This window comes from Glycine soja, chromosome 13, assembly GCF_004193775.1.
Source record: "Glycine soja cultivar W05 chromosome 13, ASM419377v2, whole genome shotgun sequence".
In the NCBI taxonomy this organism is placed as follows: Eukaryota; Viridiplantae; Streptophyta; class Magnoliopsida; order Fabales; family Fabaceae; genus Glycine; species Glycine soja.
Genome location: NC_041014.1, coordinates 18582668 through 18643615, shown reverse-complemented (window position 1 = coordinate 18643615; position 60948 = coordinate 18582668). Strand labels below are relative to the sequence as shown.

The window sequence follows — 60948 nt, the reverse complement described above, 5'->3', positions numbered from 1 at the left end:
CAACTCTTAATACATTGATGTGACAATGTAAGATGAGTATGCATGCAAAAGTTGTTCTTAAACCCATTCATTAGCCCATGATTTCTCGCAACCATATTCTTCTATGGGAATCTCCAAATTTACAGATCTATCTCATGACATTTAGTTCTGTCGATTTTCTTATTCTTATTTCTCTAAAGATGGACCACTTTACATCATGTGCCTCATGTGGCATGAGGCAACCCATATGGTTTGAGGGTAATTAGTTTTATATATTATCATCATGTAAAAGAAATGCTTATTATGAGTGATTAGTTTTATTATGACACAAGATGTTAAACTAATGATTTACTAAAGTACAAAAGAATCTGAATCAGAATAGGTGGAGAAATGATGGTTCAGAAATCCTATCTTTCATCATCAATGAGACTACAACATCATGGGTAGAGTAAAGCCACAACTAGCCAGTGATTCCCGTGACACACTTCTTCACTCTGCACAAAAGTTAACAACCCCAAAACCAACCCCTTTTTATTTGTATCTCTTCGACAATAACAATAACAATAACCTCTGATACACTCTATCGCCCTACAATCCCTCTCTTGTTCCATCACTTCTCAGAGAGTGTAAAAGAGTGAGCTTTTTTTTTTTTGTAGTTTTTTCTTTTTGGGATATATAAGCCAAAGGGGGTGTGAAAAACACAATGCAACAAAGTTCAGCTTCAGGGTCATTGATGAAGCAATTGAGTGTGAAGGAGGCTTGGAAATCAACATCAAGTAGGTGGAGTGGGAAGGACAAGTATAGTAGTGTTGGAGGAGGGAGCATTGAAGGGTATGAAGCAAGTTTGAGCCAACTGGAAGGTTTTGCTATGTATGGGAATGAGGACAATAATGGAGTGATGATGGGGAAGAAGAGAGTGATGGTGGTGGTGGATCACACTTCTCATTCTGAGCATGCAATGATGTGGGCACTCACTCATGTAGCTAATAAGGGTGATTTGCTCACTTTGCTTCATGTTGTTCCGACTCATAGGGGTTCTGAATCTTCTAGCTCTACCTATCTTGTCAATCATCTTGGTTCACTTTGCAAAGATTGCAAGCCAGAGGTAAAGTCCTGAATCATAGTCAATTACGGCCTATTTGGATACTAATCATAATTGCTTTTGGGATTTTCTCTACTAAAAATCTAGAGTTTTTTTTTTCAGTAGAAAAACTTTGAAAGCACTTCTGCCTTTATATCCAAACAAACTCTTAATCATACTAATTAGTAACATATTACTCTTTGAATCTTGAATTTCATTTCTTAAGGTTAAGGATGGAGAACTTATTAGCCTATGTCATTTCTTTCATTTTTCTTTCCTTGGATTAATTGATGTGAGGGGTGGACACTGACACATTGTGTTTGGTAGATCTTGAATTCTAAGTTAAGAAGTTCCTTACTTTTTTCTCTTTTACATTATTTAAAAGAACTAAGTATATTTCTTTTGCCCATGATGTTTGTTCAAAACTTTTTCTCTCCTTTAGAGGGCAAAAGGGGTCTGAGATTCCTGTATTATTCCAATCTTTTTATTTTCACTTTTCAGAAAGAAATCATGAGAATGCTCTGATGCTTCTTCAGCTTTTCATTGTACATTCCTTATTAAAAAAATAAAAGTTAAATTTACTGATACTATCTTGGTGTAACATAGGTGGAAGTGGAAGCACTTGTAATCCAAGGACCAAAACTGGCCACAGTGATGAACCAAGTGAAGAAGCTGGAGGTTTCTGTCTTGGTATTGGGCCAAAAGAAGCCCTCTTCTCTTCTTAGCTGGTAGGATTCTCATCATTTCAATGCAATTTTCCAACCTTCAATCTCAATTCACAAACCTTGAAACTCCTTTTTCTTTTTCTAATTTGGCTCTTTGCACTTTATGCGGTAAAATGCAGAGTGATAACTGTTAATTGAGAAGTAAATAATTAAGATTTTGATTTAGCCTTTGAAGATTGGTCTTGTAACTTTTTTTTTTAGAGAAGGATTGGTCTTATAACTAGTAAAAAATGAAGTTTGCCAGAATATATTGAGAGCTACACCAGTAGCCAAAGTCTTAATTATGATGATTAAAAAATAATTAAGATTTTGATAACTTTATGATCTACTGTATTATATATTTACATGTACTTCATCACAATTTTAATTGCTGTTTCTCAGTTAACCATTATTCTATACTCTACCTTCATCGACCTTTTTTTTTACAATGCACCGACTAATCTAGAGCAGCCAATATAGTTTAATTTCATGTATTTTTGTCCTAAAAATCTTTACATTACCAATCTATATTAGAATCTAATAAAAATTACTTTAGACATATTTTTTAGAATAATTATTTTACATCTAATTAAATTATTGATTTATATACTGTATGATTAACATGTTACTTAATCAGTACTACATGATAATGCAACCAAGAAAATAAGAAGGATATGATAAAGTTATCAAATTTTATGGGAGCATATCTAAACTAATTTATCTAAAATTTAAAACTACTTAACATTTGCTTTAAAACGAGTTCACTATTTGAAGTTCAATTCATTAATTTCTGCAGTCTGTGTGGAAGAAACAGTATCAGCAGCTCGGAGGAGTTTGCTGAGCACTGCATCAACAATGCAGAATGCTTGACAGTAGGAGTAAGGAAGAGAAGCCAAGGCAACAATGGCTACCTCATCAGCACAAGGTGGCAGAAGAACTTCTGGTTACTGGCTTAAAATCTTGAGTTCTTAACTCTAGTTACCAGCTATAGTTAGGATCTCAAACAAAAAAAAAAGGGTCAAATGGGAAAATTAATTAACACAATAATAATAATATGTAACTCCTGTTCTAGTTCTAACTACTTTGTCATTGTACTCATGATATGACTCGGTGGCATCAATTTAATTATATACTATCTGATTATGTGATAGATGAAACATGATTGTGACCAATAACTTGTTTCAGTGTTTTTTTTTAGTGTAGATGATTTCTTCACCGTTTGAAATTTAAATGTACGGTGTAGAGAGAAAGGTTGAAAAAATAACATTTCGGTGACATCATATATAGCACGGACCACCACCACTTATAGATGAAGGACCACATTGCAGGAGGTAGAAGAAATCATTTATTTACATGAGCATTAAATTCCAGCACTTTTTTTTTTCTTTTGGTAAGTGTAACACGACACGTTTAGAAATACTGAAATAGTAGTAGGTGGTAACCATTTTTTAGTAATAGTAGTAAGTAGTAACAACTCAGTAACAAACAAAACCCAATAAGATACTTCTAGTAAAAAAAAAAAAGTTATTGGCAAATGTTAGTTTTTGTTAAAAAAAATAGGATCCAATCCATTTTTTTCCTCTTTTTTTCTTATTTCTCTTAGTAATTAAATGGTTAGTTCATTTCATAATGAGGTAGCCTCCATAACTAAGTATTTTATAGAGTTTATCAGGCATGTCTTTTCTGTTTAAAAATTCTTATACAATCAACTAATAAAAATTATTCTTAGTTCAACTTTTAAAACAATTATAAAAGCTAATAAATTTATAATATATTACAATTTGTAAAAAAGAATTATTTGGTATGATCGTAATTAAAATCTTAAACTCCTAAGTGTTCATATCCCCACAAGCCTTAAACTTATATAACTCTCTACATATGATATCAACACATAGTCAATGACGTTCTTAGGATTAAGTTAGTGTTGGTAAAAGATACTCGGATTAAGTGGTTACAGATATCGAGAGTTAATCTTCATTGTTACCTTTATAGCAAAATAATTCAATGGCAATAAATGTCATTTTTTGTTTCTTTTGTGAATCCCACATGTCAAACAGTTGCACACTTTATTAGTGTTGAATACTAGCGACCAAGTAACCTAACCTTTATTCAAAATCAAACAGGAACATCGTTAGTTTTGTCCATTCAATTCCCTTTTCATTCAATTCATTTGGACTTACAAAAATAATTATGTTAACCACTGTCCTAAAGTTTTGATCAAGAATCGTTATCTACATTTTAAATATTTTTTGTTAAATAAATTTAATTACTTGAAGTAACAAATATTAAACAACAGTTATGGTGTGACAATCTTTAATTGACTTAATTTTGGCCTTCTTCCCCTACCCCCGCCCATTTTCATGAACTTAGTTCCTATTTTTTAATTGTGTAATTTTAGGGTATGTTTGATTTATATTTTCATTTTTTGAAAACTGTTTATTTTTAAAAAATTAGAATTCTGAAAACATGTTTGATTTGACTTCTTGTTTTCTGCTTTCAAGAAATAAAAATACTAAAAATGCGTTTTCAAAAGAAAATATATTTTTAGATTTGTTTAAAATTACATTTCTTGTCATCACATTTTCATTTTATCTAAAATGAGTTGTTGGTTTCAACTGAAAACATTGAAAACCTCAATTTTTAGTTCGTTTGAGAAAATATTTTCACTGAAAATCTTTTAAAAAATCTAATCAAATGCATTTTCATTACCATTTTCTATTTCCAGTGAAAATGAAAATAGAAAACAGTCAAACCAAACACCCTCTTAATTTGTATTGATTTAACATCCATATCGATGTAGTACTCTAATGCACATATCAGCATTTCTATTAAATACTGAATGTAAAGTTAACAAATGAATCAAAATTATACAATCAAAATAATGATAATCAAATTCACAAAAACTAAAAAGCATAATCACAAAACGAATCAAAATTATAATTAAGTCTAAATAATTTCATTTTAATTTTTAACTAACAAATTATGTTTGTTTCCGTAACCAACTATTAACTATCAACTATCACTTATCATGTATCCCCTATCACCGCATGTATGCTGCTGCAACCACATCATATCTTAAACTAGAAAATGGAGATATAAAAATTACACTGAAATCAAGGCATCATTATTAAGCCAGACCAAAAAAAAAGGGGCAAGATAAAGGGCTTCAAAAAAGAACTATGTATTAAAAACTGTGGAAAATCTAACGGAACAAAATAATCAAAGTCACTTTACTTTTATAGTAACTTGTATACCATTTAGCTATCACTGCCTTTACAAACGGCAGAAACCTCATTCATTTGTAGCCTAAACTAAACCAATTAATTATTATTAGACCTTATCATCTAATTTGTCATTTACAAGTGGAAGCAACTCCATCTTACTCCTAGGAGTCCTTGGTGTACGAGGAGTTCCTGGAACTGGTGGCTGTTGGGAGAGCATATGCCTCACATAACCATAGAATGTACATCCAACAAGTGTCACGGCACATCCAACAGAATTTAAATATGATATGGGGTTCCTAAAAATTAGCCAAGAAACAAGGACAGCAACAGCAACCTACACAAAAAAAAGCTTGATCATTATTGTCAATCGGAAAGTGCGTGCTAACTAGGGAGAAGGGAGAATAAGGAGAAGGAAGATAAAAGGGGAGGCAAATAAGGTGGCGCTTGATTTGAGTGCTTTCTGTTTTCAATTTCAAAGAAAACAGAAAACAAGAGTGATGCTTAAAATTTTAAAAACATTTTCTCTGAAAATATTTTCAAAAACATGCCCAAAATTGAAAACAACAAATCAACGTTTTCAATTTCAGCATTTTTTGAAGTGAAAATGTGGTGGCAACATGATAAATGTTTGCTTTGTAAATCAAAATAAACTTGTTTTCTAAATCTTGAAAATGAAAACAGAAAATAAACACTCAAATCAAGCGCCACCTTAAAATAGCCAAAATTCCTCTTCTTCCATTTTTGTCACCCCTCCAATATTGGGGGGAGGGGAGGTCTGCAGAGGAGGAAAAATCTTTAAACTTTTTGGACTATGCTACAAAATTATACTTAGTTTGAATACTAAAGATTAATAGTTTTATTTTTTATCTACTTGCAAGGGTATTATTTTGTTTTTCTTGCAAACCAAACAAGGAATCCCTCCCCTTCCTTCCTTCTTTCAGACCAATCAGTACACTGGTGATTTACATGCAATGTTGAAGTGTAGAATTCAACAGATTATATGAAACTATGGAGTAAGGGATCTATAAGGCAGAAAGTAACACAAAAAGTGCATTTTCAAGGAACAATGACAATGTGGCTACAATTTCTCCAGTTATTTGATAGGATGGGCTTCGAGAGACTCAATACATGAATGAACCAACTGAAAACAAAATCATGAACACGAAAGACCAACTAATATAGTAGCTTGAAGCATTTGATTCATTTCAGCCTGATAGAACTCACCTTAAGGTTTCCAGCAACATTAAATGTTACAGCAGTGGTGGAATGAATCACATAAAAAATGGAGAAGTTAAGGCAAAACGCCAAAACTCCTGAGCTGAAAATGATGATCAGAGCTGACCAAGGATATGGATGAGTACTTAGCCACTCAAGAACTCCATTGCCTTCAAGTAACAAAGCTGGTATTGCCAAGATCATGGTTGCAAAAGGGGCCATGTAATAAACGGTGTTTATGCTAAAAGTACAAAAAAGAGCAATTAGCATATGTACTGCAGAAAAATGATGCCACAACAATGTGGAGAATCAGAATGTACACAAGAACAGAATAAAAGAAGGTATAGCAAAGCTAAGGCAAAATCAGGTAAAAAAGGGAATGGTAAATATCACCACTTACCCAGCAGCAACACTTTCCTTTTTCTTTTAAAATTAATGGATAAAATAAGATGCAAGAAAAAAATACGTGAGGGGATTTTGATCTGAAATGTACTCATAGATGTTACAACAGAGACAATCTATCTAGTAACTACAATGGGAAAGATTTTCATACTCCAGGTATTTGATTGAAACCTTTGGAAGCTAATTGACACAAAAAGAGGCTATAAAGCAAGATCCACATGTAGCATAAATCTCTTATTTTTTCAATCAAGGAATTAAGAGAATGTTCCAAATATTAGTCCATTTAGGATACAATAATTGGAGAAAAGATGATGAAAGCATTATCAATGAATAATGAAGAAAGTCCTCCCACTGAGTTATGTACACCCAACGTCTACCCAAACCCATGTAGTTAACCACATATGACAGTCAATAACCTCAGGACACTATTAACCACTTTTGAGACAAAGTTAATCACCATAAGACATTTCAATAACCTCATGACACTATTAACCTCATTGATAACAATTACAATCATATTCAATTACTCATAACCATCTAATCCATCCATGTATAAATCCAATCAATCTATCATGTTAAGAAAAATTAAAAACTAATCATTTGGTTGGATTGGATCACCATTTCTTGTTGGACAGATAATGAATCATCCAACATATTTTGTAATCCATTAGATCAGGTAATCAAAAGTTCATTGGTTGGGATATAGGTCTTTAAGGGACACGGGTTTTGGACTTTAAGGTGTTTGAATGAAAAATGTATATAAATATTGACTAACATTTTTTTTTTATAAAATCCAGAAAATATTGACTAAGGCATAAAAAGTTTGCACCTATCAAATTTGTATCCATGCAACAGAGACTCTGCAAGGATAGTCTTTGTAGATGTAGCCAAACAGCCAAGTAAGGCAGCACAAAACCCAAATGCATTAAAGCTAAGCTCTGTAACAGATGTGAGAAGAATCCCTCCAACAATGGGTATAAGAGAAGCCCAAATACGCCAGTCAAAATATTTCCTCCAAACTAGCCATTGCAAAACAACTGCGGAATTTCACCAAGATCAGATGAAAATGTCCTTCAAATCACAACATAAAGCAGAACCAACTAATGAATCTTGCCTGTTGTTGCAGGGGTGAATGATTTTATTGTCTGCATAAAAGAAACCGGTATGTATCTTAGGCTCACATTCCCTAGCACAATGTTAATACAGAACACAAATGACATAGGAAAGATTCTTCTCCAGCGGTCTTCAGGGTCAACAGTTATCAGTGGTTTAAGCTTCAGCACCTTAATCACCACATATCCTCCAATGGCTGAGCAGATAAAGTGGATGCATGATACCGACAGTGGAAACTTGAAATCCAATTTCTGCAAAAGCGAAATTAAAAAAAAAAAAAAAAAACTTAAATTTAAAGGATTTGTTACAATCCATAAAAATTGAGAAATTAACAGATGTGGAGGGAGCAATGAAGAGTGAACCTTTTTCCTAAAAATGGAAAAAGAACATAAAATCTGAGGATCAACATCATGCAAGCTCCCAATTAACAAATATAAACAAAAAAAACTCATTCCACACATCTTTGTCATTGCAGAAACTTTTAGGCCACAATATAATTTGTCCCTACTAAATCACACTCACACAGTCTTGATCATTTTATTTCATTTTAAGGGCACACTATATATGTTCTGGTTACACATTGTTCTACTTCACTGTGTATTGTGGCGCTCAAGGCTCAACTAAACAAACTAAGGAGGTATACAAGTGGAAGACAATCCTCACCTCATACTAGCTAGCTTTGGGGTTGAATTAGGCTCAAGACAAAATTCTACGATATATCATTAACAGTGTTGTTAAATGGCGGTGCCATGGCCGCTATGGCGGAATGACAGGGCGGATTTTTCGCCAACCTCCATAGGCTATTTGTGAAGGGAGGCCCGCTATGGCAGCACCTTAGGCCGCAATGACGTGTCTATATGGCAGAATTTTGGCCATCCGCAATATTCCACCATCCACCATTGAAAACATTGATCATTAAACAAAATCACTCCTTAGACATTGCAACGGACCTAGCTTAATGGAAAGACCAAGAATGATGTACAATGCTATAACAAAAAAGGGTATGCAGCTTCTGAAATTTCCTTATATCAAGTTTTTGGGCTTCAACATGCTACATTCCTAACGGATGGATCTTATCCAAACTCCAGAGATCATAAACAATATTCAGATACAAACCCGCAAACAAACAAAAACAAATAAAGCTCCTAAAACGGTCCTCATCCAAAATAATATAGTAAATTTGTAATATCATTCCTCATTGTCTTGAAATAAAATTACATAAAAGAGAAACGTTACACACTCTCTGTTCATTAAAAATGACAAAATTCACTCTCTGTTCATTAAAAATGACAAAAATTTGATGAGTCCCACATCATATTTAATCAGTCTCTCCAGATTTTTTAATTTTCAATCTGTGTTGAAGAGTGTGTTTCTAGCCCTCATCTTAGATAAAATGATCAGAAAAAAAAGACATAATTATGAAGGAATTTGGAACAAACAAGAGGGGAGGAAGAAACCATAAAAAAGTGTGAATAATTATTATAAGAATTGGGTAAAGAAATAACAAAGAGAAACCTGGAAGATCCACTTGTTGATGATAATGACAGTGACATTGAAAGCCCACCATTGAAGTATTGCCAAGAGAGATCTAAACACGCTCCATTGGCAAATAACCTCTTCTTCCATCACCCGACCCAGATGGTTTCGGAGCCTCCACAACCTCAGAATTTTCACGCAGAGAGAGAAAAACGAATCGGTGTTGGCTTACGATGAAGAAAAAAAGGAAGAAGAACCTTCTTGCACTCTGAATATTGGGTGATTTGGGACACTACGTTTTTTTCTCTTTGTCTCCTCATATGTTTCTTTCAGTGGAAATTATGCTTGTGTGTCAAATTAAATATTTAATCCCATTTTTTTCTCTTGCACGTACTCCCTAATGCCTATTGTCCTCCCAACGCATTCCACGTAAAAAAAAATTAAATGATTTTGTTAATTTTCTTATTTTTCTATATATAGAATAATTTAAATCCTCTTTTTATTTATAAAAATTAATAAATAAAAATAGCTATTATTTTTAAAATAGTTATTATTTTAATTAGAATGGTCGAATTGTTCATGTAGGGTTTTAGGGATAATTTTGGATTTAATTAAATAACGGGTAGCGAGGTAATTTCACCTCAATTCATTAAAAATAATTTTCACATTAATAAAATATTTTTAGTAGTATATTTTTATTTTAAAAATATAGATTATATGATTTTTAATTTTTTTCTAAGCTGAAAAGGCTTTGGTTGAATATACACTGATAATTAGAGGTATTATTTTGGTCATTTGACTTAAAAATTCAAAAATAAAAATTCTAATAAATTTCTAAAAAACATTATTATTATTATTATTATTATTATTACAATTATTATTCTAAACTTACAATAAGGTTTTCCTAGTTTTAAATATTTTATAGGTTAAAGGTTTGTTAGGTGATATTGTAGGTAAATAGTAATTATATACACAACTTTAGGAGCTTGTAGGAAAATTTAAAAAGCGTATTTTAAATATTATAGTTAACATTCTTAGTGTAATTTTTTTTTTACAATTTTTTAGCACTGTTATTTTGGTTGAAATTTAAATTCTAGTTAATTTAATGACATTAGGGGCTTTTCGATAAATTTCTAAGAAAAATATTTAAAAATCATACAGATAATACTCGATAATTTGAAGCCAATGAATTATGTACATTTGAATTATCAAACTCCTTTTAAATTTTTAAATACAATTTTTTGTAATAATTCAACAATAGAGATTGGTGAAAATAAAAAAAGTTACACAATTAACCTATTATAAATTATCTATACTGACAACTCTTAAGATAATTATAAAAAAAATCAACGAACTTTTCATACAATTGGAAATAACCGACATTAAACAATTACAGATATTAGTGTATGTAATATAAACACATGTCATTGAATTAGAAGAAATTTTGTAAAATTTATTAAATTTTAATTATAATATATATTGCTTGGATCATAACATATACGAGTTGCCAAATTGAATGATAAAATAATGAAAATCATAACAATTCTAATTACTATAACTGGAATAATTATATATTTTTAAGAATTGAAAATATTATTTTTTGTAGTTGTACAGGAAATCTTTTTTAAGGTGATATAACATCACAATTCTTTAATGCTTACTAGACAAAAACCTAATTAATATATATATATATATATATATTATAATATTTATAATAAATATAATTATTTATGTCTATATAATGTAATGTAATTTAGGTTAAATTATTCTTTTATATTTCTAGAGCGAGTCAAATTAGTCCCTTTCAAACAATTATTTTTTATTTTATTTTGGGATGTAATTTTGAACCATTTTTTACTAATTTGATACGTGAAAATTATCCTATTATATTCACTTAAATTATGAAATATAATTAAGTACGAATCAAAAGTAGGTCAAACATGGTAAAAAAATGAGTTTCATTTTGAAAATATCAAATTCAAAATTACACCAAAATGGTGAAAAAAAGCCTCTTGTCCCTCTTCCTTTATATATTTTGGTTTTGAATTTCATTTTGGCATTGTCAATTTAGTCTTTGACGCGCGTGCAAGGGCGGGATCCTCCCTGCTGAAAATCATCCCTTCCCTTCACAGTTCACACACTCGCAATCTCTCTCTCTCCATGGACGAATCCTCGCTGCAACTCGTCTCCGAAATCGGAAGACACCTCGCTCACCGAACTCGTCCCAACAAAGACTTCTTAGTCAAATCCCTCGGAGTAAGCTTCGCCTTCTCATGCTTTCGTTGCTCTCTCTCTCTCTCTTTTAAACGTGTCACTTGCGCCATTATAATGCATTTTCCACTCGTTTTTTTTTTAAATTGATAATAATTTGTAAGCATGTTCGTGATTTCTGTGGTTTGCGGATGAATTTCGAGTGCGTTGAACTAGGTTGTAATAGAAAATTGGTAATAGAGTTCCGAATGTGCGTGAATTCGTATTTCGTAGTTTGAGTTACCAAGACATGTTGGAAGGAGAGATAAGGTGCTTTGGATGGTTAAGAGAGAAGCGAAGTGGGGAAAGATCGCAGCTTCGATCCTCTTTGCCAACAAAACTAACATTCTAGCAAACTAACATTTGCCGATAAAAAAAAAAAAACATAAGCAAAACAAAACCATGACATGTTGAATTTGGTTACTTCATGATTAGTTAGATGGTTGCCAGTAGTTGGATAATTAGTTACTTTTCGATGAGTATATCAGTCACTTTGTCGCTCCACTGTAATCAATTTCAGTTTCCTCTCTAAAATGTTTTTCAGTGTTGGTGTTTAGCTTAGATGCTGGTATGCTGACAGAATTGTTATTGTTATGTTGTGCAGAAAGCTGCAAATGCTTTGGCTCTGATAAAGCAGTCTCCACAACCACGAACAGCCAAAGAAGTACAAGCTGCTAAGAAACAAGAAGATGCTTTAAAGCCCCTGGCAAATGCTGTGGTTTGTGGCGGTCTTCTTCAACATGCAGACAAGGAAGTTAGGCTTCTGGTAGCCATGTGTGTCACTGACCTTTTTAGAATCATGGCACCTGTACCGCCTTTTGAAGACAAGCATTTGAGGGTATCCATTATGTGTAGCCTATTTAAAATATGTGCAGTCTTCTTTTTCCCTTTTTCTTATTTTTTTTTGCTTGTTATGTATGTGGGTCCTTGAGTGCTTTAGTTGTATATAACATTAATTTAATGATTGTGCTGACTGCAGATGTATTTTTGTTCTCAGGATGTATTTAAACTTATCATTAGTTTGTTTGAGGATCTAGCTGATACCGCAAGTCCATTCTTTTCAAAAAGGGTTAAAGTATTGGAGACAATGGCTCAATTAAAGTGTTGTGTGATAATGCTGGAGATTGACTGCATAGACCTGGTTCTTGAGATGTTCAATATTTTCTTCTCCGTTGTGAGGTTGAGATCTACCTCCTCTCTCCTTGTGCTTATTATTTATTATTTTACTGGATTTCTTAGCTTGTTATCTAATCGGGAAAAATTCCTAGGTCTATTTATATGGGCACTATTCTGTGTCTGACTTGTGAGACAAAATTGTTAGTTTTTAGCCTATAAGGGATTTTCCATATTATTCATTTCTTCATTAGTTGAATACATTAGTTGGTGGGAATTGGGAGGTTGCAGTTTAATAGCTGTAGCTGTTATTTCTTGTGCAGAAGCCATTCCTTGGAAATATCAGAAATATGCAGTCCATTTATGATTGTTGATTTTAGTGGAATAGTTAATGACATCTGATCCACCATACCTTTTTTGCAGAGATGAACACCTTTTGATTAGTGCCATGACTTCTATAATGATAAATATTTTGAACGAGAGTGAGGAGGCTTTTCAGCAACTATTGGAAGTGATTTTACAAAATCTTATAAGGCAAAATAAAGTAAGAGCTTTCTTTTGGTCATTTTTATTTTTTTTAATCTTAGTTTATATTTACTTTTCCTAATATTTTCTTCATGATAAACAAATGTTATACATATAAGCTTTGTGATTATAGATCAAATGTTGAGTGTAATTCATTTTCATTTATTTTCCCTTTTTCGTCCACAAGAATGTAGCTATTATCCACAAAATATTGTGCTTTATTGGTTTTTTAGTCAATATGCTTAGTCTCTGTTATGTTTAAAGCCTTATACTTTGGTTTGATTTCGTAAAGTCTGATCTGATGCAAATTATTGAGCAATTTGATTCTCACTTTAATTACTGGGAATACCACTGTTCATAATTATGTAGTAGTAGTCATATTTAGATGTCACAAGTTTTACTTTTGTCTATTCAGATGTTTTTGGGTTTGTTAAACACTTCTCTATCTTATATGAAACCAGATTGTCATTGTTTCAAAATCTCACTCCAACTGAACAACAGGATGCAATTTTCACTGCTGATAAACTTGCTGCATCGGTCATCAAAGCTTGTGCACAAGAGGATGAGCTGAACTCCCTTGTTTGTGGGTTTTTAACAACTTGCATACATGACAGAGATGCTATGGGCAGCGAGCTTAAAGAATATTACAATGAAATTTTCTCTAAAGTTTTCCAGTGTGCACCTGAGATGCTTCTTGATGTCATCCCAAGCTTAATTAAAGAATTATCGGTACACTACTTTATGTCAAAATGTTTAAAATTGTATACAAGATGAAACCAATTGTTTGAAATTACTTCATTTATTTTTTATATGCTTATTCTGTTTTTTCTTTTTTTGTCAAATGTATTGATATTCTTACCCTTTTTCTATTTCTATATTTGCAATCCATTTCATAGGCTGATGAGGTTGATGTTCGGATAAAAGCTGTAAATTTGGTGGGGATGCTTTTTGCACTTCAACATCATGTTGTTCAGAAGTATCATGAGCTTTTCGTGGAGTTTTTGAAAAGATTTTCTGATAAATCTGTGGATGTTAGGATCAGTGCTCTACAATGTGCTAAAGCTTTTTATTTAGCGAATCCTTATGATGGGACAGAATCACGTGAAATTATGAGTAAGCTCCTTCATAAATATTCTTGTACTTGTTTATCTTTTATAGTTTTATTGATATTATCTAGTTTGGTTCCATATTCAAATGTCCTTGGCAATTTTCATCCAAGTGATTTGTGATAACCTTGCAATTGAACAGCTTCTGTTGGAGATCGATTGTTAGACTCTGATGACCAAGTGAGAAAGCAGGCAGTTCTTGTTGCCTGTGATATTTTTAGTTCAAACCTAAAACTTGTTTCATCCAAACTGCTATCTCAAGCCACTGAAAGACTCCGGGATATAAAGGCATGTGCTATTGAATTTTGTATGCTTGGTAAAGGATGAAATAGTGAAAATAAAGAATCCCTAACACTTACTAATGCTTTTCCAGATTACTGTTAGAAAGAGTGCCTTGCAAAAATTGATAAAGGTATATCGAGATTACTGCAAGAAATGTTATGAAGGCAGCATGACAATTAGTGATCACTTCGAAGAGATTCCATGTAAAATTATGATGCTGTGCTATGATAAAGATTGTAAGGAGTTCAGGTCAGCTTATGGATTTGAAATTGCTAGTTGAATCAAAATTAGTGTTCCCTTGTTAGAAGTAAAGGTTACTTTTCATAACATGTCAGGTTCCAGAACATTGAATTTGTTCTTGCTAATGATCTATTCCCTGAGGATCTTTCGGTTGAGGAAAGGACAAACCATTGGATGCACATGTTTTCTCTTTTCAGTTTTCCTCATGAAAAGGCACTGGATACTATTTTGACTCAAAAGAGAAGGTACCAATACCAACATGCTGCTGTTAACAGGATGAAAGTAGAGTATTATTGTTTACAAATTGTTCCATTTTTTTCCAGGTTCCAAAATGAAATGAAAAGCTATTTGGCTATGCGGAAGAAATTGAAGGTACCAATAAAATGTTCGGCAGCATTTACTCATAATAAGGGCACCTTTTAGAGTTTTTATTGGTTAGAAATAGCTGGAATACTTGAATAAGTTGTTGTATATTGCTGACGAAATGGCATATATAGATAATAGATATCTTGAATGCGAACTAATGATTAACGAGTACTTAGTGGAGGCTTGCTACTTGTAATTTAAGAGTGACAGATTTGGGAGTAGAAAACAGAGTTTGTTATTGCATCTTATGATGTAATTAGGATAGCAATAAAGATTATTTTTTCTATTTAGACAATATGGAACTAATATGATGGTTAATAGAAACGGATTGGTGCATAACTCGCTCCAAAGAAATTGTTAAAGAGGGGAGTAATGTCCAAGTCTTATAAGAAATATTTTGCCCGTATTCCTGGGACATTTTAATACCCCTTACACCCAGGATTGGATATCTTAATTCTGAAATTTGCATGATTGGACATCTATGGGTAGCCTAACATCAAGGGTCTGTTTGTTTGCAGTGAAAGAGAGCTGAAAAGGAGTGAAATGAACAGTAAAATGAAGTGGAATCCACAATTTTACACTCTAATTTAAAACTTTCATCTCAATTCACTTTCATTCCATTTCATTTCACTCTACCGAATGTACCCTAAGATTGGAGGAAAGTGATAGAAACTGGAACAGAATTATAGAGAAAAAAGCTTCTATTAACATACAAAGTATGCAAATGATTCCCAGGACTAACGAGAGGTCTAGAGGCCCCATACTCTCCCATAAAAATCTGAATTCGCCCTCAAATCACAAGATGAAATCTCCCTCTCAACCCATTTTCTTATTTATAGGCAACTTGCTTTGTTTCTCTAATTATCTCAGCACCCAACTAACTAACTCTAATCATTCAACTAATTATGTAACTATGGGTGTACCTATCGGAAAAACTTTAATATGATATTAGAAATGGAATGAGCCTTATCTACTTTTGAAAACTAGCTTAAGGGAGGAGGATTTCCCAAACCTTATCAGGAATATTCTGGTCATATTTTTAGCCAGTGTGGGATGTCTTAGTGATGGTTCTCTTGATAGTGGGAGAGTAATGACTCATGAGGGTCTTTAGAGTAAAGGTTTAACTTGTGTATTTGATTGAATTTCAACCTTTGCAATTTGCTCTTTTTATAGGTTAAATTTATTCATTGAATATTAAAATAAAATCTTCTACTGCTAGTAAATCCTTACTTTTTTCCCCAACTGGTAATTAATAGTTAAGAATTTATATGATGGAGCCATCCTAACATATAGGCAGTTTGATGTGTTGTGTATATGATTTGATAGCTTGGAAATAATGGAGCTTCATAACTTGTTTCAGGAAATTTGTCCAGAAGAAACACAGAAGAAGATTGAAATTATGTTTACAAAAATAGCAGCATTCTTCCCGGATTCTCACAAAGCTGAAGAGTGTCTGCATAAGTTAAACCAAATTAAAGATAATAGCGTGTTTAAATTACTTGAAAAATTGTTGGAGGAACAAGCCTTCGCCACGATTGGACAAACTATGAAAGTATGTTGTTTGTTTTGACTTATGCATAGAATATTCTATATCAGCAATTTGAATGAGTTTTAATTGAGAGTCATGCATAGTATTCTTTTATGGGAGTGTGCCTGCGTATAGGGAAATGTTAACACTGCATTCTTTACTTAATTAGTCATTAGTCATACCCTACGTAGTTCTCTTGTGATTGGAAGTAAATTTTTATTGGTTGGATAAGGGGTTGAGGTTCTCTCATAATTTTTCTTTTCATTGCTCATACTTGCTCCAGTGACTTTGTTTTTCTCTTTCATGGCAAGTGACTTCTGTGATGATTGGGCTTAATAGATCATAAAAATTGGCGTTATTGGTTATGCTTCAGGTGTGTTGTATGACTATGATTTGTGACTTCTCTTACAAAATGAATTGCATTTTGTATACACATTATATATTTAAGTCACTCTGTATTTTGAGAATATGTAATCACTGTTTTCATGTGTGATGTTTCTTGAACTTTTCTATACATCTTGTGCCATGTTTTCTATGCATATTTTTATTCTTAATTTTCTCTATGTAGTTATTTTTGTTTTTGTTTAACCATCCATTTTCCACATTTTATGTCTCTTTCATTTTTGTTTTGCTTGCAGGATAAACATCTGGTAATGATTGGAGACAGCAATCCAAATTATGAGTTTTTACGTCTGCTCTTCTCCAAATGTTCATCCAACATTTTCAGCTCAGAGCATGTCAAATGTATCTTAGATTATCTTTCCAATAATGAAAATGGAAATAAGGATTTGGAGGATTCTTCTGCAAATCTTCTGCTGGTAACAGAAAATGTTTCTTAGTGGATTTTAATATACTTTCTTTTAGTTAGTTAGTTGTTAGTCTCTTTTTATTTTTGGTGGGGAAGAGAAAAGGGATAGATCATTTGACCCTGCTGCCTGAAAATGAAATTAGGCACTAGACAATTCAAATTAAAAGATTGTCATAGTGACTAGTGAAGCATTCCAGCAAAAGTAGATAACCTATTATTTGACATGATGTTCATGTTGTGGCACTTACAGTTGAATCATAATTTTTAAGCCAAAGTGTTAAATAGCTGCAAGATAACTTGTACACCTTTAATTGTTTGACATACATTTATTTTGAGTAGTTAAAATAATAGAAAAGAAAGAATGGCCAATTGGTGCAAGCATGAATTTTGTATAAGGGTGGCTTAGAGGCACTAATATGTGCATTCTGCTGTCATTTCTATTAGATTTGTGGGATACAGATGTGCATATTGTACACCTGCCCTCATATTGCTTCTCTGCCTTTTTGGGAATTTTCTGACTGAACATTTTTGGCTTTATTGAAGAGGGTTGAAACTCGAAACAGTTTGATATGTTTTAGACCTCTTGAAATGTGCCAGATATCTTCAAAATGTTTGGAGATTTGAGAAAGACACATAAAAGAGTTAGGAAACATTCTTGAAATGGAAATAAACTCAACAAAACACACAAAAAATATAAAAGTTTCAAAATATGTTGAAGGGTTTGGATTTTTGATTTGTTTAGGATGTGATATGTGCCTGCTTACATGTGCATTGTAGGTGAATGTTGAGGATGAATGAAAATGTGATAAAAGGAATTTAGATACCTCATGAAAGAACTTGTTTAGTATAAAAGCTTAAGCCATCTGGTTTCAGGAATGGTTTTTGTGTGTGTTTTCTCTATCAATGTGATAGTCTCTGTGTCAAACTAATTAATTCAAAACCAGAGAGGGTTTTGAGTATGAAGTGATTTGGTGGCTACCCTAAGATTTTAAGATTATTTTGACTATTGTAGCCAAATTGAAGGAAGCTTCTTTGTTTGTAGGAGCCAGGCAATAGTCTTTAATGTGGATTATTTGATAAGTTTTGGCACCATTTTACTTGAACCAGGCTATTGTTCGAAATTTCCCCTCTATGCTGAAAGGCTTGGAAAAGCAGTTCCAAAAGTTGTTGGAACAGAAAAGTCCTGTTAATGACAAGCTGATTGAGGTCATAGCAAAGGCAGGCTCTCACATGTCTTTCAATCATAGGTATCTATTTTTTTTTCTTGAATATATGCTGAATGTTTCCAACAGCATTACACATCAGAAAGTTTGGTTTAACAAAACTTACCATTGCTGCTACTATTTCAAAGAATACTTTTATGACATATAAAGCTGTTTTGTTTTAATTTGGAAGATTTTACTTTTGTGTTTTTAATTTTGAGCAGTTTTATCTGTAATTTTCCCCCCCTGTAAACGATGGTTGTCTTCCTGAACTTTTCATGCACTAGTGTGGTGTTGCTACAAGAGATTAAGTAATCTGTAGATACTTTGTATTCATGTTGTCAGCTTGTTAATTTTCAAAGATAGGTCTCCTTTTCTTAGGGTGATACTGATTTGGGAGCTATCCCCAGATGTAAAGTTGGCTAAATGATCTAATAATTTATTTTTATGATTAAGGTAATGAATGTTTGGAGTTAAGTTGAAATTTTGCTTTTAGTTGGAGAAATGTTGCCTTTGAATTGAATTAGACCTTTTGATTAAAAGTAGACTGATATTTGACTACGTTTCTAATTTAGTTTCCTTGTGTTTTCTGTGTGCAGTGATATTTATCCATTACTAAAGAGAATTTGCTTGGATGGAACTCGCAGACAAGCCAAATTTGCAGGATCTGCAATTGCTGCTTTAAGTTTTGAACAATCAGTTTTCAGAAAGTTATATGAGGTTTGGGCATCATCAGATAAAGCCAAATCTGTTTTGCAGAAAAAAAATTGAGCAAATTTTTTGCTAATCTCTTGAAATCTTGAAATTACAAAATCAAAATAGATTGAGGAGTAGAGGACTTAAAATTAGTGAAAGGTCATGTAATAAATAATGTCCAGATCCATAGTCAAACATGGCCTTTTAGAAATTTTTATTGACTAAGAAACTTTAACATAGTTTATCTGCTGAACACTTCTAAGCATCTATACTTAGACTTTGTTTTGTTTACAGAAATAAATTGTGTAATTTTTTGCTTTTTTTTATTGAAGATGATGAGGCAAGGGGAAACTTAATTAGTGGGCAATAAAGTGCTGTGAACAGTATCTATGAGATTGGGGTTATTAATTAGATTGTTTAGGGAAATTAATTAGGTTTTTCTTTTTCATGAGTGTATGATTAATATTTTCTACCAAAGAAACGTTTGTTTTTCTAAGCAAATTGTTTCACTAGTTGCCTATTTTGATCGAAAACAATGAGGTTTAGTGGCTGGCAGATTGCTGTGAGCAGTACCTGAGTTTAGGATTGGAATTTGATGGACTAGGACATGAATAATTAGGGTTTTTATGGTATGTATCATAAGTGTTTTTTGGGGGAAGTTTGATCTTTGGAGAGTATGATAGAATTGGGATTGTTGGATAAGGAAGTAACCTAGGCATAGAGTTCTAAGGTATCCAGCTCAAATGAAAGAGCTGCGTCACATGTCTATTGGCCAACTTTCCCCAAAATAACAACTTTATTCATTGATCAGGTGGCTCACTTGTATTGGACTCTGGAACTTTGGAACTGAGAAGCCTTTATTTAGTATCTAAGCTACCATTTTGGTCCACCCAAGATTTGTAACTTTAACCTAATTCTCTGAAGATTTAAAGCAATTATTTTGCTTGTCTATCTCAATTGTACTCACTGGTTCATTATTTTGTTGCATCCGACCATGTCTTTAGTAACAAGAACCTTTTCTCTAAGCTCTCCCAATTTTGTTATTATCTATGATCACTTTGATGCATGTTTACCAAATCTTTAAGAGGTTCATGGATGAGTTTTCTTTGGATCAGGCTTGGTGAATATGCCTTATCCTATGTTGGGAGTGTTTGAACTTAGAAACATATATTACTATGTCTAGGTTCAATTTAAGTGCCCTGGTTTATTGTATCATGTATATATAGTGACTAGGAAAATTGTATTTGTAATGACCCTAATGGTCAACTTCTCAACGGCTCATACACTACGGCATTTCACATGGTGAAACTTCACTCAATTTCTTGTTGGTCAGAACCCTCCATAGGTAGTTCTTTTAGAGATCTCGGCAATCTGTTTTGGCTGCTTTTAGGATCAATGACTATTCTCATAAACTAACACGAGACTTTTCAGCATGCTCTGTCCTTATTCACATGCTTTCAGAGAAACTTCCCAGAAGGTTGCCCATCCCATAACTACTCCAAGCCAAACACGCTTAACTGTAGAGTCCTTTAAGTCATTCGCAGTTGTATAGTCCTGTACCTACATAGCCTCTGGATCCCTCTCATTTTGGTGTAATTTGTCCAAGGTGTTACAATATCTATGAATTGTTATACATTTATTTCATGCATTTGAAGATGCCTAAGGCACAAGCCTATTTATAATATACAAAGTGATAGTACCTCCAATAAATACCTATAGGAGGAGGAATAGGTTGGCAACAAGGAATTGGTATGCCCTAATATTAACAATAGATAGTTAGGTAACTAATTAGAGGGATGAGAGGGAAACCAAAAGTGGATGGTAGCTTGTATTTTGGGAAATAGGATTTTGGTTATTGGCAGAGGTCAGGGTTTCTTGAATACCCTGATAAAGTAACAATTGACCTAAGTGTAGCCAACTAGCCATTGAAATACAGTGCAATTTCTTTTCTACTCTATCATTTTCCCTGCTGTCTCTTGTCTAGTTCTATCTCCAAGAACTAAGAAATTATAAAAGAATTGCATATAATTTCATATATTTTAAATGAAAAAAGATAATTCTTCATTTCTTTGATGTTATAAAACCTCTTTGACCCCCGTAATATGAGCAAAATTAACCTAGTTGCTGTGTATAAGCCCTTGATCCATAGTCACCCATGCTTTGGGTTTTATTTGATTGTTGTAAAAGCTTTAGGTTTGGAGTTGAATAAAAAATTTGTTTCCTTGTTATGGCTACTAGTGACCTCTAGTTACACTACTTATCATACATACCTATTTGCATGCTGATTGATTTATAAAAGCTCAAACCACTCCACGAGGATACTTCATTCTGTCTATTGACCGTTATAAGTTAAAGCTTATTTGGACATTCTATTGGTAGTAATTGATTTGCTTCTAAGCAATGACAACTAACATTACCCTTTTCTTTTTCTCTGTACGTGCCCAGGAGCTAGCGGATTCTTTATATAGCAAGCGGAACGTCCCTACTATTTTGCAATCTTTGGGTTTCATTGCACAATACTCTGTTTCAAATTTTGAAACTCAAGTTGAAGAGATCACATCATATATATGCCAGAAGATCATTCAAGTACTTGAATTTAACTATAAATCTTGCTTGTTTAATTTATTCTGCCAGAACATGTTGATATTGTGGCAAATATATTAGCTGTATGAATTGTTCATGGAATAAGTTGCATGTTTGATTAGATGGAGCATTTGGATGATGGTCATTATGCAACATCCTTTCATGATACTTCTCAATGTAGCGAATCTTGTCGATTAAAGGTTGGTATGAAGAATCAGATAGTGTGCATTTGATTACAAAGTTCTCATCTGACTTATATAAATGTTTTTTCTAATCTGTTTTATGCGATGTAAGAGGAAAATGCTATTTACTAGGTGTGGAATATTTCAAATGGTGTACATTGTATTCATTCCATAATGGCTTTGTAATTTGTTTAGTTTCATGACCATGATTTTACAGATTTATGGGCTGAAAACACTGGTGAAGATTTCTTTGCATTGTGAAGGGAGCCATGTCAAGCATAATATTAATGGAGTGTTGGACATTTTGTCAAGAATGCTACGTGAAAGTGATAATTTCATCAGTATAGCTACTGGTTCATGGTATGACATTTATAGTTATCTCTTTTTTCTTTAGGTCAATCTTTGTATGCACTAGCTCTAGGTACAAATACAATGCTTTTGGTTTCATTTTTCCATTACCCTAATAAATATTGTAGTTGATTTCATGTTTTTACTTACAGAAAACCTTGACCTCGATTCATAATATTTTAAACTCACTAGCTGACATGAAATATAAAATCATAGTGGCCAGGGACTTGGGTAGTTTTTTGAAGGTCATTCATTGGTTTGAACTTTGATGCATTGTTCCAAAAAAAAAAAACAGTCTATCATTGACTATTGTTGTTTTGCAAAAGTCTAAAAGATTCCAAGGTTCTTAACAACCTTACAAAGCCTTGTAGTGAATAGTGACCGGGCGTAACTCAACCCCACAAAACCGGTGAGGATTGCTCCTCACTTATATACTCTACTCTGTCCATATCACTAGTTGATATGGAATCTCCAACACCCCTCTGCATGCCAAGGACTGGACATCTCAATTGTCGAGTGTGAAATTTGCAGGAATTGACATCCTATAAGTCCAGTGTTATCAATGGTGGATGGTGGAATAAGGAGGAAGGCCAAAATTCTGCCATATAATTAAGCACACCATATCAGCCTATGGTGCTACCATAGCAGGCCTCCCTTTACAAGTTGTCTATGGTGGTTGGCAAAAAATATGTCACGCCATTCCACCATTTTTTTTTTTTGATCAGCAAATATAATTATATTCATATATATGAGAAAAGTACCAGAGGTACTTGAGATACAATTAGTTGGATGGCCATAATCTGGTTCCAGATCAGACTGAAATAGAGTCTGAGTAGGAACCAAAAAGGCTTCACCCTGCCATAATTAAAATACTAGTACAAAAAGCCTTTCTCCAGATTAATATACTAGTACAAAAAGCCTTGTCTGATATTAGTAGACCATTGATTGAAGTGTACTGCAAAGCCTTTCTCCAGATTTGATAACCATATCCATAAAAGAAAAGAAGCATCGTCAATCAGTTTGTTGCTGTCCAAGGATTCGTTGTTGAAGATGATCTTATTTCTTTTCTGCCATATTGTCCAAGTTACAGCAAGCCACCAGCACTTCCATCTATTAGTCCTTGTACCACCAACCATTATGGAACCGTGATGGAGAAAATGTTGCCTTGGGTCAATCGGTAGAGCTGCTGAAATATTCAGCCAAGATAGTGTTTCCCACCAAATGGGGAGGATTTTGCTGCAGTGAAAAAACAAATGCCCTGCATCCTCTTCCATATTTCCACACAATGGACAGCTCCTATCCGCAACCTCTACTTGTCTCCTGTACAAATTGACTTTAGTAGGCAGCCTATCTCTAAGAAGCCTCCAAGCAAAAACTGCAACTTTGCTTGGCACCTTTAGATTCCACAGCTCCTCAAATGCTCGATCCTTTTCCCCCTCAACTACTTCCCTGTGTATAAGCTGACTGCACTGTGTATTGTCTGCTTTGATCTTCCTTCCACACCCACTCATCCCTTTTGTTTCTCTGTATTGTGTTCGTTCCAATGTCCGTTAGGAAATTTGAAGCCATTGTTATCTCATTATCAAACAACGGCCTCCTCCATGACAAGTTCCACTCCCATACGTTGTCCTTAAATTCTCCCAACTGCTGGATTATCTGATTCTGTTGTTGGGAAACTACATACAGTCTTGGATACTTTGTGATTTTTTTATTTTTTTTTGCACAGCAAAAATCTGATAATATTAATAATCATTCAGTACTAAGTGTACTGAAATATAACAAAAAGATACAAAGGCAGAAACCTGCCAAACCCAACTACATAAGATAAAAGCGCAGTAGCTGGAGACCCACAAAGCAAAAGAAAACCCCCCTAAGACATTTCTTCCTTCAAGCTAGTAGACCATTGATTGAAATGAGTATGGAAATCTTTCTCCATACAATTTATCCAAGACCAAGTGTGGAATAAAGCTTCATCCATGACTTTTTTGGGGCTGAAAGTCTGGTTGTTAAACACCAAGGCATTTCTATGCTTCCAAATAGTCATGGATAGAGCTACCCAAAAAACTTCCCATCTCTTGTCTACATAGCTTTTCCCACTCCAGTGAAAGAATTGCAGAAAATGATATTTAGGCTCAATGGGGAAAGGACCCACTCTATTGACCCATCTCAAACTCTCCCACCAAAGATATCTAGTTTTTGTGCAGGAGTACATGACATGACCAACAGTTTCCTCTTCCACATCACAAAGAGGACAATTATAAGAAGGCAGCTCCACATGTCTCTTCCTTAGATTAGCCTTGGTAGGTAATCTGTTCTTGAAGATTCGCCAAGAGAAAGCACTTGCTCTTGGGGGAATTTTCAGACCCCAAATAATCTTGGAAGCACTGTCTTCAGTAACAGAACTGCCATCATCCTTCAGGAGATTGTAGGCTGACTTTGTGGAATAAGATCCACCAGGATCAGCCCTCCAGAGGAGAAGGTCCCTACTGGAAGGTTGGATCTGAACAGCATCAATGTCTGCCATGAAAGCTGCCACCATATCAATTTCATGATCAAAGAAATTTCTCCTCCATTGGAACTTCCACTCCCATCTGTTATCAACTAAGAGGCCCATTGAGTTGATAGTATAATTCTGCTGAGTACTCACTTGGTACAAGCTTGGGTATTTGTCTTGGAGACTTAAATCACCCTCCCTCCACTTGTCTTTCCAAAACTTGATTCTGACCCCATCACCCACCTTCCACCTCAAGTTATTGATGATGCTATTGCTATGATGCTGCTGATGAGGCCTCTCCTTGTATCCACTCGTCTTCCCAGAATTTAAACCTGTCCCCTCTCCCTACCTTCCACATGGTTCCTTTTTTGAGCTGCTCGTCTTGTTGTAAGGCTTGAAAGATTATCTTTAGGTCCCTCCACCACAATGAATCTTTATTGCTGCCAGGTTCTTCTTCTAGACCCCTCATCCCTCCATATTTGGATTGCAAGACTCTTGCCCACAGCTGCCCTCCATGCTGGAATAAGTTCCACCTCCACTTACCAAGTAGTGCAAGGTTGAAAGTATTTATGTCCTTGATGCCCAAGCCTCCTTTGTCTTTTGATCTGCATACTATCTCCCATTTAATCCACGCTATTTTGTTTTTATCTGGACCTCCACCCCACAGAAATCTGCGCTGCAAGCTAACTAGCTTATCCTCTACCCTCTTGGAAATCCTGAAAAAAGATAAAAAGTAAATAGGAATAGAATTTAAGATTGATTGGATAAGGGTGACTCTCCCCCCAAAGGATAGGTGTCTTTGTTTCCACTTAGATAATGCCCTCTCGCACTTTTTGATGATAGGATCCCACATCTGAACCTGCCTCGTATTTGCCCCAATAGGTATGCCTAAATAGACAAAAGGGAAGGACAACAAGCTACAATTCAACCAACTGGCTGCATCAAACTTCCATCTTTCCGACATATCAAATGCACCAAAACCACTTTTTGCAAAATTAATCTTGAGACCCGATGCAAGTTCAAAAATCCGCAAGATTGATTTAATCGCCCTGACATTCCCCTGTGAAGCTTCCCCAAAGAAAATTGTGTCGTCTGCATATTGGAGGATGCTAACCTCCACTCTATTTGACCCCACTGAAAAGCCTCGGTACAGATTTCCCTTGACAGCCTCTCTCACGAGTCCATTGAGTGCCTCTGCCACTATATTAAATAGGAAAGGTGCTAGTGGGTCACCTTGCCTTAGACCTCTCTGTTGTGAGAATTCCGCCGAGGGGCTACCATTTATCAGTATTGATACAGTAGCAGATTTTAAACATCCCTCTATCCACTGGATCCATTTGGCGCAGAAGCCCATCCTCCTTAACATATAGATCCAAAAATCCCATGAGACCAAGTCGTAGGCCTTCTCATAGTCTACTTTGAAGACTATACACGGTTTCTGACTTCTCCTTGCCTCATCCACCACTTCGTTAGCTATCATTGCACTTTGTATCAAATGCCTCCCTTCTATAAATGCAGATTGGGTTTCATGTATTATAAATGGCATGACCTTCTTCAATCTATTGGCCAGCACTTTGGCCACTATCTTGTACATGCAGCCAATTAGGGAGATTGGTCTATACTCATCCAGCGACTGCGGATTAGGCACCTTGGGAATTAAAACAATGAAAGATGCGTTACCTCCCCTTGGGAGGATGCCATTAACATAAAATTCATCCATGAATCGAAGCATGTCTGGTTTCACCAAGTTCTAGAATGCCTTGATGAATTTGAAATTTATTCCATCTGGGCCCGGACTCTTCTCTCCCCCACAGCCCCATACTGCCTCCCTTATCTCTTCCTCCGTAAATCTCCCGCTCAGCATGTCATTGTGCTGCTGATCTAATGACTGAAATTCTATCCCATCTAGGAGGGGTCTATTGTGGACCACTTTTTGGAATCTGCGGATGAAAAATTGTCGAGCTGTCTCCTGTCACGCCATTCCACCATAACGACCATAGTGCCACCATTTAAGAACACTGGATAAGTCCAACAACAATCGCTAGGATAAATTTTGATACCATGTTAGAATTTGGGTTTGGGCTAAACTCAACCCCACAAAACTGACTTTTTTTTTTTTAATCGGCAAAGAAAAGATTCATTAAAATAGAGGATAAGGGTACATGGGGTACCCACCCTTACAAAAGTCCTATGCTCTACCCCCAACAAAGCATAACCACTGAATTCCACCCCAAAAGTATACACATCCAACAAAAAATCAAGCTGCCAGTGCTAACTAAAGATGTAGCACCCCTGTATCAAATAAAATCTGTATTTCGAGTAAGGAAACCCAGAACATCCTACTATCCACCACTATCCTAATGCTGTATCCCTGCACCAACAATTTGCTAATTCCAACTGGTCAAGCTCTATAACTGCATAAAACAGCATCCAGTTGTATTACCATAATAGCCCAAGGCTAGCCACCTCGAATACCGACTGTCGTCCTTTACAACCTTGGAACACAATGACTCAACTTCAAGCCTTTGCCAAGCACCAATCAAATGACTCTTGAAAGTCTTTTGCAGATTCTTTCAACCAGGCCCATGAATAAAAATGACATCCTTCATAATATTATACCTATCAATTGTGATATCTTGAAACACATTTATTTCAGTACCTCCAGATATTCCAGACTACTGCTCCCCAAACAATCAACCACCTCTGCAATTCATTTTCATTTTGACATAAAGCTTCATGTTGCAGCAAGTGTGAAGACGGATCTTCAGGCAGTCCAGTATTTAAATTAATCCAAGCATAACAAAGCTTCGAAACACTTTCAGAAACTTGACAAGAAAACAGAATATAAGCACAGGTTTCATCTTGTTGAGCACAAAAAGGAACAATAGAGAGTCTCTCTAGTGGCAGGATTTAAGTATTATTTGCAACTCGACTGAGGAGGGGGGGCTGGTTTAAAAGTAGGACCAAATGGAAAATTGGAAGTGGATCAAAGGTGAAGTTTTGGGAAGACAGGTGGAAGGAAGATGGGGTTCCATTGCTGGAGAAGTACCCAAGAATGTACTGCGTTTCTCAACAGCAACAACAATATATCCAGCAGCTAGGGGTGGCAACAAATGGAGATTGGGAATGGCAGTTCCAGTGGAGGAGATTATTTTTGGAGGGTGTGATAGACATAGCTGCAAAATTTATGGAGGATATAGAGGGTCCGACAGTACAAGTTCAGCAACAAGACATTTGGATTTGGGAGGGGGATCCAAGTGGGAGCTACACAGTGGGGAATGCTTAGATGTTGCTCAATCAAAATATGATAGATGAAAATCATGATGGAGCATTTACTGCACTATGGAAGCTAAAAATCCCAAGTAAAGCATCACACTTTGCTTGGAGGTTGATTTGGGATAGATTTCCAACAAAGGTTAACTTGAGGTGAAGGAACGTGGAACTGAACAATGTCTGCTGCCCATTTTGCAGAATTTGCGATGAGGATGCGTCACACCTTTTCTTTAGTTGTGTCAAAACCATGTCACTATGGTGGGAAACATTGTCTTGGCTAAGCACAGCAGGCATCTTCCTGGAAGCACCGAGAGTTTCTTCAAAACTCCTATTGCAATCTCGATGGTATCTGACTACAAAGATGACAAACATGGTGGATTTCTCTGACCTGATGTATATGGCACCACAGGAACAGGATAGTCTTCTCAAACGAAAGCTTCCATGGTCAAAAATTGATGGATGATGCGTTATTTTTCTGCTGGACATGGCTTAAAAATATGGAAAAAGGATTCGGCATTCCTTTCCATTCCTGGTCTAGCAACATCAGGGCTGGGTTTTGTGTTCAGGGGGGGATTGGATTATAGATTTTTTGTGGTTGGGATCCTAGTTTAGATACAGATCTATGGCTGCCTAATGCCTGCACTAAAGCTTGTATTAGGACACCATAGCTCCGCCCAAAATTACTCTAGGATGTATATACAACAGTACCACTTGTACTGATTTTATGATAATATATAATACATACATATTTTTGCCATTAAAAAAAAATGTTGAGCACAAAAAGGACAAATACCTTCATTTGGTTCCAGCTGTGTGTGCCTGCATCTCAAATTATCACATGTTGGTAATCTGTTGTGCAAAATTCTTCAGATGAGGGAAGCCCCCACTTTATACTATGGCCTTATCACTAGTCGATGTGGGATCTCCAATAGTGACTAATATAAGTTATGCTCTTAATTATGTTTATCCATTTTGTCTCTCTCTCTTTGGGTGCGCATTAAACTGTTAACATTCATGCATTAAACTTGCTTATAAATTTTGCTGTGTTTACTATGTGTAGTGAAAGCGATAAGGCTCATATCAGATTAGCTGCTGCAAAGGCAATTCTTCGTCTTGCTAGGAAATGGGATTTACATATTACTCCAGATATTTTTCGATTCACTATATTGATTGCCAAGGTATCTTATGGCAGAATTGCTTTTACTTTGATTTGTTATGATATTTTTTTTATTTCAACTTTTTGTATCTCTATCCATATTGCAGGACTCTTCTTTCTTTGTTAGGAGCACGTTTCTCAGTAAGACACAAAAGTTATTGAAGGAGCATAAACTACCAATCAGATTTGCTTGTGCTTTTGCTTTGGCAGTAACAGATGGCACTGATGATCTGCAATATCAGGTATATTTATGTCTCTTAACATTTTATGTAAGTGATTTTTACTCTCTTTTCTTTTCATTTTATGAGTTTTGATTCATGTCATGCTGCATTATTTTTGCTGGATATCTAATTGTAAATCTATGCAATTGAAATGTTTTAATTAATGTAGACTATTAAGGCTATGTTTGGAATTTGTAAGGAAAAGGGTATGGTTCCATTCCATAGTAGTGAAATTGGAGAGGAATAAAAAGAAATGTATGGAATGGAGTGCATTCCATCAAGTTTCTCTCCGTTCCATCTTATTTTTAAACAATCCAAACAAGGGCATCTAGTATCATTGCATTCCATCAATCCAAATATATCTAAGGGAAATCTTGAATCTCTGTAGCTTTCTCTGTTGGATCTAGTGGACAAAAAATTGGTTAAGTTTCAAATTTTATCTACGATCATAATAGCTTACTCGAAGAAGATAATGTAGGTTTTTATTTCCCAATATAGCCCCAGAAGAAAGCCTGCTATTTTCTCATTATTGATTTATATATATATATATATATATATATATATATATATTCTAGAACCTGTCCTGTTATTGGGTTATGCTTGTCTTGCTTAATGGCTACTGATACTCTTTCAGAACTATAAATATATGAGAGAGTTTATAAAGGACTATAGTATATTAGCTCGTAGACGACAAACTTCTGCTGTTCAAGGAGTCATCATTGATTACCCAGCCTACATTTTGGTCTTCTTGATTCATGTTCTGGCTCGGAATAATGACTTTCCATTTGAAGTCTGTCAAGATGAAAAACCATATGCTGACCTTTGCAGGTAATATATTGCAATTATCCTTCATATTTTAGTTTCACTAATTATGGCATATGAATATACACTCTCAAGATGGTGACACATCTGGATTTCCTCTTTGTAGTCCACTTTTCTTTATCCTGCAGGCATTAGTTGACATCAGTATTGTTGAGGGAGCCCAGGACATTGTTAATGATGCTGTCTTACATGTAATTAGTATTTTTCGAGCAATCAGAAAGGTTGAGGATGCCATTGATGCGCAGATAACACCTGTAAAATACTTTGAGCATGTTCTTCATTAACTACTTGCTTTTTGTTGTATGTAAGACTGTAAGTTTTATTGAGTTTTGTGAAATGCAGAAGCTGCATATGCTGGCTGAAATTGGGATATTTATTTTAAATGAGTTCAATCATGGTGGAATTTCTGTATTGCAAACACCTGGACAAATTTTATTGCCTTCATCATTATATAGAGTGAGTCTCATTAAGAACGATGTAAGTTTTCTAGAGGGATTGTTGTCTTTCCTTTACACAGAAGATTAATCAGATTGTAATTTATTTTATTTTTAAGCTTATACAGTTAGCTTGTTCGTCTTGTTCACACATTTTTTTGCTTTGGATGAAACTTTTAACTGCAGACTAGTTCAAAATGTCCGAAGTCCTTTTTTGATGAAAAATTTCTAAGTAGAGTCTTTCATGCACTTAAGGAATCTACTGTGCCTCATGGATATGCTCAAAAGGTAGGTTTTATGTAAACACGATAGCCAATAATGTTTCTCATTTTTAATGATGCCATTCATTTTTATTTTATCTTTTTTTTTAATGATGCTATCAGCCTGCAAAAACACTTCCTAAGCATGGTCATAAGGGTCAACAGGATGTTAAAAAGTCTAATGTTAATATTTACGGTGTACTGGACTCGGCATCTAGCAAACCGGATGATTTGTCAAGGAGAGAAATAGCAAATGCTAAAGCTGTGAGGCCAAACATCCCTTCAGTGAAAAGGGGAAAATGTGTGCCTTCGTCTGGTTCTGGAACTGTTGGTTTGCATGAATGCTCTATGACTGAGAAGCAACAAAAAATAGCATCAAAACACTGTGAGAAGACAATAGAGAGAAACATGCTTTCATCAAGTGATTCTGTGCGCTTTAAGGGTTCTCTGACTGAATCACATGTGCCAACCCGCAAATCAAAAAGAGCTGCTGCTTGTTCATCGGAGAATGCTGTGACAAGTAGCAAACATACTGTTGAACCTTCCAAATGTCGTAGAACCAAACGGAAAGATACATGTGGCTCAAAGGTTGGTGGGAAATTCTTTCAAATATCGAAAGTTGAATACGGTTTGTTATACTTGCATGTTCATTTAAGTATATTTAATGAATGATATGAAAAAGTAAATTTATTTAGAATGCACTGACAGTGTAAAGGTTTCTTTATACTATCATTTAATTATAGATTGATGTGTATAATAAATTTGTTGACTTTTATAATAATTATTTTAGAAGTCATGCTTGGGATCATTTCTGATTTGTTGACAATGTATGAAAATTAATTCATTAAAAATAATACTTGATGTCGTGAAAACTTTGAAAATGTCAGCTTTCTCTCTGTTCTTGCTTATTCAAGCCTTAGGGATTGCTATTATTAAAGACGTGAACTATTCTATAGTCTATCCCAACCTACATTTAGGATGAGTTGGCTGCTTGACATGTTGTGAGAATCTTTTTGAAAAAGTTGTTTAGAGTTTGATCCTTACCACCTTGTCTCTCTAAAACCTTCTAGCATAAAAGGCTTGAGTAGGCTTGTGCTTTGAGTTTGAATAATGTTGTAGTTTTATTATGTGTAAAATATTTCCTTATTCATTGTTTTACTAATTATGATTAGTTTTGCTAACTTCCCTCTTACTGTTATTATTTACTGATTTGTAGCCTAAAATGTCTAGGTTAGAATTTATTTTTCATGTCTGTATATATGTTGTACCTACTGCTGTACATTAACAGAAAATAATATACAATTTCAGTTCTCTTTTCAAGTGATAAACTTCTCATTAAGCACTAATAGAATAAGAAAATAAAAAGAATTAAAGAGGTAAAATGCATTAAACTTCTCTCATAAGTTAAAATCAACTTATGTACCTCAATTGATGGAGAAGTTAAACAACAGAGCTTATAAAAAAGTTGTGTACAAGTTGACTTTTGCGAATGAAAGATATACAATTTATTTTATCTCTTTGGTTCATGCTATTTTATTCTCCTATAAGTGTTTACTAAAAAGTTTATCAAATGGTTCTTTTGTACGGCCTTTGAGCCTAATGCAACTGAGGTTATATAAAAAATATAAACCATTTATTAGGTTACTATTTATAGCATATGCTTTATGTATAGCTTGAACCTTCAAGTGTGTTGAATCATAATGAGGTCCATATGCAACTGGAAAGCAAACAGTATTTCCTTGACTTTATTTTTTAGATTTTTTGTTATCAAAAGTCTTGGTTTTCATAGTTACTGATTGTATCAAAGTAAGACCTAGTTTGGATTAGCTTCTTGCTTATGGGAGCTTTTCAATTATAAAATCCAACTTTTAAGACTTTTCTAAGGCAAGAATGCAAAGCTTTGATAAGTTAATAGATGCTTATGGAGAAGTTAGATGAGAAAGCTTATGAAAAGTTGAGATGCATGAGTTGATTTTAAGTTTTAACTTATGGGATATGTTTGACTCATTTTATCTCATTAATTCTTTTTATTTTCCTCTCATCTAAGTACTTATTGAGAAGATTATCCAAACTAGCGCTATGCTTTTGGTTAATGATTGTTGTGCAATCAACCCATACCTAGTGGATAATTGCTAAAATTCTTTTCTGCCATTCTAAAAAATAGGTCTCCTGTTTTGAGCTTCATTTGAACCTTATGTGTCTTTTGCCCTTTTCATATGTTGCCTAAGTGTATATCCAGCGGAAACAACTCTTATGAATGTCATTTGACTTTGTGGTGTAGAAACAAGAAATACTAGAAGATGTGTCTAATAAAAATCGCTTCAGCCTCCAGTGAGTTTTATGACTACTTTCTAGTTTTTTACCCCCTTTTTATGACAAATTGTGTTGAATAGCTAATTTTATTTTATCCTAATATGTTGCAAATTAGTTCCTTATCTTCTGTGATTTTGTTCTTGATAGAGGTAGGATTTTATTTCTTTGCTGTCTTGCCTCTGAAATTGTTGTATAGACCTGTTCCTTTTTTTGAATAGGCTTTGTTTTTTCTTTCCTTTATTAGGATCCTCCTCCGGATTGATGTACATATTTTTCTATTTAAACCTACGTTTTAACCAATCTGATCTGATTCAAGGAATGAAAAATACCATTTACACAGTTATTTAGAATTTACTTATTCATTAGATTCATTAGATATGGTTGATATTTGCTATAACTTCGTGAGTTTAATCTTTTGTGCCTGTCCAAACACAATATGGCATGTTTGGATTTTGTTCAAGAGTACATTTGAACAAAAATTAACTTGAAAAGAGAACTGAATATTATTGGATGATATATATTTATAAGCTAAACTTGTTAAAGGAAAGATGGAAACTATGAATAGGCTAAGCCTATTAAGGGAAAGACAGAAAATATGAAAAATCTAACCTAATAATTTCAAATATACTCTGAATATGAACAGAGATATTCTCTCCTGAATTAATGCCTATTTACAACAAAGAACTCACCTTTAATACACATTTTATTGGTCTTCTATAACTTTTGTTTTTCTGCCAAGTACTTTTATATATTCTCATTGCATAGTATTGTCTGATCTCCATCTATTACTTCTACTGATTATTTTATTTGGGAGGGGGAGTAGTGCTTATATTTATTTTGGATATTATTTGGACAGCTCATATACTTTGATTGTTCGTGTCTAGCCAGGAAGTCAAATCACATTTTCAATGTCCCATTGACGCATAATACGGATTATTGGTTATGTCACTTGATTAAAACCACTCTTGATTCTGTTGATTATTTCCCCTGCTCCTTCCTTTTATGATACCATGGTGGGCAGTGTGAGGACTTGCATGCCTAAATTATTGAACTTTACCATACAGTAGTCCATTGATATCTAACATTGTCATTTATCTGCAGTTTTATGCCAATGCTGGTATCTCATCTGATGTCACCTTTTTTTTTCTGTTTTTGTTATTCCATTGCCTTGAGACTTGACCAGCCTATAAATTTTAAACATTTATATCAGCTATACATCTCGTTTTCCTGTGTGACTTATGTTTAAGATGCCATTTTTTTGTTATTTAAAAAATTATATGGTCTCCTGTTTGATGTTGCAGTGAGCCTGATGAATATTCTTCTCTCGGTAGTATAAAAACTACTGTTACAAGACGCGTAGCTGCTAATAAGGGAACACCACTTAATAAAGAAAATAGTAAGTAGTGCAGCAACCAGCAAATGGATCTCGTGGCTGATATTTTTGTATAAAACAGGCATTGCCTATTAAGAGTAGTTCTAATATTGGAACATTCCCAAGAATATAGAGTTCTCTACTTGTAACAGAATCAGATAAACATGGGAAAATAACCTGTGAATATGTGTGTTCCATCTTACATGGTCCTTAGGTGGAAATACAATTAGTAAAATGAGGCATACTAAACACTAGTTAAAGAGATGTTGTAGAGGTAACAATCACTGCCACTAAGATAACTCAACAATATTTAGTTGTTTGCTACTTATTGATTCATCATGGTTTACAAGATTTACTTGTATGTATGTCTAGGATTTTGTATGTCCTCAAGAATTTTCTCTAAATAATGTGAATTTTGGTGTAGCTAATGTAAATGAAAGGGGGAAATGTATAGAGACATCAGCTTCAGAAGTTGTCAATACAAATGCATGTGCTGTAAGTCTTGCCCTGCCACGTTTTGCTGCCCTCTTTAGCAAAAGTTGTATTTGGGTCTGTCTGAATTTTAGTTTCTCATTTTCAGGTTAGAAGAACAAGACGGAAAGTATAAATATTGTGCCGTGTTCCCACGGACACTGGGTTTAAAGACTGCATGTTTTAACCCGAGTTATGCACTAAATCAAGAGCTTGTGTTATACATTTTCTTTTAATCCTGCATGCATATATGTTTATGCTTTAAGCAGTTGTCTGGCCTTGTATATATTATTAATATTTCCATTTAGATACGATACTTTAAATTGTTTTACCTTAAATCTACGATTCATATTTTGTAATCTATAATATACATAATGTAGGGATTTTTTTACCGTAATGAATCAAATCACGTGTAACTCCAATTAATAGTTAGTGAGAAGGGTTTATTGAGGCACATTTTAAAATATAAATTGAAATAAGACTAAAAATGATTTTTTTCATATTTATAAAACCAAAATTATTATGAGTAATTTTTGTCCGAAAACTACACCTTATTACTTTTCCTCTTTAGAAATAAAAAAAATGGCTATTATTTTCTTTTACCTTCTTAAAATTTATCTGATCAATTTTAATTTTTCTAAATAATTTAATAAGTTTTCTCTTCACATGGATTGCATTTTCGTTTAGTAATTATTGCAATACAAATAAAAATTAAATAATTGGAAAAAATTAAGAATTGATTTGAGAAAGATTTAGAAATTAGATCAGGTAATAGATAAAATAATATTTTTAATTAGATAAATTCAGGTTTAGAAAACTTTCAAGATTGGGATTTTGACACCAAGTCTTCCTATTGACTTAACCTTCATATTCTAATATTCTTCGTAATTCTCTTAGAAGGAAAATTAACCTGAGGTGATTTCTACTCTCTTTGAAGTCATAGTAGCATATCTAAGTGAATATGCTTTACTTCCATGGTAGTTATATTCAATTAAACTCGTTGAATTCATTGTTAATTTGTTTCTATCCTCTCAAGATTAATTTTACCATCGTTACTTAAAACCTAGATTCCTCTCCTATAGGGTCAACATGTTAGGTTTATCATTTTACTTTCTTAACCATTTCAAACTTTGAAAAATGATACCTAGGCATTTCATATATATAAACAAATAAGAGAAGAATCAAAGAAGGAATTAAGAGAACATAAAAGTAATTGGATTAACATCAATGATGGTCATAGACAGTGCCTTAACCCTAGAATAAGAAGACATTACTCACACAGTCATGAGACCAAAATGAAAAGGAGAAAAGAAAAAAAAAACGATAAAGAAGCGTGATCCAAGCTCTCGCTCTTAGCCATTTAAACACAGGTTCAAAACCCTTTTGGTAACCCTAAGAGAGTTATTTATAATAAAGGTACAATTAGGATCCAAGCCCATGTAATTCTAAAACCTAAAAATACAAAATAACAAACTGTTTGTGTGCCTCACCCTAGGTGTGGAGTATGTTGTGACTAATTTATATATTCTTGGACATGCACTTGTGGTGAGTGTCACACCTAGGGTAATGACCATTCTTTTGGTAGATCAAAGCTCTAAAGAGCTTTTAGTTGCCTTTCTCTTGACTCCAAATTACTCTAAACTCTCATCTTTCAAGCTTCAAAGCTAGATTACCTAGTTCAACACCTATCGAAAGTCTAAAAATTCTCAAAAACCGCATCAAAAGTTCCAAATGATGAAAATAAGGAAAAACAAGAGTAACCCAGTCCTACCTGTCACTAAACGTATGCAAAATTACATGAATGTGCATCCTAAATATGAAGGAAAATGCATCCCATAAGTTGTGCCATATTGTTTTACTTTATGTTATTCTTAATTTAATTGAGATTTTGTTAATAATTCATGTCCAAATAAAATTTGATATGAATAAGCGAAAATAATTCTACAAATGTATAATCAAGTTTACTTATCAATAATTGAGAAACAGTTATCAATACATTCAAATGTTGTTATTTTCAAGTAAGAGGAGTAAACTCAAGAAGTCAAGGAAAATGAAAATTTTGCCTAATTTCGACAACATACTTTTGCTTACAACAATAACAAAAATCCTAGTAGCAATTGTTAGATATGTTAATGTTACCTATTACATATGTCAACATGGGTATCAATGTAGTAATTGATAATTATTTTGTATACTTGCTTCTGCACTTAATTTTCACCAATGTTATTAGACTTGGATTGGTTACCGACTTGATAAGGTACTGGATTAGGGATCGATCCAGTAAGTCACTAGTTGACCTGCATGAACTGGTTATATATAAATTATATAAATTTTATAATATGAATATTAGAAAAAAGTTATAACTTATGTATATAAACCAAAAAAGCAATATTGGTTTAGTGGCTATAATTATTTTGGCCTTCCAAAGTAGTAGGGCTCTACTCCTATCAAGACCAGATTTTGAAATGTTATCCTTTCAATTCTCAAAATTTAAACACCCCCCCCCCCCAAATTCTTGTTTGGTTCCATCCATGTTTAATAACTATAATTTTCACAACAATTATCTCTTGTTCTCTTCATTTATTGCCTAGTTTTACCCCATTTAATTAGGATTTAATGCTCTTTTAGGTTTTAGTTTCATGTAGTTAATTTCTAAAGAAGTTGAAGATTTGAAGATTTGTCTTGCTTGCTTAGTGAGCTAGTTCATTGGCTCAACAAGGAAGGGACCCAAAAGAAGAAGCATGGCAAAGATGGAATTTCTATAACTCACTTAGTGAGTGTATGCTCGCCTAGCGAGTAGTTCATTCTGTCAAGTGTATTTTTTGTAACTTGCTAAGCGAACAATGTTTTAATGAAGAAACAACGAAGCAAAGATTCTCAACCTATTTAAGGTGTCTTTTTATTGGTAGCAATATCTAATCATTCTAGGGTTCTATGTTTGTAGATGATGCTCTTTTTTTAGCATTGTGTCTTCATCTTTTCAATATTACACTTCATTTTTCCCTTGTCCTTGTAATCTTTGGTGGTCTCTTATGTCAATGAGAAACTAACCTTCTTGTAGTTAGGAATTTGGTGTGCTAGCAACTCATGTAATTATTTAATGAATATTCATTGTTATTATTTTTTCTATATTCTTAATGTTAGTTTGTAGCTTGATTAACCATTTGCTTATCTTGTGAATTTTATTGTCGTAATTGGGAAATGCTTTGAAAATTGAGTTTTGAGAATAGTATCTAATGAATATTTCTTTTGGGAATGAAGTGATGTTTGCTAGTTTCTTGATGACTATTGATCTTACCAAATCATGTAACTAATTTGCTAAAGAATTAGGAGTGAACTTAAGTGATTTATCTTTTCTCATGGAAGGATCAAGGTTAGAAGACATAAGTGAGTTGAGATATCATTAGAGTTTATTTAAATGGAGAAAAACCTTTAATATTATTGAGATGTTTGTCTAGTAACACCAAATATCCCCAACTAGTTTATTTAATTGTAGCTTTCAGTTTTTGCACACCAACTATTTGATTTATTTTCTGTGTGAAATTGCCTTGCTTTAGTTTATTGTTATCTTAGGATTAAATTTCTGGAGCTTATTTCATTAAAATAATACATTTCTTTGTGTAAATATTAAATTGCGCAAATAGCTTGATACTAACAAGTGCCTATGGAGACGGCCATGTACTTATTTTTGAAAATACTACATAGATTTGGTACTTGCCAAACAATATAACAGTAATACCATTTTATAAGAAAATTACATCAAAATCCAAATAAAAGGGAGATTATAGACAAAAGGAAAACATTAATTCCTAAAAATCATAAACATTGATTAGATCAATTCATGAGTGTGAGACTTGTAGTCGTTAAAAATGAATAGCATAATCGACATTTGTGATTTGTAGGAACTAAGGTGAAATTTTTATAATTTTTAAGGACTAGCATGTTTGTCATTAAATTTTTAGGAACAAATTTGAGTGTTTACTCAAATTAATTAAATGGTAGTCTAAATAAAGAAAAGCCTTGCTTGTATCCATCTAAGTTGCACAAATTGGTGCTTTCCTTCCAAAATTTGACTTGATATTTGCATATTTTCCAGTTGCTAAAGTAGTTCCATTGAATCTTATATCTATGTCGTTTAGATCCACAATTTCAAAAGGAACATCACTCCTACAAACAAGAGTACTCCTTCTCGAGTGATAGAAGTTCTTGTAATATTTTTGAAAGTGATTTTGCTTATCTTTATTTTTTATGGACTCTAATCATTGAAACCATGAATAAAAACAATTAGAAGTAAATTAATCAATTTTTTTTATCTAGGTGATATGTGTGTGTATGTCTATATATATAATTATAAGTAAATAGTCAAGATTATAATTAAGTAAAATAAATCATGACCATTTATATATTATTATATGATTAACATTAATTTTCTAACATTATTATGGCTACCTATACTATAAAGTGGCTTTTGGTTGGATACCTATTTTGAGCACTGGTTCCATTGGCACTACTCTTGATCTATAATGATAAGGTTAATGACATTAATCATTTTGGTATCTTCAAAATGCAAATCAAATGCAAGAGAATTTATTGGAGTACCAGGCCAAGTTTTGATCCTTAGACCATTATTTGTGTTTCTTAGTGTACAATTCTTGACATTGAGATCTTCTACAAACTCTTCATTTGAATATTTTCATAAGCTTCTAACACTAATACTATGTTCAAGTCCACATGTTACATTTAGGATAATGACTTCTTTGCTTCCATCACCTAGAGATATGTAATCATTGTCGGTGTCAATTTTAGTAATCTTCACTTGAGTTGATTTTCCAATGTGACTTCCATTAGTATTAGGACTATATGCAAGTGAACTGACTTCGAAGTTTGTAAATGTAATGTTCTTGCACCCCAAAAATATTCACATGAAAATATTTGCTATCCTTTGAAGTTATGTCCTGAATTACTGAATTATTGACAAAACCAAAACCAAAATTTTGTGGACTATGTGCAGTATTAGGACTATATGCAAGTGAACTGACTTTGAAGTTTGTAAATGCAATGTTCTTGCACCCAAAAACATTCACATGAAAAAAATTTGTTATCCTTTAAAGTTATGTCACAAATTATTGAATTATTGACAAAACCAAATCCAAAATTTTGTGAAAAATATTGTCAAAACTACATAATAGTTAATTGTTAGGAAATTTTATGAAAATGCATTAGTACATACTAATTTCAATATATGTTAAGAAAATACTTTATTATATTTATCATGGCGAGCTTCTTGCAATTATTGTTTGTTGCATAAATATTTTGTTTCCAAGCCATTTTTCCTCCACCGTGAAAAGTTCTATTCCCAGATAAGGTTAAGAAATTAATATATACAAATCTTACCCATTAGTCTTGTCCATTAATGTGGAGTGAATTTTTTGAAGCTTTAATTATCCCATTAATATGGACCTCAATAGGAGACTTACAAGGTCTCATAAAGTCTATTTGTCTCAACTTGTATTTACCGCTAGGAACCACAACTTTGCGTGGAGTCGTTGATAGACATGCATCTATCCAAGCGGTTTGCAAAGAACAATCCAAACAATAAAATTAGGAAAATTAAGAGAAAAATGCAGCTAACTTTTTTAATTATGCGCTTTACATATAAAATAATGTTTTCAATTGTTAAAACTTGATTTGACCTTACCATGGTTATATCTCCATTAGGTATTGCACCATATTTTCTTATATAAAAAAGTCCAACATGAGCTTTAACATATGAAGCAAGCAATAACAACAAAACTAATGTGGCCATACTATGAGGAAAATCCATTTTTACCTTTCCTTCTTCTTTATGCCTTTCTCCCACTTCTTTAAAGCATGTGTGGTTTAAAGAATCTTATAACATAAAACTATTTATATTGTATTGGAAGCATTCTTAAGACCACTAACAGAGAAAACAAACTCTAATCTAATTGATTACAAATATTTTCATGACAAGTGTTTTTTGGAGGGTTGTATTGATGATAACACACAAAACAATTAAAATAACACCTTAGTCAAGTCATTGTCACAATCATAAATGTATTGTAAAGAAAAACTGAAAGACAAGACTTGACTAAATTTTTATACTATTATTAACTTTCCATTTTGCTTTGAGATAAATGTGATGATTGTTAGTGAAATAGATTGGATTGTTGACTAAAAATAACGATTTGACCATGTTCATTATATTTGTTATTTTAATTATTTTTTTAGGTTATGTTTATTCAATGTTTGACCAATATAAATATATATATATATATATATATATATATATATATATATATATATATATATATATATATATATATATAGATATATATATTACAAACAATATTAAATATATTATGAGTTAATATATATGCTTTAGAATCAAAAATAATTTTGTACCAATATTTAATAATCATTTTTTCATGTCATCTTATTTGTTAATATAATATGTAAAAAGAGAAATTCCAATGAAATATTAATGTAAAATATTTTACACCTATAATATATAAAATTTAAACTCATTGTATTTCGATATGGTGTTTCCTATTTTTTTTCCCTCTTTTTTACTATAAATAATTATACATCAAATTAATAACATTGTTAAAAATAAAGCTAGAGAAAGTTAATAGTCTCCTGTCATTTGTGTTTGATATGTCATATATTTGACTTAGTTGGATATACTCTTTATAACCTCACTTGCTCTCAAATGACCAAAGAAAGTCCAAACCAATATTTTTGGATCAACTTAATTTTAAGTTTTAGTGGACTTAATCACATTAAACAAATTGTAAATCTTGACTATCTAATTAAGCTTTATCATTTTATTTTATAGACTTAACAGGATTCAAAGAATCCAACTTTTTGCATTATGTCTTCATTCCTATGCTTGAAACAAGTACCAAATTCTATTATCATGCTAAATTGAAATGCTTCAATATTTCAAATTCATTGAATTTTAGAAACTATACCATCAAGGCAAAGCATGAAAAAAAAGGGAACCATTTTTAGTAGTGTAACTGTAGCACCTATCTAAATAGGAAAATAAAAATGTAAATGCACACACCAACTCTATTTAACACCTACAAAGAGAAAATTGAAAAAAAAATATTGTCAGGTATCTTGTTCTTCAAACTTAAACCTACCAAAAGTGGAGAAAATATGAACAATAGTGACTAAAGATAACAATGTAAAAAGCATCTATGAATTAGTTACTTTCTCATTTCCTTTTTTTGTATTTTCTTTCTCAACCTCGCTGACACTTTAATCCTATGAGGCCTTTGTCAAGTGTCTCTCATTTAAAACGTACAAGGTTCTTATATTAAGAATGTAACTCACTCCTATTTGAATCTTACAAGGCTTTTATATTAAGGTTGTTACTCATTTCCATTTGTGACCACATTTCTCTTCATCTAGAGTCTGTATCTGAATCATTTATCACACTCTCTTTTCTTTTTTATATTTTTTAGCTACTTCAACAAATAATTTAATCAAAGACGAATATGAGTTAGAGACTATAGGGACAATTGCTCCCATAGGATATTTTTTTTCTTATATGTATTTGGTAAAAAAAAGATCCCCCCATAAAAAATGTATTCCCCTATAGATAATTTCCTTTTGTAAATATATAATATATTATTTATTGTCACGGATAAAAAAATATTATTTTCCTGCTCCCACTAAGCAATTTTTTTAGATTTGTCTTTGAAGTTAATAAGTCAATTTTTCAGCTTTTAGATATTAACTTTCAATTTTTACCTTCCAGCTAGTTTTTCAATTAGTTTTGTCAAAAATATTCTAAACAATTTAGTGTCAAATAAAATATCAAATACTATGCCAAAAAAATCAAGGTTTAATCCTTTTCATTTAGAATTTAAATATTAATTGCTATTTTTCCATGCATATCTATGATACTTATTTTCGTAATTAAGTAAATATAAAATATAGAATATATTTTAAATTAAAATATTAATAATTAACAAGTTAATATGTATTTTATTTACAGAAAAAATTTAATAAGAATTTTTAAACGAAGATGATTTAATAGCATTTTAGTGGTATATATATATATATATATATATATATATATATATATATATATATATATATATATATATATATATATATATATATATATATATTCTTCGTTAAATTAAACTTTATAGAATTTTTTAATAAGATATTCTTTAAATTAAATATTACTCCTTAAAGTCATATTAATTTACAATAAATTTGTTTTTATCTTATATTAACCTATTACATCATCACTTAATTGATGATTTGATATTTTGTTGATCTTTCAAGACATCATTTAATAGATCCTAACTGATGACAGATACTAAAATCAAATAAAAAATCTCAGTTAATAAAATAAAAAAGTAAAATTTAGATAATAAATTCTGAATGGGTATAAAAAAATATACTTAAGTTTTTTTATATTTGTTTTAAAAATTTATAGGTTGTGTCTATACGAATTCAGTTTTTAAACTAAAAACTATTTAATATTTACATTTCAAAATAGGTTTCAACCATTATTATTGGCTTTTTTATTGTAGTATATTGCCTCTTCGATTTATATGTAGTATACATCCTATGCTTACTCGAATTTATAGGCACCAAATATTGTTTTTTATTTTAGTGCACTATTTTGATACTACTATGGTTTTTTATTTTAAAATCTAGTTATATTTTAGTGAAATGCAATAAAATAGAAAAATGTTAAATATAATATGACTCATGAGAAGAATTATAGAGAGGAAGTAGAGAAAAAGAAAGTTTTAAAAAAACATAATTGTGTGTATTCATTTTAAGAGGAGTAACTTATTTATAGATATAAAAGGTAATTGAAGAGTAACAAAAAGATAAATACAAATAAATATAAAGGAAGATAATGACATCCACAAAAGATTATCCAAAAAACTCTCTCTTGGATGGCCATTATTTGAGAATGTGCATTACTAAAAGCTTACTAGGAAAAATCTTCTGAGATAAAAACCTAGTCAAGCAAAAAAGAGTACATCATTCTTCAATATGTTATTACGTGTTTCATTAAAAACATTGGTAGGAAGATTTGGTGGGAGAAAACCATGGCTAAGGGAAAAAGAGTGCACAAAGTATTTACTCTCCCCCTTATGCAAACAATCACCTTTAAGATGACCAAATACAATCTTGTGAGTCAATTACTCAAAAGTCTTCCTTGATAATGACTTCATAAAGAAATCTTCTAGATTCTCATGAGAATGAACTTGTTGAACATTTATATCACCACTATTTTGAAGATCATGGGTGAAAAAGAACTTTTGTAAAATGTGTTTTGTTCTATCTCATTTGATGTATCCTTTTGAACAATACATGTAACATTGTCTTCACATGTGATTGTCAATGTCAATTTTTCTCATGTTTGACTAAAATTTTTGCATGATTGGTTGACGTGCCTATTTTGGTTTGTTTCACATATTATCATTGAATTGTTGTATCACCTTATGTAAACTTATGACATATTATTAAGAGAATCTGATAGATAACTCCTAAAATAACAAAGCACATGCTTAATATATTTTCGTATTGGTGAAGAATCATATTTTGCTAGTGAATAAGTGAGAAATAATATATCAAATCATGTATACATAGTAAGATACATTAATCTTTCAATAACAGTATGGCATGGTACTTCAGGACCAAATATTTCTTCATTCTTTTCTCAATATCTAAAAGGATCATAGTTAATATCTAGAGACCTTACAATCATTGGACTGCACAATGAATGTGATTTTCCTATATAAAACCTTTTAAGTACATGTGCTATAAAAGCTTCTTGATGCACACAAATTTTATTCTTCAAGTATCCAATTTCCCAACACAAAACTTTGTGTTTTCTGGATCCTTCATCTCAAACTCTTTGTTTAATCATCCTATAGCATTTGGAAGTTCTTCAAGGGTTCCAAAAATATTTATGTCATCTTCATAAATAACAATTATGTTAAATTCTTTTTCATATTTTTAGTAAAAATACATGAACAAATGAGATGATTCCATGTCCTTCTTTTATCAAATATTATTGAGAAGATTAAATCCTATAGAATTTCCTCTTGGTCTAGATTGTTTTAGTCCATATAGAGACTTGATTAATTTGATAGGATAATCATCTCAAGAATTTGCACTATTGGGAAAATTATATCCTTCTGTAAGTTTCATATAAATGTCATTATCAATAGACTGATACAAATATGCTATAACAAAATCCATTAGATGTAAATTGTGTAGCTAGACTAATTAAGTCTCACATCTACTATAAGTGAATATGAGTATTCAAAATTAATGTTAGATCTTTGTGAAAATTCTTGAGCAACAAGTCATGCTTTAAATTTCACAATTTCATCATTCACATTATTAGCACCTTTGTCTTTCTTCCATTGAGCATATTTCTTATTGATACCTCAGCTTGTAAGAAAAAATCTTATAGAGAATTTTATAGAAGAAGGTCATATTTTTTGAATTCATGTTTCAAGGTAAGTTTTATTTCTCTATCCAATCAATTTCATTCATAGAGTTTAATTTGGATCAATACATGTATTGTTATATTGCTCACGTTAATGTGAAAAATGTGTCTTGAAGGTACAACTAAATAAAAAAATTCTAAAAATATTCTTGTAAAAGGTCCAGAAGATCTTATTAAACAAAGAAATTTGTTTTTCACTAAAAGTGAAAAGAAGAGATTATTCGTTTCTAATTTCATTATTCATATTCTATGTTTGGTAGAATATTTATGTTTCATTTATGTAACTATGAAATTGATCATTTTGGAGTCTTGAAGACTCTAGCAAAAAAAAAGAAATTTTTAAAATATTCTTCTCAGTGGAAGTAAAAAAAATAATTATATTTTTATTCTTATCAAAAGTGAAAAAGTAGTGTGGAAAGTGAATAAAACATCTTTCTTTTAAATCTTTCATGGTATATTTTTTTATATGATTTTTGGGTTTCTTATGGTAAGAAAAAAGTTGAAATTAACAATATTTTTTGAGTATTTTTCTCACCAGAAATGTAAAAATAGTGAAAAAAAAAGAAAGAAAGGAAAACAATTTGGTTCTCCATGAAGGTGAATAAAAAAATAGTTCTTTCTCACCAAAAGTGAAAAAACAATACAAAAAGTGAAAATAAAGAAATATTTTTCTTATTAGAAATGAGAAAATAGTCTCCAATGATTTCTATTTATCCCTTAGACATGATTTATATGGTTTAAAATTGAAGTAGTATTTTTTTTAGTTTTCATATATATATATATATATATATATATATATATATATATATATATATATATATACTCCGTTTGACTTTTGGCTTCATATACAAAAATAGTTTCTATTTTTTTTATTTATGTTGATTCACACATATTTAATATCTTTTCCACTATTAAAATAAATAATTTTGGCTTAAAATGTTTCGTGATTCAATTAACGCAAATTTATATATATATACATTTTATGTCATATGATTTGTTTGATGATTGATTCATAATATGACTTGTGAGAAAAATTACAGAATAAAAAAGTTTAAAGAAAATAATAATTATATATATTCATTGCAAGAGAAATAACTTAAATACAAAAGGTAATTGAAAAGTTATTAAAAATAAACACAAATAAAGATAATGAGATCCATAAAACATTACTCATAACAAAAAATAATTAGTTATACATTTTTAGTGGAAAGAGAGATTATAAAGAGATGAGTTTACAAAATAAATAGGAAAGAAAAATAATTATGTCTTTGAAGAAAATATAATTAATTAACTAGACTAAGTTATAATTAATGTTACTGTATAAGTTTGCGTACTATAGAAAAATCTTTTTTTTATCCCTCTTCTTTCTACAGACATTTTGTGTTTTTAACACTTTGTTTTATCAAACATATTTTCATTTCAGTTTTTGGACAGTTCATAGGATGAAGCTTCATCCTGTTTTTTTAATATTACTTAGTCTCGTGCCTAAGATTTTTACAAAACACAATTCGATCCCTTTTTTTTATATTTTACTCCCGTCTAATACAATAAAAAATGATAAATATTCATATATGTTATATGCATAACTACTTTCAAAAAAAGAATTTCAAACTTTTTAAAGAAATTAATTAGATAGAAAAAAAGTAAAATTTAATATAAAATTATAAAATAATTAATCTAAGAAATTTTATTATTTAGAAATAAAAAAAGAAATTTAAGTACAAAAACTTTAAAACTACTCAATAATTTAAATTTCTTCAAAGAGTAAATAAAAAATCTGTAAAAAACAAAAAATGAAAGTCAAAAAGGACCAAAGGTAAATAACAAATCCGTCAAAAGAACATAAGCATTGGCAAACTTTTTTAAGTTAAGGCTAGATTCGCTGCTTCTTCTACGAACTTTCCAGAAGACAGTTTCTCCTTCCCACTGAACCAAACCATGTCCATTTTCATCTAGCTTCGCTTTTCAATCCATTGTTTCTCAGATACCGCATGGCTCACAATTACATCGCCACCGATTCACCTCTCTCTCGTCGCATAGTTCGTGCTTTCCTCCACTTCCTCAACTCCGGTATTCTTCTTCTTCTCATTCATTCCTCTCTATGCAGCACTACCCAATTGAATTTCCACTGCAAAATTTCATCTTTGCCGCGTGTTTATGCTTTGGGAGTGATTTTATGAACTGGGTCGATTTGTTTTTTCGTGATTGATTAGGTTCCAGTTGCCAATTGTCGTTTTAATCTGCTGATATGTGACAGGGTAGAGAAAATTGTTGTTTGGTTTTCATTTGGATTGTCAATTTTGTTGCTTGGTTTTTAATTTTTTTTATTTGTAATCAATGGATGTTCTCTAATTTGGTTCATGTGGAATAGTTGAACCGGGTCCTGGGGTTGATGCTGAGGGGATTGAGGTTGCTAGGGAGTGTTTGGCAGAGGCTTTTAAGCTTAATCAATCTCCTGTGGCTGGTGATGATGTGAAATCTGATTCATTGATTGACATATTCAAGTCTCTTGAAGCTAAAAAGCAATGTGAACCTAGCAAGTCAGACGTTGGTCCTCAGCCGGATTCCGTGGATGCTTCCAGTTCATTCTCGGGTGAGAATCCTGCTCGTGGGAAGAATCATTCTGAGGCGTCGAAATCTACGGTTAATTCACTTCACACTTACCTTCTTATGGCCCTTGCATAAGGCCGGTTTATTCGTGTCAAATGTTAAATTTTTAACTCTTTTGGTTGTTCTTATTGACCTTGAAATACGGGTGAAAGCAATAAAAATGGCATATATTTCATTATATAAACATGCAGCTGGTAAAGTAAACTTTGAAAATCAAATAATTAGATCATATTCCTGGTCTCCATTTCAACAGTGAGAAGATGTTGGGTAGGAGATGATGGAGAATTTGGGAACAATTGAAAAAAAAAAACCCAGTAAAACCCAAATACAACCACAATGGGTTATATTTGGTTGGCTTATGACCATTTGATTTTGTGTGTTGGGTCAGAGTTCTTCTGAGTGTTTGCTGTTTTTCTCCAATTGGGTCGAACATGTGGTAGTGGTGATGAGACCAAGCGAGATTGCTGGTGAGGAGAGGAAGTGTATGCACACCCATAGGCCCTTACGTTTGACTTGACTCTGTCGAGTGGGACATCAATGTGTGCCCTGTGTGTGATGTAGGGATTTAACATGCCACATAAGCCAATCTGTTAAAGCTACTATTCCTCACTTAATGCTTGGACTAACATGAGTAACGAAGTATATTTCCAGGGACATTTTGTTTTTAATTTCATTAGTTCCAAGTACTAACTAGGAGGTTTACTCTCTTATTTATATTTATCTTAGATTATTAATCCTAATTTACTAAATGAAATATAATGAGATATAAAATCATTCACACGCCTTCACGTAATAGCTTAAGCTTTTGGGATAGTTGGTTCATGACATGTTATTAGAACCTTTATGACCTATGGTCATGACTCGCGAGTACAATCCTTGTTATACCCATACTTCTGATGAAAAAGATAAATTTTAGCATAAGATAGAATGGGCCTGCACACAGTGCACATTTCAAGCTCAAGAATCTCTTGCTTGTAGGAGCGTCATGTAAAAAAAACCATTCTTGTGCCTTACCTAACAGCTTAAGCTTTTGGGATGGATGGCTCATGACTGTAATAGATATAGTTAATTTGTGGTTAAGCTGTTGGAGGACCAATTTATATGATTAATTGTAACCTTTATAGCATGCTTATGGAGTTGACTGGTTTTGCTAATAATAGACAATAAACAATTGTGTGTCACATTGATGATGAAGTACTTCATGATGCATCTCTCTACTTTCACTGTTCTAGCAGCTCATCACAGAATCACATTAATTTAAAATTGTCTTACTGAAATTTTGACTCAGTTCTGATTTATTTCATAATATGTAACTTGACCAGGATGAAGATTCAACGCAGGGCCCTCATGCTTTTGGTAGGATAATATGTCCCCTTTATTTTATTTGAAATTCTAGTTATTATATACTTAAACATTTATTTAGAGAATATTTTATATTATTTATTATCTTGAGGTTGTCAATGACAGGACATCTCGTTCTGGACAAGTTTATGGTTTTATGATTGTAACATTTAAATTCTTTTATTTGTCTTGCCTTTAGAATGCTTTAGGGTGTGGATCCCTTCAACAAGCATTAATACATATATAAATAACTAAAAAAAAATTGTTTTCTTTTACATGATGAGGAGTAACACGATACTTCCTTTGGATAGTGATATGCATGGAAGTAAAAGTTACTGTTTTGTAATATATTTTTGGAATACAATTTATTAACGTGTTTAACATGTTTATGATTTATCTGATTGTGAATGGGTAAAAGGGCAGGGATTAAAATTTTCTTGTTAAATACAACAACAATAGCTTTATCATTCTAGGTTTTTCTTAAAAAAGGTGGTTTTTTAAAAGGGAAAGTTTTGTAACTATCGAGACCAAATGAGTAATTAAACCAAAAAGGGTGCACTCAGCCCATGTTCTGGTGCAATACATGAGCAATGCTTGAGGGCCCCAGCACCAGCAGCAAGCTACTGCTCTGGACCTTCCCCTTCAAGAAATGAATTTAATATCACTTGGGCCAATAATAACCCACATCAGATATTTAACAGCAACGAGGTGTTGTTTTTGTTAATTATTTTACAAAAAAATAGTTGTTAATTATTTAGATTCTAGATGTGTTTAGGGTTTTTTATGGTTTCATTCTGCAAAAAACTCTGTCCTGTAATATTTGTGAGTGTATAACTCGGATATAGCTCTAATTATTTAGAGTTAGTTCGTTTAGTTACTAGTAACTGTAGTCAGTTGACAGTTGTCATTAGTTAGTTGACAGCTGTCATTCTGTTGCAACTAAATCTCTGCAGTATAAGTACTGCTGTTAGAGACTATAGTTGGCTTTGTAAAAATCTATTCTTCATAATATACAAATCCCTTTTTCTCTTCTATTCTTTCTACAATATATGGATTTCATGAAAAGTTAGTCATAGCCAAAAACAGTGATTTCATTTTTTTTAGGTTTTTGTTAATGTGTTCCTTGATCATAGGGTAAGAAATAAAAATAGGAAATATTAAATGAAAAACCAAAAAGCATATAGTTCTCCATTAATGTGAGTAATAAATGCTATTTTTTATTCTAACATGTATCATTAAGGTCCATATTACAAAACCTTTTCTTTTTGGGATAAAATGAGAAATTTATTAAGACCAAGAGAAGATGGTAAATCCTCTGAAAATAGATAACAGCAACCAAAAGAAAGTGCTAACAACAACCAAGAGAGTGATTTCTGAATATTGTGCTTGAAGTGATCCCCTCCGCCCCCCGCCTCCTCATCCCTTTTAATTTTTAGGTTTCGTAGTTTATGTCCTCTTTAAGTTCAGTTCAAATTGAATCTTGGCTTTAGTTTTCTCAATAACACTTGAAGCTTGAATATGTGAGAAACATAAAAACTGTTCACTCACTCACTTGCTTTATTACATTCAAATAATACATATATATATACATCAAAAAGGGATAGAGACAGCTTGACAAGACAAGCCATACTGTTGTCTTCTACCACAAGCTAAGTAGGAGACTAGGGAAGCTAAAAACAAAATCTATCAAAAGATACACATAATTATAACACTCCCCCTCAAGCTGGAGCATATAAATCATATGCACCAAGCTTGGAACATATAAACTGAATCTTAGGCCCCCTTAAAGACTTAGTCAAAATATCAGCTGGCTGATCATTAGAATTAATGAACTCAGTGGCAATCTCTTTGGACAGTAGCTTCTCTCGAATAAAGTGACAGTCAATCTCTATGTGCTTGGTCCTCTCATGGAAGACTGGGTTTGAAGCAATGTGAAGAGCAGCCTGATTATCACAATATAACTTCATTTGCACCACTTTGCAGAATTTCAACTCTTCAAGAATTTGTTTAACCCACATAAGTTCACATGTAACCATAGCCATAGATCTGTATTCAGCCTCTGCACTAGATCGAGCAACAACAGCTTGCTTCTTACTTTTCCAACAGATAACATTTCCTCCAATAGAGACGCAGTATCCTGATGTGGATCTCCTATCCATGGGACAGCCAGCCCAATCTGCATCACAATATCCAGATATTTGTGTGTTACCTTTGTCTTCATAAAACAGTCCTTGTCCCGGAGCTCTCTTTATATATCTAAGAATACGTGTAACAGCATTCCAATGATCAGCACGGGGATTTTGCATAAATTGGCTAACTACTCCAACAGCAAAGGAAATATCAGGTCTTGTAATAGTGAGATAAATTAGTTTTCCCACAAGTCTCCTATATCTTTCGGGGTCATGATAGATTTCACCTTGATCTGCCATGAGCTTCAGATTAGGATCCATAGGGCTATCAACAAGTCTACAATTCTGCATGCTTGTCTCCTCCAAAATGTCAAGAGCATACTTTCTCTGTGAGATCACAACACCATCTCCTGATTGAGCCACCTCAATACCAAGAAAGTACTTCAAATACCCTAGGTCTTTGGTCTGGAAATGACTGAATAAGTGCTCCTTTAGCTGGACAATCTTAGTAGCATCATTCCCTGTAATCACTATATCATCAACATATACTATCAAATAAACACATTTCCCAGGGGATGAATGACAATAAAAAACAGAATGATCGGCTTCACTTCGTTTCAACCCAAAGAGTTGAACAATATGACTGAATTTACCAAACCAAGCCCGAGGGGATTGCTTCAACCCATAGAGGGATCGACGCAGCTTACACACAAGACCATACTCCCCCTGAGCAACACACCCAGGAGGTTGCTCCATGTAGATCTCTTCCTCAAGGTCACCATGAAGAAATGCATTTTTAATATCAAGCTGATGGAGAGGCCAATGACGCATGGCAGCCATAGCAAGGAACAGACGGACAGTAGTGATCTTAGCGACTGGAGAGAAAGTGTCACAATAATCAAGGCCATATACCTGAGTATAACCTTTAGCCACTAAGCGAGCCTTAAGTCGATCAATCTCACCATTAGGCCCAACTTTAACTGTATAAACCCATCTGCAACCCACAGCCTTCTTGCCAGGAGGAAGGGAAACAAGTTCCCAAGTACCACTATGTTCAAGAGCCTGCATTTCATCAATCATAGCCTGTCGCCATCCAGGATGACTCAGTGCCTCATGAATATTAGAAGGGACAGAATGCGAAGATAGAGAGAAAACAAAAGAAGAATATGAAGGAGACAAACGATGATAGCTTAGAAAGTTATAGATAGGATGAAGATTACGAGAGGATCTAGTACCTTTGCGGATGGCAATGGGCCAGTCTGAATCAGAGGGATGAGAAGTAGCAGGATCCATGGCTTGAGGATTGATTGAAGAAGGATGAGAATCAAGAGGAGAAGCTTCAGATACTGTAGAACCAACTGGCTGTGTCCTGCGTTGATATGTAAGAAGAGGTGGAGGAGCAACTTCAGGTGGATGTGGTGGAGAAGATGGAACTTCACTAACATCTTGGTTTAAGGTACCTAGAGGACATGGAGAGGGAATCGGAAGAACATTTTGGATGGAAGAAGAATAGTCCGTAGATGATGGAAAGAAAGGTGTGTCTTCAAAGAAGGTTACATCTGCAGACATATAGTATCGCCTGGTAGATGGAGAGTAGCATTTGTAACCCTTTTGAAGACGAGAATAACCTAAAAAGACACACTTGATTGCTCGGGCAGAAAGTTTATCTAAACCAGGGGAGAGATTATGGACAAAACAAGTACAACCAAACACTTTGGGTGGAACATGGAATAAGTGATCATGAGGAAAAATGATTGAGTGAGGAATTTGATTCTTAAGAGAAGAAGAAGGCATTCTGTTGATTAAGAAACAAGCAGTGAACACCGCATCCCCCCAATGGTGTGAAGGAACATGAGAGGCGAACATTAGTGATCGTGCGGTGTCAAGGAGATGACGATTTTTCCTTTCTGCTATACCATTTTGCTGTGGTGTATGAGGACATGTAGATTGATGCAGAATGCCTTTTGAAGATAATAAAGAAGAGAAATCATGAGAGAAATACTCTTTGGCATTATCACTTCTGAAAATCTTAATTGTTTTTCCAAATTGGTTTTCAATTTCATTGAGAAAGGACATGAAGATAGGCAAAAGTTCAGATCTGTCTTTCATTAAATAAACCCAAGTACATCTAGAGAATTCATCAATAAAAGTTACAAAATATCGAAAACCAAAAGATGTAACACGGCTTGGTCCCCAAATATCAGAATGAATGGTAGAGAAAGCTGAATTACATCTTTGAACAGTTTGTGGAAATGATGACCTAACATGTTTTCCTAGTTGACAAGATTCACATTCTAAGACTCGAAGATTCTTTAGACTAGGGATCATCAATTTTAGTTTTGGTAGACTTGGGTGACCTAGACGATCATGCAAAAGTTTGGGATTTGAAGTTGCTGAACAGGAGACAGACAAGTTGGACTTCATGTAGTAAAGTCCTCGTGATTCATGTCCTTCTCCAATCAGTCGACCCGTGCCATGTTCCTGGATAACAAAAGAATTAGCGGTAAAGGTTACTGAGCAATTTAATGAACGAGTTAACTGACTCAATGAAATTAAATTATAGGGACATTGTGGAATAAACAAAACAGAGTCCAACTTCAATGAGGAAGATAAAGATACTTGACCACTTCCTTGAGCTGCAACTTTGGAACCATTAGCTACAGTGACAAGATGAGGAATTTTTGGAAAAGAAATGGATGTAAAAGAGGACTTATTACCAGAAATATGATCAGAGACACCTGAATCAAGTATCCAAGGACTGAGACCGTCAATAGATTGAGAAATACATGCTGTTGAATAACATGGTACAGAGGAAGATGAAGCCTGGTTGCTGGATTTCTCGGATTTCAGCTTTAGATACTCCTGATACTCTGTATCAGAGAACTTAGGCTCTGATTTTTCGGTCTGAGTTACCTGAGCTACTTTGTCAGGGAAGCCATGCAGGGAATAACAATTCTCTTGAGTGTGACCCATCCTCTTACAATATGTGCATTGAGGACGTCCACTCCTTCCACCACGACCTCCTCTATTGTTGCGACCTCCCCCTCTTCCACGAGATGCAGCCATAGCTGATGTTTCCACACTTTCAGCTAAATTTTCTTCTTTCAAGGCTTGAGGCACGCGAAGAAGTCTAGTAATGAGGGAGTCCATTGACGGGACTTGGTCACCTGCAAGAATTTGATCACGCACATGATCAAAATCTGCATGTAGACTTCTCAAGATAAGGACCATGTAGAACTTGTCCAGCTTCCTATTCACTTCCTCCAACGATTTTGCTGCAAGAAATCTCTTCAGTTCTTCCACTGCTGCTCTAGCTTTCCCTACATGCGCAATCATATCATGGCTGGTTTGTTTGAGAGCAGCAACTTTCTGGGTTGCATCAAACAAACTTTGAATGTCGTTGGCAAATATCTCTTGTGCTTTCTTCCAAAAGGAGCAACATGTTTTGAATGATCTAAGGATCTCCAAAACATCCGGTTCAACAGATTGTCATAGCACTGCACACAACTGAAAATCTAGCTTTTCCCATTCAGCTCTCTTGTCATTCGGAACAGCATCAACTCCCTTTTCCAAGTGATCATGATATCCTTGGCCGAGAAACCATAACTCCACGGAAGCAGACCAAGACATATAGTTTTTCCAGTTGAGTTTGGCAGTAGTAATGGTGGGAGTTCCAGAGAATGAAAAAACAGGACCAGAAGACGGCATTTTTGTCAAGGAAAAACAAAAAACCTAACGGAGTAGAGAGGAGGAAGCACAAAATGACATGTAAACACTGCACTAGAGGCTGGAACGAAAACAAGGGAAGACGGCGCTCCGTTTGAGACAAGTCCGGCGCGATTCCGGTGGCCGGAGGTCGGCGCGTGGGCTTCACGCGCCGGGAAGAGGCGCTGCTGTAGAGCGGCGCGTGGCGGCGCGTGGCGGCGAATCTGGCCACGCGGTTTGCGGGGTTGTGTCGCGCTCCTCGAGGCGCACAAAACCCTGAACTCGCTGGCGAATTTGACGGCGGCGGCGGACGGCGGACAGCAGCGGCGACGATGGTGGCCGGAGAACCAGCTCTGATGCCAACTTGAAGCTTGAATATGTGAGAAAAATAAAAACTGTTCACTCACTCACTTGCTTTATTACATTCAAATAATACATATATATATACATCAAAAAGGGATAGAGACAGCTTGACAAGACAAGCCATACTGTTGTCTTCTACCACAAGCTAAGTAGGAGACTAGGGAAGCTAAAAACAAAATCTATCAAAAGATACACATAATTATAACAATAACGAACTTTATGTGGTTTCTTAAAATGCTTTAAGTAAAGTTACATTTGTATTCTCAATATTTGAATGCAGTATCTAAAGATGAACTGTGCGGACAATTCTTTGCTGCTCTGGAGAAAAATTGCTATTTTTGGAGCAATACTGATGGGAGTGATGACCCAGTGCAACTGGAGAAAGCAAGTTGTTTATTCAATGAGGCTTGTATGGTATGACATATTATGTCTTGCATAAACATATGTTGCATTTCCAGCTAATGTTGGAACTTAAAACATAGCTATTTCATTTGCTTCAATGCTTATATACACACGAGGCTTTTGTAAACATAGCCATCCTTTACTACGGTTGTTATTTTATTATACATGGTTTATTTCTGTCCTGATATTCACAACTATGTCCACTTAGCAAAAAGAAAATGCAAAAATAAATTAATACTACACTACTGATTTGAAACCGGAACCCAACATGTGTTTTATTTATTGTTTTAATTGAAAGTTCTATGCATTAACCTAAGGTTCTAGAACCATTTTGCTTGCTTGATTTATAATCCATCAAAATGTTGCAAGTTGGAAATCTATGCGGTATGCACCCTTAATTTGCCATGTCCTGCTAGCCCGAGCAACATTAAGGAAGCTGGTGGAACTCCAGTAAGTAGGTGTAGTGTCAGTGTTACTGGGCTTTCCCTACTTTTAAATTATGATTCTAATGATGATGATGTACCACTTTATGAAATTTATTGTAGGATGGAAAATGGTGGTGGGACTTGTTAGAGGTGGTAGATGGATGGGAAAGATGAGGACCTATATGAGAACATGTTCAGCTCAAAGGAAGAACATAGAGAAAAAAGGCTTAAATATGTATTAGGTCCTACTAAATTTTTTAATTATGTTGAGTCCCTAATATTTTTTTTTAACTTTTTGGTCCCTAATAAATTTTTTATTTTTTATTTTAGTCCCTAAAGTGCTATCTAAATGACTTTATTTCACCTTTCAAAGCTATCTAAATAAATTTAGAGACCAAAAACAAAACAAATTTTTATTCGGGACCAAAAACAAAAATCAGAAATTTATCAGGGACCAAAAAACATATTTAAGCCAAAAAAAATCCTCATTCATTTGTAAAATTAGTGTATGTTTGGTTTGGCTTATTTTAGACAAATAATCACTTATTTTTGCTAGGTTCTTGAGAGAGATTTTGAAAAATAAGCAATTAATTTTGAGAAACAGTTGCAAGTGTGTTTAGAGAATCCCTGGACAAGATGAATCTTTACCAATCTGGTTAGATCATTACTGTAAAATAGAAAGATGTTTGGGAAACTTGACTCAATTTGGGTGAAGCAGGTCTTTGTGTTTATATATTCAATAATTAAGCTAGCAGTACAATGTAGTGCAATATAATACAGAGGACAAAAATACTGTCTGCATATTTAGTCACGTGTAATACACCTAAATCTCAACCCCTCTCACCCCTCAAGTTGGTTCATAGATGTAATCATGCTCAACTTGTTATAATCAACCCTACTCCTATTAAGGAAGATGTCAACTATTTATTCTTGAGTCCTAACATGTTCAGTGTATACAAGTCCTTGGTGAACTTTTCCCCCTAATAAAATGACAGTCAGCTTCCATATGTTTTGTTCTTTTGTGAAATATTGGGTTTGAGGCACTGTTAATTGCAGCTTGATTGTCCAGCAGAGCTTCATAGGTAGAGTACCCTGGAAGCTGATTTCATCAAGTAGATAGTGCAACCCATAATAAATCAAAGTTTTACTTTACACTTGATCTTGCTGCTACATTTTATTTCTTACTTTTCTAACAAATTAAATTTCCTTCAACGGACACATGGTAACTACAAGGGTGGTTTTTAATCTTTAGGATGACTAGGTGAATCTACAACAGGTGGTGAACCTTCTACTTTGTTGTTCCTTTTGTCTTATAAAGATTTTGGCAACCTAGGGCTCCTGTCAAGTACCTCAAGGTGTACAACATTGTATCCTAATGAGAACTTTGATAAGATAACATTAATTGGCTAACCACACTTTATAGGAAAGAAGTGTCTGGATGTGTCATAGTATGATGATGGGATTAAGGGAAATTATGGCAGTTATTGGCAGATATTATGAGCGGTTACATATTATTTGATGTGTATTGTTTTATTAGGTTCAGTTATGTATTATTGGTAAACGTGCATCCCTCTTCCATTGCATGCTGCCATCCATCGTGAGTCAAGGCCTTGGTTATAGTTTTGGGAATTGAGACAACATTGAAAGAAGCAACAAAGGATTTGGAGAAAGGAGAAAGTTGTTCATATTGTATAAAGGGAGCAATAAGGTGTTGAATGGCACAAATGTTCACCTTATGGCATTGCAAAGATCTAAAATTTGATCTTGAGATGCAAGGAAGGATGAAGGGGGTAAGTTAGCTGGAGAACCAGGTTCATCCATAAATGCTTTGTTTGAGGTGGGTAGCAGAGCATGAGGATGATGCATATACACATGTCGAATGGAGGATGACCAAGGTGGTGGACAAGAAGGAACTTTTGCTAAGGAAGATGTAGACACGGAATTAGATTGTTAAAACCATTTTAAGATGTAGACTCAGAAGTAGATTGATTGTCTGTAAACTAAATGTACACTAGAAAGAAAAAAAATTGAATACATTTTAGTGCTTGTAATACAAGTTCTAACCCCTTTTATAGGCTAAATGGATAAACCAGGGAAACAAAACATAGAAAAGGAAATGGGGAAAGTAGGAAAAGGCTGACAAAAAAAAGGGAAAATGGGAAAAGACAAAAAATCTATCTTAATAAGATACAGTGAGATTTTATTCTATTTACTACATGTACAATAAAGTGACAAGAAACTAGTGAACTTCATCCCATTTCTTGTGTTTAGTACATGAATTTCATATGATGACTTCTACTGTTTTCCCATTAGATACTCAAGTCAGTTGCTATCTCAAGTTAGTTGATCGTATGGACATTATTATTTCTACTACTATTCTTGTTATTTTATGTAATTCATTTTAATATCTTGCTTCTTGTCTGTTTTATTCTACAACCACAGCAGCAGCCTAGTCTTATACCATGTGGTGGGGTTGACTGTGGATCAATCAATGCCATTGGGCTGATGGGTTCTATCAAAAAACAAATTTTCAGTAAAACTGTCTGTTTAATTCTGATGAAATCTGCTTCTATGTAGGAGTTGGAAAGATCTGGTTGTCACCAGTTTAGTTTGAAGAATTTGGCTGAATCACTAAAAACACTAGGTATGATAAGTGACTTTGACTTGAAGAAGCTTGATTTTTTCCTTGGATGAATTGAAAACTCTTGCACACACTCAAACTGTGACATACATGATGTGTAGTACATCATTTGTCAGAATTGAAATATGCAATTCTTTTTATTCATTTTAAATCAAAATAAAATGTAACACATTTATACAGTTGGTATAAGCCAAAAATTGTCTTTATATTGCACTCCAGATTGGTGTGATTAGATTATTTTTCAGTTTGAATCTATCAATGTTTGTTAAAGAATATCTATACAGTGATAGACTTTTGGAAGATGATATAGTACTTGAAATTGGATTTTCACTCAGGTAACAAGGCAATGCAATCTAAGAAATACTCTGATGCAATTGAGTTGTATAATTGTGCCATTGCAGTCCATGAAAAGAGTGCTGTTTACTACTGCAACAGGTAGTCCTCCAGTTTATACTGTTTCAAATATATACTATATTGGTTTTAGAATACCACTGAGGTCACAGTTTTAGGAAGTGTTTAGAAGAACTTATGGAGAGCTTATGAAAATAGCTTATAACTCCCATAAACCCTTTTTGCCTTATTCCCATCAGTTTGATAGTTAAATTTATGGCATCTGCCTTCATCTGATAAGAGCTTATGAATAAGTGTTTAACTAAGTTATTTACGTAAATATACCAATCTGGAATGTTAACTTAGCAGTATTATGAAAGAAATGTCTCAACTTCTGATTTTTTTTATATGTAATAAATAATTAATATGCTTTTATAAATTATTAATGTAGGGTAAGATTGATATTGATTATAAGGTAATATTATGATTTATATGGAGAGACTTCCTTCTCCTTTTTGGGGAGCGGGGATGGCAACACATTGTTAAAGGTGATGCTAGCTAGGATTTTGTGGGATAACACATTTTAGTAAAAAGTTTGATATGATCTGTACACCCTTGTATAATTACGAGAAACAAGTCTTGTAGAAGTTCTAAATATATACTTTTTATTATGGAGTGTACGAAAGAACTAAGGATATCTGCTTTAAATTTAATGGTTCGTTGAAATTCTAGTACTGATATAATAAATCAATATGTTTTGGCTAATGTCCTTTAGGTTCAATGATCCTTACCCATGAAGAATGAATGAGGGTAGAGGGAGTGATGGTGGAGCACAATATCTCTACTATCCAATCTTTGTTTATTTGGTTTAGATTTTGGAATGTAATTTTTAAGACAGTTGTCTGGTTCAGAATAGCTTAGGCGCCAGTTCATTTAACTGATGAATCTGCATTTTGCGCCTTCATTTTTTACATATATCAGGGCAGCTGCTTACACCCAGATTAACAAATATACAGAAGCGATCCAAGATTGTCTTAGATCCATTGAGATTGATCCAAACTACAGCAAGGCATATAGTCGTCTGGGTTTGGTTTATTATGCACAAGGAAATTACAGAGATGCTATTCATAAAGGGTTCAGAAAAGGTTGGTAAAGGATTATATTCATCCCCTAAATTTGTTCTTATAATCTGTTTTATTATATGTTTTTAGTGGAAATCATCTGGAGAATGTTGACTTTATTGC

At 33.3% G+C, this 60948-nt stretch overlaps 4 protein-coding genes and 1 pseudogene across 9 annotated transcripts in view; 3 read left to right on the top strand and 2 right to left on the bottom strand.

Moving 5' to 3' along the window:
• The first annotated feature begins 351 nt into the window (after positions 1-351).
• On the top strand, positions 352-2923 carry LOC114381320. The gene is made up of 3 exons (XM_028340540.1): positions 352-1084; positions 1667-1788; positions 2561-2923. Exons 1-3 carry the CDS (start codon positions 683-685, stop codon positions 2718-2720), a joined length of 684 nt encoding a protein of 227 aa, XP_028196341.1. The 5' UTR covers positions 352-682; the 3' UTR covers positions 2721-2923.
• A 2002-nt stretch (positions 2924-4925) lies between these two features.
• Positions 4926-9530, bottom strand: LOC114381094 (UDP-galactose transporter 1). The gene is made up of 5 exons (XM_028340277.1): positions 9234-9530; positions 7720-7969; positions 7435-7642; positions 6213-6444; positions 4926-5322 (listed from the first exon to the last, which is right to left on the bottom strand). Exons 1-5 carry the CDS (start codon positions 9342-9344, stop codon positions 5095-5097), a joined length of 1029 nt encoding a protein of 342 aa, XP_028196078.1. The 5' UTR covers positions 9345-9530; the 3' UTR covers positions 4926-5094.
• Positions 9531-11239: 1709 nt separating this feature from the next.
• On the top strand, positions 11240-35661 carry LOC114382273 (sister chromatid cohesion protein PDS5 homolog A-like). Of its 6 annotated transcripts, none has more exons than XM_028341570.1 (28): positions 11240-11450; positions 12049-12282; positions 12442-12623; positions 12981-13101; positions 13584-13811; positions 13979-14195; positions 14331-14476; positions 14562-14719; positions 14806-14955; positions 15034-15082; positions 16437-16628; positions 17243-17422; positions 18520-18659; positions 19214-19334; positions 21756-21896; positions 22016-22093; positions 22293-22435; positions 29251-29368; positions 29454-29588; positions 30202-30395; positions 30496-30643; positions 30735-30866; positions 31010-31111; positions 31207-31671; positions 33365-33414; positions 34698-34792; positions 35193-35263; positions 35349-35661. In XM_028341570.1, the coding sequence occupies exons 1-28, from the start codon at positions 11355-11357 to the stop codon at positions 35373-35375; spliced, it is 4113 nt and encodes a 1370-aa protein (XP_028197371.1). In that variant the 5' UTR covers positions 11240-11354; the 3' UTR covers positions 35376-35661. The 6 variants fall into 6 exon arrangements, 3 of the variants coding, with proteins under 3 accessions (XP_028197371.1, XP_028197372.1, XP_028197370.1); XM_028341571.1 differs by having other exon boundaries at positions 30732-30845; XM_028341569.1 differs by having other exon boundaries at positions 30732-30866.
• Positions 35662-39273: 3612 nt separating this feature from the next.
• LOC114381661 lies at positions 39274-41063 on the bottom strand (annotated as a pseudogene).
• A 6542-nt stretch (positions 41064-47605) lies between these two features.
• Positions 47606-60948, top strand: part of LOC114381005 (small glutamine-rich tetratricopeptide repeat-containing protein-like) — a 15340-nt gene continuing 1997 nt past the window's right edge. Inside the window, exons 1-7 of the mRNA XM_028340166.1 lie at positions 47606-47828; positions 48130-48401; positions 49691-49724; positions 56187-56320; positions 59311-59377; positions 59710-59809; positions 60686-60849. Of these exons, the coding sequence (XP_028195967.1) occupies positions 47750-47828; positions 48130-48401; positions 49691-49724; positions 56187-56320; positions 59311-59377; positions 59710-59809; positions 60686-60849 (850 nt within the window). The 5' untranslated portion in view covers positions 47606-47749. The remainder of the gene's footprint in view (positions 47829-48129; positions 48402-49690; positions 49725-56186; positions 56321-59310; positions 59378-59709; positions 59810-60685; positions 60850-60948) is intronic.

Bases quoted from the DNA above. Each gene is read 5' to 3' on its own strand.
- LOC114381320 (XM_028340540.1), top strand. From the start codon at position 683: ATGCAACAAAGTTCAGCTTCAGGGTCATTGATGAAGCAATTGAGTGTG. The intron at 1,085-1,666 runs GTAAAGTCCTGA...GGTGTAACATAG, and splicing joins GCAAAGATTGCAAGCCAGAG to GTGGAAGTGGAAGCACTTGT. The intron at 1,789-2,560 runs GTAGGATTCTCA...TAATTTCTGCAG, and splicing joins CCCTCTTCTCTTCTTAGCTG to TCTGTGTGGAAGAAACAGTA.
- LOC114382273 (XM_028341569.1), top strand. From the start codon at position 11,355: ATGGACGAATCCTCGCTGCAACTCGTCTCCGAAATCGGAAGACACCTC. The intron at 14,720-14,805 runs GTCAGCTTATGG...ATAACATGTCAG, and splicing joins AAAGATTGTAAGGAGTTCAG to GTTCCAGAACATTGAATTTG. The intron at 18,660-19,213 runs GTATCTATTTTT...TTCTGTGTGCAG, and splicing joins CACATGTCTTTCAATCATAG to TGATATTTATCCATTACTAA.
- LOC114381094 (XM_028340277.1), bottom strand. From the start codon at position 9,344: ATGGAAGAAGAGGTTATTTGCCAATGGAGCGTGTTTAGATCTCTCTTG. The intron at 7,643-7,719 runs GCAAGATTCATT...GAAATTCCGCAG, and splicing joins ATTCACCCCTGCAACAACAG to TTGTTTTGCAATGGCTAGTT. The intron at 6,445-7,434 runs GTGCAAACTTTT...TTGTACTTTTAG, and splicing joins CATGGATACAAATTTGATAG to CATAAACACCGTTTATTACA.